We start from the raw sequence: 72,089 nt of genomic DNA on the forward strand, positions 1-72,089 counted from the left end.
TGGTGGTATGAAATTCCGTGCTAATCGGGATAAGAAGACCATGAAAATCATGGAAAATGGGGTGACCGTAGTGATAGGAGAGAGGACGGCTTCGCATCTTTACAAGTTGCAAGGGAGCACTATTGCAGGTGGAGCCATGAAGAGTGGAGCTGCAGGAGTAGCAGTGGAGTCCCACGGTGGCAGCGGGCCTGACCCGTCGGGTAGCTCTCAGTAAGCTACAAAGAAAACAACCCAAGTCCGGAGTACATGGAGGTTCGAGTATGGACGACCTCTAGGTGGTGGAGAATATTTGTCAAGGTGGAGTTTGTTATATTTGTGACGAATATTATTATGTACGCAAAGGGTTACGTGGATTTGGAGTTGTAATTTGTGTGGTTAGGTACGAGTCCCGTAGAAGTTGGACACGCTGTATTTTAGGCCTCTTATATACGGAGGGGCACCAGACGTTATAACCTATGACGACTTGATAGCAGCAGGTACGCGGAGGAGCCGACGGCTTGTGTTGGCGGCCAGACGACCGGTGTTGCGGTATCTTGGGGAGGAGCGCCCGTAGTCATGCCTCGGGGATGTAGCCATATCGGTGAACCTCGTTAACAAATATTGTGCCTGGGTGTGTCGTCTATGATCATGCATTAGCGTTTTATTCTAACACCTTTCCTGTGTTTTTAACAAAACTGCTTGTGCTGTCCAATGTATGTGAAAAAATTATAAGGGTTTATGTGGTTATTTCGCTTGGAGCCACAAACTCATTCATGTTGCCAGCATATTGGATTGAGGATTTTTCAGAAGTTATACTGGAAACTGCCGTTGCAAAATTGCTTTTGCACAACATTTCGGTAATTTTTATCATTTCACATTGCATTTTCTCTGATATGGTGCATAGAAAATGGTGCCAATAGCAAACAAATGCTTGCTAACTAAAGCGGCTTGTGTTATTGCAGTCTCATATAGCTCTAGCTTGAATGTCTCGAGCTGAGACACCTTTTTGCACCATCTTCCCCAATATTCTTACCAGTAAACAAGAGGTACAATAACCACACATTTGCATTGGCGATATGATATCTCTGCAGTACAATTTATTTCAGTTGGCATATCATCAATGCAATGGAATTCACCATCATTTTATTGCACTAGATTTTTGGTTCTCCTTCAGATGAAGATTTGAGAATAATCATTTACCAGAATATTTTCTGGTTGTATATTTGCAAATTTTACAATTTATCCCAATGAACTTATTTGCCTTATTAATAACTTTGTGGTGTGGTTTGACCATATGTTTGAGGGTTTGGGAATCATAGGTATGATATTTATATAACCACATATTTCACAAAATTGAGAGTTATCATTGTGATCGTTTGAAAACGATATATTCTCTATTAAGAGGTTATTCTGTCTTTGGTTGCCTTTTAACCTCCGCTTTATTTTAGATTCCTCATGGTTTTATATTGTGAACAATGAATTTCTTAGTATTCTCGGTACTAGCAAGAATTTCAAATAATGGAATAGCACCCGTTGGGTGAATCTCATGATTTTAAAAAATTCCATATTTCTTCATCATGATTTTAAAAAATTCTTTTGGAAGATCGACTTCCTCAGCCTAGGATAATATCATGTCCCATGTGCGTGGTTGGCCCTGAAGCTGGTCTATCGTCTGGCTTCCCAGGATATGAGCCACCCACATTACCTTGTACCATCAATAACCGCTTATAAAAATTTAATGGGTATGTTCCGTTTCAAATTGTTCATGCAACATCATGTCATCTATCTTGAAGATAAGACATAAAGCATATTGTCTTGTTAAACAACTAAATTATGGGTTCGGATTGGCTGGAGAGAAAATGTTGCTTGACATGAGTGCTTTAGATGAATGGATAAATTAAGCTCAGGAAAATGCTAAGATGTGTGACAAGTGATGACAACTGACCACAATAAAAAAATTGTTCACGCAAGCATAAACACTGAATATGTTAACTGACACCACCTCATAGACTGCAGTACAAGTACAACCAACTAAAACATAAATAGTGCAGCTAAAAGGTTGAGATGGTGAGTACTAAGCATTCATTCAACACGACCTCGATTCTCCTCTACTGAAATGCCCATTGGTTCTCCCTGCGGATCTTCTCCTCCTCCTCTGGCAAGTAGTCATTCTTGATGTTGAAGAAATTACGGATCTCCTCTGGAATTTTGCCACGAATCATGTCGGCAACAGTCTGGCAAGTCAGGTCCAACAACCCCTCGATCTTGAGGTAACTTGCAGCATGAGAGGGGGCAAAAAGAACCATAGTGTCGTGGAATTGTCACGGCAGATGTCCTCGTGCTAGGACTTAGTCGTGGAGCCATCGCAGCTAGGAAGCTTAAAGGGGTTAAACGGGACAAGGAACACGAGGGTTATACTGGTTCGGCCCCTTACGGTGAAGGTAAAAGCCTACGTCCAGTTGAGGTGGTATTGATTAGGGTTTCGATGACCAGGGAGCTTAATTGCTATGCCTGGCTCTCGACGAGATCTCACTTGTCCTTAAACCGCCGCTGGGTCGCCCCTTTATATAGAGAGGTTGACGCCCAGCGGCTCTCAGAGTCCCGGCCGGCTCATAAGAGTGTCCGGCTCGGACTCTCAACTATTCTTGCCTTACACTACAAGTTCTACCATAATGGCGGTTATCACTACGGGCCTTAAGCCATCTCCGGGTCTTAGGCCCATCATTGACCCACCGTCTTCAAGCTTGGTACTGGGCTTCACGTGATGACCATTATGAGTAACCCGGCCCCTCCTGGCGGGTGACTCTAAGGGTTATATCCTCAACATTAGGCCCCAGATTGATTTGAACCGGTTCATGTCAATCTTCAATTCTTTTGAGAGAGAAAAATCTTCCGGCTTATGGTCGTGTGAAAGTTATAACCCGCCGTGACGTCATCTTTTGGATTCCTGGTAACCCTCCATGACATCATCTTCCATTAAGTCCATTTTTTACTCCACCATATCCGGAACGGATCTTATCTTTTAATTGCCGTCCTGAAAATCGAGGCGTTTTTATGGCGAGATAACCACGCCGTGGCCTCCTCGTTTCTCGCGCCCACTTATGAGCCTCATCTTATAAATAGCCCGGCCCATAAGCCTCTGGCCACTCGTCGCCTCCATCTTCTTCCTCCTCTCGCCACTGTGCTGCCGCCCGAGCTCCGCCGCCGCCGCCGCGGGTTTCTTCGTCTTCACCAACTCAGGCCGCTGCATCAACCTGACGTGACCAGAGAAACGCGACGAACCCCGCCGTAACTCCGCACCTGTAAGTCCCTGCTCCTCTCCATCGTAGATCCGCATTAGGGTCCCACTGTTCTTCGCTGTTCTTCGCTGTTCTTCACAAGTTCCCTGTAGTTCGGCCACTATGGTCATGTTTTGATCCAAGAGTAGCACAGATCTCCTGCGGTAGTTGTTGTTCATCCATTTTTCCACTAGTAGATCCCCTTTGTTTGAAATAAGATCCCACTCTGAATCCATGAACTTCTTCTGCGTCAGTTCTAGGTCTAGAAAATTTTCTCTTTAGCCAACCGTTTAGATCCAAAATAATTACTGCGATCTGGGAAACTTGTTTTCACCACACTTAGTGAAAAATTGCATCTGCTGAGTTATGGCGGCTTACATTTCCGGCTCAAAGAAGCCATGCGCCGTAAATTTTCCGGCTCATTTATGATAAAGCTGTAGACAATTTGAATTACTCACGATACCTTCAGCGGCTTAGATAACCCGATGCACTTAACCATATGTCATTAGGCCCCTCTCATAAGCCGCCATTGAGTATTAAACTGTAGACGTCTGCCGGCTTATAATTAAACCGGACATTTTCCTTTTGTCATAGGCTTCATCTTTCACAATGCCTCCCAAAGCTCCCAAGGCACCCATCACATGCAACTGGATGAGGTCCAACGTCACCGACGACACCTTAGCTGATTTCGTAAAAATGGGTTACTTGCCCAAGAAAGAGATCATGTCTTATCGTGCCCCTGACCCGTCGGAGGAGAGACCTCAACCCAGAGATGGTGAGGTGGTTATATTTGCTGATCACATGAGCCGGGGCTTCGCACCGCCTGGCTCAAAATTCTTTAGGGATGTTCTGAACTTCTTTGATCTGCGGCCACAAGACATAGGACCTAATTCCGTGTCAAATATATGCAACTTCCAAGTATTCTGCGAAGTCTATCTTGGAGAAGAGCCCAGCCTACTGCTTTTTAGGGAGCTGTTCTATCTAAACCGCCAGAACGAGTGCGCCAATGGGCCGAGCTTGGAACTTGGTGGAATCTCCATTCAACGACGGAGAGATTGCCTTTTTCCTTACGCTGAGCCGCCAAGCCACCCGAAGGACTGGAACCAGACGTGGTTCTACTGCCAAGACACTTCTCCGGCTGACGAGAGCCCTCTGCCCGGCTTTCGTGCCGCACGTCTGGAGCCAAGTCACCCCCTGCCGGATAAGCTAACTCAAGCCGAGCGTCAACCTCTGATCCCCATCATCAACAGAATTAAAGCTCTCCTGGGAAATGGCCTCAACGGCATTGATCTGGTCCGGGTCTGGATCTCCTGGCGGGTGATCCCTTTGAGCCGCCGCCCCGGCTTAATGTGTGCTTACACGGGCCGGAAGGATGACCCTCTGCGGCACAGTCCCAATGATCTTCCTGAGGATGTTGTGGACGACATGACCAAGTCTCTCCTGAATGAGAGCTTAGCCGACTGTGGGAGAACCGGCCTGCCCCCTTCTGCCAAGCTAACCCGGCTCCGGCGGTAAGCCACTGACCTGAACACCTTGGTTTTCCTTTGAATAGTTTCCATCTGAACTTTAAGAAATCTTTGTTGTATGTTTCAGGCTAATGACAAGTTCTGGAAGGTCAAATATGACCATGAGGCGGCCAAAAAAGCCAAGAAAGCTAAGAAAGCCGCCAGGAGAGCCGCCCCTCGCAAGAAGGGAAGCAGGCCTACTGCCTCAGAGCTGCTTCAGCTAAGTGATAGCTCCGAGTCAGAGGTAACCCTTGATTCCTCAGGCTCTTATCCTGCTTTTCATCTGTTTTTAACTATCTCACTGACTTGATTATTCGCAGGATGATACCGGAGCAAGTAACCCGGTGATTGAAGAGGTAACGACACTTTCCTCCGACTCGGAGCCCTTGCCAAGGCTGAAAGTCTGAAGAGTAACCCGGAAAGTAAGATTTTCACATCCTTTAGCTTATCAAGATCCTCAATTTCTTTTGAAGCAACAGATTCATGAGAGCCGGTGGCACACCCGGACCAGCAAGGATGCAGACCTCTCCACCGGCTTACCTGAAGCATCAAGGAAGAGCCGGACTGAGGTTATCTCCAACTTATATCCTTTTCACCCTTTGGCGGGCGTTATTCGTCAACCGCTCAATTCTTCTGATTCAAATTATCAGGAAACTTCACCTTCCTCTGGTGATTCTATGCAATCGAACCTGCCGGCTTTCAAGACCGCCCCCGGGTAACAATGATCATCTTATGTTGTACTTATCTTTACTCATGCTTCTGTACTAACCTTTTGTCCTTTCGGTGCCCGGGCAAAGCTCAGCAAGAGGGCGAAGAAGAATAAACCGGTCGAAGAGCCGGTCGTGACTGAGCCGGAGGTTTCAGCTCAAGAGCCGCCAGCTGCCTCTGCTCCTGAAGCCACCGCTCCAACCGCCGAGCCAATCACCGAGACTTCAGCTAACCCGGAGATCTCCAGCCCAGCTCAGCCGGCCGATGACCCGGACGTGGTAATCACCCGGACGGAATTTGTCGAGCCGGGGAGACCCACTGCGCTGGCTAAGTGCTCTGCCAAGGAAGAGCTGCTAGAGCGCCGCAGGGCCAAGCTGGACATCACCAACTATGCTAACTTGAGCATTGGAGAGATCATCTCCGGCTACGTCAATCAGGTGCACAACAGCCGGGACCTGGAGATTGACATGGTGAAGCAGATACAGCAGAAGTCTGAGGTACCACTCTAGTGCTTACTGCATAGTCATCTTTACCATACTAGCCCCCAAGTCTACTACTTATGATAGAATATGTTGTAGACTTAACTTCCGGCTTACTTCCATGAACCGGTAATTTATAGATAGAAACTTTCGACATGCATTAGCCCCCAAGTGCCAAGTGTCTTTGCTTGGAAAGTGCTTGGGACTTTAAAATTGCATAATAATTATTCATACTATAACCCGGAAATTGTACAGGCTGCTTGCAAGAAACTTGAGGCTGATATCTCTGAGGTGAAGAACCGCCTGAAGACTCAGGAAACTGAGACCCGGAAGGCCAACGCCAAATTTGAATCCAGTATTGCTGCTCAAGAGAAGCTGAAGAAGAAGTTTGAAGCTGAAAGGAAGACTTGGGCCGAAGAGAAGGCTGCTCTGGTAAGCCGGGCCGAACAGGCGGAGAAGGCTCTGACGGAGAGAACCGCCGAACTCTCTGGCTTAAAGCGCCATGTGTCACAGATGGTCGCCGCAATCTTCGGTAAGTCATTCTGCAGACTTTCAACAAGTTTATATTCTCTATGTCTCATAATTCCCATCATTGCTAGCGGCTTACCTGACGTTGCAAAACAGGTCCCAGAAGCGCCAACCTCAACAAAAATGTATTGACCAAGCTGAAGGCCGTGTACACTTTGGTGGAACAACTTTACACCGGGTCACAGCGCGCCTTGGCCGTTGTGGCCCTGTCCAATGAGGTTTCGACTCACCTGGCGGACGTACTTCGCCGGCTTGCCGTTCTTCCTCAACGTTTCCAAGAGCTGCGACGGGCTTCTGCAAGAGCCGGAGCCATAGCTGCTCTGAGCCGGGCCAAGGCTTTCCTTCCAGAGCTAGACCCGGCTGACATCGCACTTGGATATCCCAGCTTGAAGGAAGACGGCACCCCCTTCGACCAAAAAGACTTTGCCGCCTGCGTGAAGATCGTACGCCCGGTGGCCACCCAGATTGGGAATGACACCGACCTTACCAAGTACCAGCCGGGCTATGACCCAGAGAATCAGAGGATCCCCACTCCGCGTTATGAAGCCGTCAGCTTGGTCCCGCCGACTCGTAAGCACACCTTTGCCCCAGAAATTGACCCGGCCGGGTTAATTGACGAGGAGGCTCAATTTGAAGCTTTGAGCGGCATTGACTGGAAATCGTCAACCTTCCAGGTCATGGGATCAGCCGGAGGAGCGGAGAGGGATGAGCCGGAAGCTTCAACCCGGCAAGCATCTTGACTCTTTAGGCAGCCCATGATAATGCTTGTTAAACAATGCTTCACCCTTTTGGACTCGGGGAGTCTTGTAATAGAGTAGGACCAACATTTTAACTTTGTCGTGCCATCGTGCACGTGTTGAATGCTTAACTCCATTGAAGTTGCTTCCTTATATTTCTCCGGGTCATAATTGATCATTTATTTTCCTTAAGCTCGAATAGCTGTATTAAACCATCCTGCATAGAAAACAAGTCGCAAGTCTCTGGGCGGCTTACCGCACTGAGAATCATAAACCATATATATATAACCCGGAATATGAACAAAGTCACCAAAGACTGGCCCTCAATTATATTTTTGATGTAACCATAACGGCATGCTTACGAGCCTTCGAACACAGTTCCGGCTTATATAACCCGAATGATGAGGCGAAGATCTCAATTCCGGTTTACCAGCGTCAAGAATACTTACTGCATGTTTATCAACATTGTGAATCAAAAGTAAGCCGGCAAAAGAAAAGTCGCCCTTGCACACTGTTGATGTGACCAACAGAACTTGTTGTAAGTCAAAAGATCCAAAACTTAGGGGCTTCCGGTTCGAATACGACCAGAGAACCGTCCCAAAGGGGTTAAGATAAGATTCGAATGCGATCATATAGCCCCCAGTGGCTTTGGCGATGCCGATCAAGAGGGTACCGACAGCTATGTTCTCTTTGGTTCGAATACGACCCATGTTTGAACAGGAAGCCCCCAAATGACCTTAAGAGTTGTTTAACGATGCTGATTCGAATACGATCCACGTCGGTTCCCAAAGGGGGTTGAGCTATGATTCAAATATGATCAAAGAAAACTCCCCAATGAGCTCGGCACTTTGCCAATCAAGTGGGTATCGACAGCTATGTTCTCTTTGGTTCGAATACGACCTATGTTTGAACAGGAAGCCCCCAGGTGACTATATTGTTGAACGGCAAGATTCGAATACGATCATAAGCCGGATCCACCTCCAAGTTACCATGTGACCTTGTAATGGAAACAACACATTTACCTTTGGAGGAGAAAAAAGGACAGAGGTCTTGCTTTATTGCTTATCATAATATATACATGGCTATAGAAATATGTACATTATGAGAGCCGACGGCTCAAGTGTAATAAGGCCGAAGTTGAGCTATGTTCCACGGACGACGGGTCTCTTCCTCCGACTTACGTGAATCTTTATGCTCCCGAACGTCAATAAGGTAGTATGACCCGTTGTGTAAGTTCTTGCTGACCACAAAGGGCCCTTCCCAAGGCGGGGATAGCTTGTGCGCATCTGTTTGATCCTGGATGAGCCGGAGCACCAGGTCACCTTCTTGAAAGACCCGGGACTTAACCCGGCGACTGTGATAACGGCACAGGTCTTGTTGGTAAATCGCTGAACGAGCTGTTGCCACGTCATGCTGTTCGTCCAACAAGTCAAGAGCATTTTGGCGCGCCTGTTCATTATCCGCCTCAACATAAGCCGCCACTCGAGGCGAGTCATGACGGATGTCACTGGGGAGGACTGCTTCCGCTCCATAAACCATGAAGAAGGGCGTGTAACCCGTAGACCTGTTAGGAGTAGTATTGATGCTCCATAACACGGAGGGTAGCTCCTCCACCCAACAACCCGGCGTCCGTTGCAAAGGGACCAAAAGCCGAGGCTTGATGCCTTTCAGAATCTCCTGATTAGCTCTCTCCGCTTGACCATTGGATTGAGGGTGAGCCACTGATGAAACATCAAGTCGAATATGCTCTCGTTGACAAAACTCCTCCATGGCGCCTTTAGACAGATTGGTACCATTGTCGGTTATAATGCTGTGTGGAAAGCCAAAGCGAAATATCACCGTCTTCATGAACTGAACCGCCGTGGCTGCGTCACACTTGCTAACTGGCTCTGCTTCAACCCACTTTGTGAATTTGTCAACTGCCACCAAGAGGTGGGTCTTCTTATCCTTGGACCTTTTAAAAGGCCCAACCATATCAAGCCCCCAGACCGCAAATGGCCAAGTGATTGGTATCATCCTCAGCTCCTGAGCCGGCACATGAGCCCGTCGTGAGAACCTTTGGCAACCATCACATTTACTGACCAAGTCCTTCACATCAGCATGAGCCATCAGCCAATAAAAACCATGACGAAAAGCTTTGGCCACAAGGGATTTTGAGCCGGCATGATGGCCACAATCCTCTTCGTGAATCTCACGCAAGATTTCTTGACCCTCCTCAGGGGAAACACAACGCTGGAATGCTCCCGTAACACTGCGGCGATGCAACTCACCACTGATAACAACCATTGACTTAGACCGCCGGGTTATTTGTCTGGCCAAAGTTTCATCCTCAGGCAAATCTCCCCGGGTCATGTAAGCCAAGTATGGCACTGTCCAGTCCGGGGTGATGTGGAGAGCCGCCACCAACTGTGCCTCCGGGTCAGGGACAGCCAAATCTTCCTCTGTAGGTACCTTAACAGAAGGGTTATGCAAGATGTCTAGGAAAGTATTAGGTGGCACCGGTTTTCGCTGAGAGCCCAGCCGACTTAATGCATCAGCCACCTCGTTCTTCCTGCGATCGATGTGCTCTACTTGGTAACCCTGAAAGTGTCCAGCAATGGCATCAACTTCACGGTGATAAGCCGCCATGAGAGGGTCCTTGGAATCCCACTTGCCTGATACTTGTTGAGCCACTAAGTCTGAGTCGCCGAAGCACCTTACCCGGCTCAAGCTCATCTCCTTAGCCATCCGAAGACCATGGAGCAAGGCCTCGTACTCAGCCGCATTGTTAGTGCAAGGAAACATCAACTGTAGCACATAATGAAACTTGTCACCTTTAGGGGAAGCCAATACAACTCCAGCCCCTGAGCCCTCCAATTGCCTGGACCCATCGAAGTGAATAGTCCAATATGTGTTATCCGGCCTTTCTTCGGGCACTTGTAGCTCTGTCCAATCATTGATGAAATCCACCAAAGCTTGAGATTTAACAACAGTACGTGGTACATATTTCAGACCATGAGGCCCAAGCTCTATAGCCCACTTAGCCACTCTCCCTGTGGCTTCTCTGTTTTGGATGATATCTCCAAGGGGAGCAGAACTAACCACCGTAATGGGGTGACCCTGAAAATAGTGCTTAAGCTTCCGGCTTGCCATGAACACACCATAAACAAGCTTCTGCCAATGCGGATACCGCTGTTTGGACTCGATGAGCACCTCACTGACGTAATAAACCGGCCGCTAAACCGGATATTCCTTACCCTCTTCCTTGCGCTCCACCACCACAGCCACACTGACGGCTCGTGTGTTAGCAGCTACATACAGTAATAAGGGCTCTTTGTCAACCGGAGAAGCAAGGACTGGGGGCTCCGCCAGCTGTCTCTTCAAATCCTCAAAAGCAGTATTAGCAGCATCATTCCAGACAAAGTCATCAGTTTTCTTCATCAACTGGTATAGTGGCATGGCCTTCTCACCCAAATGGCTTATAAACCGGCTTAAAGCAGCGATACGACCCGCCAGGCGCTCGACGTCGTTTATACACGCCGGCTTAGCCAGAGAGGTGATTGCCTTAATCTTCTCCGGGTTAGCTTCAATGCTTCTATTAGAAACCAAGAAACCCAAGAGCTTGCCCGCAGGAACACCAAAAACACACTTGGTCGGGTTATGCATCATCTTGTAGACCCGGAGATTATCAAAGGTTTCCCTCAGATCATCTATAAAGGTTTCCTTCTCCCTGGACTTAACCACAATATCATCCACATAGGCATGAACATTGCGCCCAATCTGGTTATGAAGACAGTTCTGCACGCAACGCTGATAAGTCGCCTGTGCACTCTTGAGTCCAAAAGGCATAGACACATAACAGAAGGCTCCAAAGAGAGTGATGAACGCCATCTTCTCCTGGTCCTTAACTGCCATGTTAATCTGATGGTATCCAGAATATGCATCCAAGAAACTTAAACGCTCACAACCCGCCGTAGCATCAATGATTTGATCAATACGGGGAAGGGCAAAAGGATCAGCCGGACATGCCTTGTTTAAGTCCGTGTAGTCCACACACATCTGCCAGGTGCTATTCTTCTTGAGCATGAGCACCGAGTTAGTTAACCACTCTGGGTGAAAGACTTCAACAATAAACCCGGCCGCCAAGAGCCGGGCCACCTCCTCACCAATGGCTTTCCGCCTCTCTTCATTAAACCATCGAAGGAATTGCCTGACCGGCTTAAATTTCGGATCAACATTGAGAGTGTGCTCAGCGAGTTCTCTAGGTACACCTGGCATGTCAGAAGGTTTCCATGCAAATATGTCCCTGTTCTCACGGATGAACTCGATGAGCACGCTTTCCTATTTCGGATCCAAATTGGCACTGATACTGAACTACTGAGACGAGTCACCTGGAACGAAATCAACAAGTTTAGTCTCATCAGCTGACTTAAATTTCATTGCCGGCTCATGTTCCGTGGTCGGCTTTTTCAGAGATGTCATATCTGTTGGGTCAACATTATCCTTGTAAAACTTCAGCTCCTCCGTTGCACAAACAGATTCTGCATAAGCCGCGTCACCTTCCTCACACTCCAAGGCTACCTTTCGGCTACCATGAACCGTAATGGTCCCATTGTGACCCGGAATCTTGAGCTGTAGGTATACGTAACACGGCCGTGCCATGAACTTGGCGTAAGCCGGCTGTCCAAATATGGCATGATACGGACTTCTTATCTTGACCACCTCAAAGTTCAACTTTTCCACCCTGTAATTGTACTCATCTCCAAAGGCCACTTCCATTCGATGTTACCAACTGGATAAGCCGACTTACCAGGCACCACACCATGGAAAACAGTATTGGACTGGCTGAGGTTCTTATCAATCAACCCCATACGATGGAAGGTCTCATAATAGAGGATGTTGATGCTGCTGCCTCCGTCCATGAGCACCTTAGTGAACTTATATCCTCCCACCTGAGGAGCCACCACCAGGGCCAAGTGACCCAGGTTGTCAACCCGGGGAGGGTGATCCTCCCTATTCCACACAATAGGCTGCTCAGACCATCTTAAATAACGTGGAACCGCCGGCTCAACAGCATTCACATCCCTCTTTTGAAGCTTCTGATCTCGCTTACACAGACTGGTGGTAAATACGTGATACTGTCCACCGTTAAGCTGCTTTGGATTGGTCTGATAACCCCCCTGCTGCTGTTGATGACCCTGGCCAGACTGCTGATTAAAGCCCCCTGGACCGTTCTGAGGATTAGGATTTGAGCCGCCGCCCGGGCCATGAAAACCGCCAGCGCCTGAGCCGCCGCCCGGGCCATTGTTGCCATTAAAGGCATTGGAATTCTTAAAGGCCTTCATGATTGCGCAATCCTTCCATAGATGAGTAGCTGGCTTCTCCCTAGAGCCATGCCTCGGACAAGGCTCGTTTAACAACTGCTCGAGCGTCGGGCCTGACCCGCTAGCTCGGGGAGGTGGCCTCCCTTTACGTCGCTGGTTGTTACCCTGTGAATTGGTATTGGCCACAAACTCCATACTGCCATCAGCCTTACGCTTGTTACCTCCTTGGTTTGCCGGGTTATGCTAAGGACCCTTGCCATTGCCGTTCTTCCTTCCCTTCCCTGTCCTTTCATCATCTAAAGCGGGGTCCTTGGTACTATCAGAATCGGCGTATTTGACGAGAGCCACCATCAGTGTACCCATATCATTGCAGTCGCGTTTGAGCCGCCCGAGTTTCATCTTCAGGGGCAGGAAGCGACAATTCTGCTCCAACATTAAGACTGCAGAGCCGGCATCCATCTTATCAGATGAATCTATTATCTCTTTGACCCGGCGAACCCAATGCGTCGTAGACTCACCCTCCTGCTGTTTACAGTTAGTCAAATCCACAATTGACATAGACTGCCTACAGGTATCTTTGAAGTTTTGGATGAACCGGGCTTTCAGCTCAGCCCAAGACCCGATGGAATTTGGTGGCAGCCCTTTCAACCAAGTGCGGGTAGTCCCATCTAACATCATGGTGAAGTACTTGGCCATCGCCGCTTCACTGACCTCCAACAATTCCATGGCCATCTCGTAACTCTCGATCTAGGATCCGGGTTGTAAATCAGCCGTGTAATTAGGCACCTTCCTAGGCCCTTTGAAGTCCTTGGGTAGACGTTCATTGCGGAGAGCTGGCACTAAACAAGGGACACCTCCAGTCCTCACAGGGATACCCACGTCGACGGAAGTCGTCGGATAAGCCGGGGGTGTCTGGTAAGCCGTCACCTGAGGCACTTGTTCCGCCTCTTGTCGTGCTCTGTCTTGGTCTGTTGCGTGAAAGGCTCCGTTATGAGCCGGGCCATGGCCAGGGGGCAAGTCATGGCGTCGGACATTACTTGAGCCGGTCGCTGAAACCATGTGTCTGCTATAACTCGGGCTTCGGCCTGGACGAGGGGTTGAATGGATCCTGTCCCGGCTGTAAGAGTATGCCTCTTGCTGCGCCAGAGCTGTCTGAAGGAGCTCCCTGACCCGGCGGGTTTCAACCGCCGTTGGAGAATCGCCATCAATTGGGAGAGCCGCCAGCCGTGCCGCCGCGGCGACCATGTTTTCCAGCGGGTTGGCATAATGACCCGGTGGTATTGGCACGTACTGAGGCGGGGCAGGGTTCACCCGGGGAGGCCCCATCACTTGGGGTTGAATTGGTGTCCCAGCTCTGGGTACTATGATCTCCGGCGGGTTACTAGACCCTGCACCTGGCGTGTTGAAGAGGTTTCGAGGATCGTAGACCGGAGGGAGTCAAGACTGGGCCTTTTGATGCCTCCTTCTCATGACCTCATTGGACGCGTTCTGATCCATCGTGAGCCGGAAGGACTGCGCCTGAATCAACTGAGTCTGGGCGTCGAGAGCCGCCCTCTCCGCAGCCATCCTGATCCCTTCCGCCGCCACATCCTCCTTGGCTTTCACTAGATCTAACTTTAACTGCTCCACCTCCGCGTCATGCTGAGCTTGATCCGCCGGGTCAACCGTGGCGGTCAACAGGGCCGTCATCTTGTCCGTGAGATCCATCAGCACCTGAGCCGGCGAGGGTACCGGATTTCCTGACCCAGCGGCAGGGTTCTGAACAGGCTGTGCACCGTCCATGAAGATTCCAACCCGGCTCGGCGGCTCAAAAGGGTCCGGAATACTGTCACCATCGGAACAACCCCTGAGCCTGCCATCTTGAAGTTGATACAATGAGTTTGACTCATCTGTAGACGACTCGCCGTCAGAGCCGGCGGTCGTCTCATCACCAGATGCAGACCCTGCAGAGAGTCCTTCATGAACACATCCCACAAAAGCATGCTTCAAGGCAGGTAGAGCCCGGGCGGGTCGTGCACGCTGAGCCGTCTCGATGAGACCGGCGCAGAGATCCGGCTCAGGGCCCGGCTCACCAATCTTGCCAATGAAGACATGAATTCCGCCGAAGGGGACCCGGTACCCATACTCAATTGAGCCGGCGTCGGGGCCCCAGTTTGCATCGTCAATGTAGAGCTTGCCGCAACGACTCTTGGTCATCCGGCCCACAACGTATCCCTTGAGCCCTTCGAAGCTGCCCTTCAAGAACTCAAATCCACCGTGCGCTGGCCCCACGGTGGGCGCCAACTGTCGTGGAATTGTCACGACAGATGTCCTCGTGCTAGGACTTAGTCGTCGAGCCATCGCAGCTAGGAAGCTTAAAGGGTTAAACGGGACAAGGAACACGAGGGTTATACTGGTTCGGCCCCTTACGGTGAAGGTAAAAGCCTACGTCCAGTTGAGGTGGTATTGATTAGGGTTTCGATGACCAGGGAGCTTAATTGCTATGCCTGGCTCTCGACGAGATCTCACTTGTCCTTAAACCGCCGCCAGGTCGCCCCTTTATATAGAGAGGTTGACGCCCAGCGGCTCTCTGAGTCCCGGCCGGCTCATAAGAGTGTCCGGCTCGGACTCTCAACTATTCTTGCCTTACACTACAAGTTCTACCATAATGGCGGTTATCACAACGGGCCTTAAGCCATCTCCGGGTCTTAGGCCCATCATTGACCCACCGTCTTCAAGCTTGGTACTGGGCTTCGCGTGATGACCATTATGAGTAACCCGGCCCCTCCTGCGGGTGACTCTAAGGGTTATATCCTCAACACAAAGGGTGTCAGAGAGAAGCATTAGTCTATAATGGATATAGAACTGTGACGCCCGGATAATTAAGCTACAGTAATTCTCTGCTAATGGTGTCACGTCACCACGGTTACTCTTGCTAATCTCGCGTTAGTTCGAAACCGATTCAAATTCAAATTCAAAATCAAAATCAAATCAAACGGTAAAAGTTTTCAAACTTTAAAACTAAAATGTTTGGGTTGTGCCAGATAATGCATAGGTGATTATGGTGGTGAAACCAAACTTTTATGAAATGCTTAACTGCACTAAAATAATTTAAATAGTAGCAAACCTAATTATTTAAATGCCTTTACTAATTAATAAAGTATCAAACTAAATTATTTGGGGACTAGACTTTTTATGACAGTGGACTAAACTAAAATACTAAATTAGATGCCAAGTATATATTTTACAAAAAACTAAAACAATAGGAAACAAAGATAAAATAGAATAAAATAAAGAAAATAAAAGAAAACAAGAAATAATAATAAAAGAAAGGCCGAAACCCCCCTCTCCCTGGGCCTCTCGGCCCAACCGGCAGCCAGCCGGCCCACCCCGTTGCCCCTGGCCTATATGGCCTATTTCCCCACACCCGACCGAAACCCTAACTGCTACCCCCACTCCCCTCGATCCCCCACTCCCCTCGCTCCCCTCCCCCGTCTGGATCGGGGCAACCGCACCCCGACCCCGTCAACGCCGATGCCGCGCGCCACCTCGCCGGTGCCCAGGTGACCACTGCCGTCGCCGGACCTTCCGTGCCTCTCCCTTGCGGGATCGGCCCGCTCGTCGCGCCGCCCGCGTCGCCCATCGCCCCTGGACAACGCCGCCACCACCACGACGCCGTCGACCGCCGGAGCACCACCAGCCACATCGCCGGAGCTGTCCCGCCGTCCTCTCCGTCGCCGGTGCCGCCTCGCCGGACCTCCCCGACTCCTCCTCGAGCCCGCTTTGCTCAACTACAGGGCTCGGTGAGCCCCGTCCTCCCCTCCTCCTCTTTCCTCGTTTGGTCACCGTGGCTAGTACCGCCGCCCACGCGCCGGCCTTGCTGGCCTCGCCTACTTTCGCCACCCACGCCGCTCGCCCGCTCTCGCCGCCCGCGTTCTGCCTCGGCTCCTCGTCGCCCGCTAGCGTCCGGTCGCGCTTGCCCCCTGCTCGCCATACCCTTGCCCCGCGAGCGCCCGTTGACGCTGGCGCATGCCCGTCGCTTGCCCCACCTTCCCCTGCACGCGCCCGCCTCGCCGCATAGCCGCGCCGCGGCCTAGCCGAGTGCCAGCGCCCCGCGCATGACCGCGCCCCTGCTCCCCTTGTCCCGCTCCGCCGCGGGCTCCCGCTGCCGCACGCCGCCCGGTTAGCGCTACTGTGCCGCTCCCCACGCCAGGCCCGCGCCTTCCCTGGCCGACGCCGTGGCCATCGGCCTCCCCCTGCTCCGGCGCCGCGCCGGATTTGCCCGCCCCTGGGCGTTAGCCCATTCGGGCTGGCGCCCATCGCCTGCACGCCCGATCCGCTAGGCCTATGGGCCTTTGACATGTGGGGCCCATGCCCAGAACGTTTTAAAAAAATGAATGAAAAATAATAATAAATAAATAAAATATCAATCAATTAATTAATTAATTAACTTAATTAATTCTGTTTAAATTAACTAATTAAGATTAATTAACCTAATAACTAGTTAACCTAATTAACTACTGTTAATTAGCTAAGCAGTCCCTAACAGGTGGGACCCACCTGTCAGGTTGACCAGGTCAACGGTCAACGTTGACTGCTGACGTCATGCTGACATCATGCTGACGTCATAATTATCTTTTTCTAATTAAATTAATTGTGTTAATTCTAGAAAAGGATAAAATCCTTTTTAAATTAATATAAAATGAACCGTAGCTCGGATGGAAAAACTTTGTACATGAAAGTTGCTCAGAACGACGAGCCGAATCCGGATACGCAGCCCGTTTGTCTGCCACACATCCCTAGCATAGCAAACACGCAACTTTCCCCCTCCAGTTCACCTGTCCGAAAACGCGAAACACCGGGGATACTTTCCCGGATGTTTCCCCCCTTCGCCGGTATCGCCTCCTACCGCGTTAGGGCACGCCTAGCACTGTTTGTTGTCTTGTCATGCATCTGTTTGCATTGTATTCATTGTTTCTTCCCCCCTTCTCTCTCCGTTATACTACGAGACTGACGCCGCTGCTGGTGCCCCAATCGACTACGTTGTTGACGACCCCTACTTGCCAGAGCAACCAGGCAAGCCCCCCCCCTTGATCACCAGATATCGCCTATTCCTTCTCTCTACTGCTTGCATTAGAGTAGTGTAGCATGTTACTGCTTTCGGTTAATCCTATTCTGTTGCATAGCTTGTCATTGTTGCTACAATTGTCGATACCTTTACCTGCTATCCTAATGCTTAGTATAGGATGCTACTGTTCCATCAGTGGCCCTACACTCTTGTCCGTCTACCATGCTATACTACTGGGCCGTGATCACTTGGGGAGGTGATCACGGGCATATACTATATACTTTATACTGTTACATTACTTATGATACTGTTCGGAGATGGGGGCTGAAGGGGCAGGTGGCTCCATCCCGGTAGAGGTGGGCCTGGGTTCCCGACGGCCCTCGGCTGATACTTTGTGTCGGAGCGACTGGGCGGGTTGAGAGCACCTAGGAGAGAGGTGGGCCTGGCCCTGGTCGGCGTCCGCGGTTACTTCAAAATAACACGCTTAACGAGTTCTTGGTATTTGATCTGAGTCTGGCCATTTGGTCTATACGCACTAACCAACTACGCGGGAACAGTTATGGGCACTCGGCGTCGTGGTATCAGCCGAAGCCTTTGTGACGTCAGCGACTGAGCGGCGCGCGCCGGATTGGACTGGAACGCCTGCTAGGCTAGGTCTGCTTCCGGCCGCATTTGCAACGTGCAGGTGTGCAATGGGCGATGGGCCCAGACTCCTGCGCCATAGGATTTAGACCGGCGTGCTGACCTCTCTGTTGTGCCTAGGTGGGACTGCGACGTGTTGATCTTCCGCGGCCGGGCATGACCCAGAAAAGTGTGTCCGGCCAAATGGGATCGAGCGTGTTGGGTTATGTGGTGCACCCCTGCAGGGAAGTTTATCTATTCGAATAGCCGTAATCTTCGGTAACAGGACGACTTGGAGTTGTACCTTGACCTTATGACAACTAGAACCGGATACTTAATAAAACACACCCTTCCAAGTGCCAGATACAACCCGGTGATCGCTCTCTAATGGGCCGACGAGGAGGGGATCCCTGGGTAGGATTATGCTATGCGATGCTACTTGGTGAACTTACCATCTACTGTCTCCTACATGCTGCAAGATGGTGGTGGCCAGAAGCGTAGTCTTCGACAGGATTAGCTATCCCCCTTTTATTCTGGCATTCTACAGTTCAGTCCACCGATATGGCCCTTTACACATATACTCATGCATACGTAGTGTAGATCCTTGCTTGCGAGTACTTTGGATGAGTACTCACGGTTGCTTTTCTCCCTCTTTTCCCCCTTTCCATTCTACCTGGTTGTCGCAACCAGATGCTGGAGCCCAGGAGCCAGACGCCACCGTCGACGACGACTCTTACTACACCGGAGGTGCCTACTACTACGTGCAGGCCGGTGACGACGACCAGGAGTAGTTTAGGAGGATCCCAGGCAGGAGGCCTGCGCCTCTTTCGATCTGTATCCCAGTTTGTGCTAGCCTTCTTAAGGCAAACTTGTTTAACTTATGTCTGTACTCAGATATTGTTGCTTTCGCTGACTTGTCTATGATTGAGCAATTGTATTCGAGCCCTCGAGGCCCCTGGCTTGTATTATTATGCTTGTATGACTTATTTTATTTTTAGAGTTGTGTTGTGATATCTTCCCGTGAGTCCCTGATCTTGATCGTACAAGTTTGCGTGTATGATTAGTGTACGATTGAATCGGGGGCGTCACAAGTTGGTATCAGAGCCGACTGCCTGTAGGAATCCCCCTTTCCAACTCCTTGGCCGAAGTCGAGTCTAGTCATTGAAAAAGTTTTTACTAACTTGGTTGTGCGGCTTACGGGCCCACGTCGCCATTGGGTGGTATTAGGATCTTTTATTCCTCGATCTATACTCTGGGACTCTGATCTCTCTTATATTCGGGTTAAATGACTTTACTAACACTGACTCTAGGTTCTCGTAACTACTTCCACCCGGAGAGCCCCTTACTCCAGATGATTACTTGGTCCACCGAAGGATTTCGAAGATACTCTCTGATGTTCTCTCGAGACTTTGAGCCTGTTGCTTTTGCAATTCCCTACCACCGAAACATCCCTATGGATAAATACTTACACCTATCGTTTTTACTTTTATTCCCAGTTGATCTTGTTATTCCAAGATACCCCGAAATTCTCTCTAATGTTCCGAGAATACTTTGTGCCTACTGCCTTGCAGTTCTTGCCACATGAATATCCCTACGGATAATTTCTCACACTCACCGACTATCCACTCATCCCAAGTTGATTCATGTATGTCACCAATCTTCGAAATACCATTCAATCTTCCGAAAATCCTCAGGAGCCTATTGCTCTTGAAATTCTTACTTGCTTGCATTATGGTTAACCCCATAAGTCTAGTAATCTTATTGGCGTCCTTTGTCATTATCATTTTGAGTCCGTTGATTCAATAACTTGCGAATGTTCACCATCATCAGTTGAATCCTAGGATTATCCTTCCGGCTCAGACGTCATTTGGATATGAGCTGGTTCTTGACCAATCAATGCCTTGATCGGTTGTGCTTCTAAGTCTATTGAACTTATTCATTTTCGATCAGAACGATTGCTTCTGATCCCTTGATCTGGAAATCTTAATTCCTTTGCCTTTGAGCTTTGATGTAGTTAGTTGTTTCTATAATTAAATACCTTTGCATTGTTTCTTCCATTGGTGGTGTGCAAATGCTCACATCAACTCCGTTCTGGACCGTCAGATCCTTTGTTGAATTTTCATCCGACAGTGTCCTTTGTACACAAAAACCTCGAGAAGTTCTTTCCCTGATACATAATGTCATTGCTAAATCCTATTCTTTGATATGGCCAACGATGCTCTGCTTTTGAGCTTGAGTTATTTACTTCTGAACTTTGTAGTATATGTTTCTAAGATGCCCTGATGGGTTGAGCCTATACCTTCCCTAAAACCGTATGCACCCGAAAGTTTACACAAGTCATACCATTCTGGTGTTTTACCAGATAATTTTCTGCTCTACAACTTCTTCGAAGACGAGAAGTAAATGATAGGTTAGGCATTGAAGAAGTGGGAGTCGACCTTGAACTTTGTGTTCATGCCCATGGACCCGATGTGGAACTTATCATGAAAGCTTCTTGTAATAATAATTTTCCCTTGTTTTAAAATCATCTTGTATTTTGTTTTGGTCCTTTGCAATCGTGGTTTTGACCATGATTGTTCTTCTTTGATCCCATTTCGCGGACAAGTTTAAGCACTTGTCTTCTACGGAGCAATACCCCAGTCCAACCTCTACTTTGATCTGTCGTCGAGTATTACCCCCTGGTATCTCGAGATTATCAGGAGCAACATAACTTCTTATGAGTTCTTCATCAACTAATATTCTTGCCAATTCCATTTTTCCAACGGGTTCCGAGTTGTTAGAACCCCTGAAGGACACCGACAACTGAATTGAGTCCGCACTACGATTCAACAACTCTTGGTAACCTTCATTACTTACGAGTTTGAACTTGATCATGTCATTCCTAGCCTACTCGGCTACATCATTATCGTGCTGATTTTAACTATGCTACCTGGTCCTTAATCACGGAGCACAACCTTCGACGGTGAGCTAATCTTACGTCGATCTTCCTCGTCATATCATTCCTCCTTGAACAGCAAACTTGATTTCGAGTTTGTGTCGTACCCAGGGTTCCAATAACCTTTCGCTTCATCATTCCTTTGACTTGATGTCATCGCCGATCGATTACATCTTCATGGAATCTCTCGACAAATGTGTCGTGATCATCATGAGCATTCTGAGTCCTTCCAGAATATCAATTGAATTCATGATGAGAAAGACCATCCTTTCCCTCGATGATTTGTGTTATCATCGGCCACTTTACTGCCTTCCCTCCAACACAAACTTGTTCGTGTTTCGTGTTATACCTTAGGATCCTTGCTATCCAGCATTTGTTCTTTACCTTGGAGTATTACCATCTTTTATGTCAACAATGTCGTGAGAATTTCACCACCTCTTAAGAATTCTTGATATAGTAATACTTCTCGCCATCTCCATTCATATTTTGGTCCCCGTGTTGTTTCTAACCGGGATACCAGCCATTTAACTATGATGTGTGAAGTCAAAACTTCTAGCAACCCTATTGCTTGTAAGTTAATGAACGTTAGTTACATTCTTTGTGTATTGGATATCGTATCACCCTTCTAACATTGATCTTGCTACCAAAGCCCATATTTCGGGTGCACCTTTCAATCAATGTTTGATTGTGTATGTTTTCCTCGAGCATACATCATTATATCATTTGATATGACGAATGTTATCTCCTTGTTCACATAATTGTGGAAATCAATCTTTTGGAAATCTCGATGAATTGTCCTTAGCCCATGAGCCACCTCCTTGTCCTCTCCTTGGGTTAATGATGAACTCTTGTTAACGGAAATCACTTCATAGTTCATTTCCTGAGAATCTTACAGTGTCATCCCGTCAATTTGTCGGGCACCTTTTCTTCTCAGGCATCCTGAGTCTGAGGTTTCCTAACACCGATCAGATCTGAATCTCGGTCAGCTATGATGGTTGGAGCATATTTTCAAGAGTTATAACATTGGTCTTTATATGACCCGGTAAGGTGATGTCATGCCTAGCACACTTGACCGGAGGACCTATTGTTATAGTTCTTCCTTTCAGCAAGGTTATCCATTCTTCCATGAGGAAATTGTAAAACTTATTCTACAAGTTGTTCCTGATGGATCCTTTGTATCCAAAGTCCGACCTTTGCTTGAAGACCATGCCAATGCTATCTCGAAACATGTCTGTGGTACTCCGATTTTTTTTACAAGAACATTTGAAGCCCAATGCTAAATGATTCTTGCTCAATTATCCAAACACCGTTGTATGGGTAGTGTCATGAAATTTCTCTCCCCTACCTAAAGAGTTTTCTACATTATATCCTGTCATGGATATCATGCTCATCTTGTCCTTGGGAAGGATATACCCTTGAAATATGTGTTTAAACACATTTTCCTTTCCATTGTTTTATTTAATCTGATGATCACCCTTTTCCTTTCTGTTGAGGATATAACCATTAGAGTCACCCGCCCAGGAGGGGCCGGGTTACGTCATAATGATCATCACGTGAAGCCCAGTACCAAGCTTGAGGATGGCGGATCAATAATGGGCTTAAGACCCGGAGGCGGCTTAAGGCCCGTAGTGATAACCCGCCGCTATGGCAAGACTTGTGATGTAAGGCAAGAGTAGTTAAGAGTCCGAGCCGGATACTATTATGAGCCGGCCGGGACTCTGAGAGCCGCGGGGCGTCAACCTCTCTATATAAAGGGATGACCTGGCGGCAGTTCAGGACGAGAGATAACAGATCGAGAGCCAGGCATAGCAATTAGCTCCCTGGTCATCGAAACCCTAAGTAATACCACCTCAACTGGACGTAGGCTTTTACCTTCACCGTAAGGGGCCGAACCAGTATAATCCTCATGTTCCTTGTCCCGCTTAACCCCTTTAAGCTTCCTAGCTGTGATGGCTCCACGACTAAGTCCTTGCACGAGGACATCTGCCGTGACAATTCCACAACAGTTGGCGCCCACCGTGGGGCCAGCGCACGGTGGATTTGAGTTCTTGAAGGGCAGCTTCCAAGGGCTCAAGGGATACACTGTGGGCCAGATGACCAAGAGTCATCGCGGCAAGCTCTACATCGACGATGCAAACTGGGGCCCCGATGCCGGCTCAATCGAGTACGGGTACCGGGTCCCCTTCGGCGGAATCCATGTCTTTATTGGCAAGATTGGTGAGCCGGGCCTTGAGCCGGACCTCTGCACCGATCTCATCAAGACGGCTCAGCGTGCACGGCCCGCCCGGACTCTGCCTGCCTTGAAGCATGCTTTCGTAGGATGCGTCCATGGAGAACTCTCTGAAAGATCTGGATCTGGCGAGGAGACGGCCGCTCGCTCTGATGGCGAGTCATCCACAGAGGAGACCGACTCGTTATACCAACTTCAAGATGACAGGCTCAGGGGTTGTTCCGATGGCGACAGTATTCCGGACCCCTTTGAGCCGCCGAGCCGGGTTGGAATCTTTATGGCTGGCGCATAACCTGTTCAAAACCCCGCCGCTGGGGCAGGAAGCCCTGCGCCCTCGCCGGCTCAGGTGCTGATGGATCTCATGGACAAGATGACGGCCCTGTTAACCGCTACGGTCGCCCCAGCGGATCAAGCTCGGCATGACGCGGAGATGGCACAGTTGAAGTTGGATCTAGCAAAGGCCAAGGAGGATCTGGCGGCGGAAGAGATCAGGATGGCTGCAGAGAGGGCGGCTCTCGACGCCCAGACTCAGCTGATTCAGGCGCAGTCTTTCTGGCTCACGATGGATCAGAACGCGTCCAATGAGGTCATCCGAAGGAGGCATCAAAAGGCCCAATCTCGACTCCCTCCGGTTTACGATCCTGAAAACCTCTTCAACACGCCTGGTGCAGGGCCTAGTAACCCGCCAGAGATCACGGCGCCCCAGGCTGGAACGCCAGTTCAGCCCCAAGTGATGGGGCCTCCCCGGGTGAACGCCGCCCCGCCTCAGTACGTGCCAATACCACCGGGTCATTATGCCAACCCGTTGGAAAACATGGTCGCCGCGGCGGCGCGACTGGCGGCTCTCCCAATCGAGGGCGACTCTCCGACGGCGGTTGAAACCCGCCGGGTCAGAGAACTTCTTCAGATGGCTCTGGCGCAACAGGAGGCATATTCATATAGCCGGGACAGGATTCATTCAACCCCTCGTCCAGGCCGGAGCCCGAGTTATAGCAGACACATGGTCGCAGCAACCGGCTCTAGCAATGTCCGACGCCGTGACTTGCCTCCAGGCCACGGCCCGGTTCATAATGGAGCTTTTAACGCGGTAGACCAAGACAGAGCACGACAAGAGGCGGAGCAGGCGGCTCAGTTGACGGCTTACCAACCACTCCCGGCTTATCGGTCGGCTTCCATCGACGCGGGTATACCTACGAGGACTGGAGGTTCCTTGTGTGGTGCCGGCTCTCCGTAATGGACGTCTGCCCAAGGATTTCAAAGGGCCGAGGAAGGTACCTAATTACACGGCTGATTTGCAACCCGGAGCATGGATCGAGAGTTACGAGATGGCTATGGAGTTGCTGGAGGTCAGTGAAGCGGCAATGGCCAAGTACTTCACCATGATGTTAGATGGGACTGCCCGCACTTGGTTGAAAGGGCTGCCACCGAACTCTATCGGGTCTTGGGCTGAGCTAAAAGCCCGGTTCATCCAAAACTTCAAAGATACATTTAGGCAATCTATGTCAATTGTGGATTTGACTAACTGCAAGCAGCGGGAGGGTGAGTCTACAACCCATTGGGTTCGCCAGGTCAAAGAGATAATACATTCATCTGATAAGATGGATGCCGGCTCTGCAGTCTTAATGTTAGAGCGGAATTGTCGCTTTGCGCCCCTGAAGATGAAGCTCGGGCGGCTCAAGCGTGATTGCAATGATATGGGTACGCTGATGGCGGCTCTGGTCAAGTACGCCGACTCTGATAGTACCAAGGATCCCGCGTCGGACGATGAAAGGACAGGGAAGGGAAAACGGAACAGCAATGGCAAGGGCGCCCAGCATAACCCGGCAAACCAAGGAGGCAACAAGCGGAAGGCTGATGGCAGTATGGAGTTTGTGGCCAACGCCAGTTCACAGGGTAACAACCACCGGCGCAAGGGGAGACCATCTCCCCGAGCCGGCGGGTCAGGCCCGACGCTTGAACAGTTGTTGAATGAGCCTTGCCCAAGGCATGGCTCTAGGGAAAAGCCGGCCACTCATCTATGGAAGGACTGCGCAATCATGAAGGCCTTTAAAAATTCCAATGCTTTCAATGGCAACAGTGGCCCGGGCGGCGGCTCAGGCGCTGGCGGTTTTCATGGCCCGGGCGGCGGTTCAAATTCCAATTCTCAGAATGTTCAAGGGGGCTTTAATCAGCAGTCCGGCCAGGGTCATCAGCAGCAGCAGGGGGGATACCAGACCAATCCAAAGCAGCTCAATGGTGGACAGTATCATGTGTTTACCACCAGTCTGTGCAAGCGAGTTCAGAAGCTTCATAAAAGGGCTGTAAATGCTGTTGAGCCGGCGGTTCCACGCTATTTAAGATGGCCTGAGCAGCCCATTGTGTGGAGTAGGGAAGATCACCCTCCCTGGGTTGATAATCCGGGTCACCTGGCCCTGGTGGTGGCTCCTCAGGTGGGGGGATATAAATTCACTAAAGTGCTCATGGACGGAGGCAGCAGCATCAACATCCTCTATTATGAGACCTTCCGTCGTATGGGATTGATTGATAAGAACCTCAGCCAGTCCAATACTATTTTCCATGGGGTGGTGCCTGGTAAGTCGGCATATCCAGTTGGTAAGATCAAGCTGGAAGTGGCCTTTGGAGATGAGTACAACTACAGGGCAGAAAAAATAACCTTTGAGGTGGTTAAGATAAGAAGTCTGTATCATGCTTTATTTGGGCGGCCGGCTTACGCCAAGTTCATGGCACGGCCGTGTTACGTGTACTTGCAGCTCAAGATGCTGGGTCACAATGGGACCATTACGGTTCATGGCAGCCGAAAGATAGCCTTGGAATGTGAGGAAGGTGACACGGCTTACGCGGAATCTGTTTGTGCCACAGAGGAGTTGAAGTTTTACAAGGACAATGTTGACCCGGCAGACATGACGTCTTTGAAAAAGCCAACCACAGAGCATGAGCCGGTAATGAAATTTAAATCAGCTGATGAGACTAAACTTGTTGACTTTGTTCCAGGTGACTCATCTCGGCAGTTCAGCATCAGTGCCAATCTGGATCCGAAATAGGAAGGCGCGCTCATCGAGTTCATCCATGAGAACAGGGACATATTTGCATGGAAACCTTCTGACATGCCGGGTGTACCTAGAGAACTCGCTGAGCACACTCTCAATATTGATCCGAAATTTAAGCCGGTTAGGCAATTCCTCCGACGGTTTAATGAGGAGAGGCGGAAAGCCATTGGTGAGGAGGTGGCCCGGCTCTTGGCGGCCGGGTTTATTGTTGAAGTTTTTCATCCAGAATGGTTAGCTAACCCGGTGCTCGTGCTCAAGAAGAACGGCACCTGGCGGATGTGTGTGGACTACACGGATTTAAACAAGGCTTGTCCGGCTGATCCTTTTGCTCTCCCCCATATTGATCAAATTATTGATGCTACGGCGGGTTGTGAGCTCTTCAGTTTTTTGGATGCTTATTCTGGATACCATCAGATTAAAATGGCAGTTAAGGACCAGGAGAAGACGGCGTTCACCACTCCCTTTGGAACCTTCTGTTATCTGTCTATGCCTTTTGGACTCAAGAGTGCACAGGCAACTTACCAGCATTGTGTGCAGAATTGTCTTCATAACCAGATTGGGCGCAACGTTCATGCCTATGTGGATGATATCGTAGTTAAATCCAGGGAGAAGGAGACCTTGGTAGATGATCTTAGAGAAACCTTTGATAATCTCTGGGTTTACAAGATGATGCTTAACCCGGCCAAGTGTGTTTTTGGTGTTCTTGGAGGCAAGCTCTTGGGTTTTCTGGTTTCTCACAGAGGCATTGAAGCTAACCCGGAAAAGATCAAAGCAATCACCTCTCTGGCTAAGCCGGCGTGCATAAACGACGTCCAGCGTCTGGCGGGTCGCATCGCCGCTTTGAGTCGGTTTATAAGCCGTTTGGGTGAAAAGGCCATGCCACTATACCAGATGATGAAGAAAACAGATGACTTTATCTGGAATGATGCTGCTAATGCTGCTTTTGAGGATTTGAAGAGACAGCTGGCTGAACCCCTAGTCCTTGCTGCTCCCGTTGACAAGGAGCCCTTATTGCTATATGTGGCCGCTAACACACGAGCCGTCAGTGTGGCTGTGGTGGTGGAGCGTAAGGAAGCGGGTAAGGAGTATCCGGTTCAGCGGCCGGTTTACTACGTCAGCGAAGTACTCATTGAGTCCAAACAGCGGTATCCACACTGGCAGAAACTTGTTTATGGTGTGTTCATGGCAAGCCGGAAGCTTAAGCATTATTTCCAGGGTCACCCTATCACTGTGGTTAGTTCTGCTCCCCTAGGAGATATCATTCAAAACAGAGAAGCCACAGGAAGAGTTGCTAAGTGGGCTATAGAACTTGGGCCTCATGGTCTAAAATACATGCCGCGCACTGCTATCAAATCTCAAGCATTGGTGGATTTCATCAACGATTGGACAGAGCTGCAGGTGCCTGAAGAGAAACCGGACAATACATACTGGACTAATCACTTCGACGGGTCTAGACAATTAGAGGGCTCGGGGGCTGGAGTTGTATTAACTTCCCCTCGAGGTGACAAGTTTTGCTATGTGCTACGGTTGATGTTTCCCTGTACTAACAACGCGGCTGAGTACGAGGCCTTGCTCCATGGTCTTCGGATGGCTAAGGAGATGAGCTTGAGCCGGGTAAGGTGCTTTGGCGACTCATATTTAGTGGCCCAACAAGTGTCAGGCAAGTGGGATTCCAAGGACCCTCTCATGGCGGCTTATCGCCGCGAAGTTGATGCCATTGCTGGACATTTTCAGGGTTACCAAGTAGAGCACATCGATCGCAGGAAGAACAAGGCGGCTGATGCATTAAGCTGGCTGGGCTCTCAGCGAAAGCCGGTGCCGCCTAATACTTTCTTGGACATTTTGCATAACCCTTCTATTAAGTTGCCTACAGAGGGAGACTTGGTTGTTCCTGACCCGGAGGCACAGTTGGTGGCGGCTCTCCACATTACCCCAGACTGGACAGTACCATACTTGGCTTACATGACCCGGGGAGAATTGCCTGAGGATGAAACTTTGGCCAGACAAATAACCCGGCGGTCTAAGTCAATGATAATTACCAATGGCGAGCTGCATCATCGCAGTGTCACTGGAACTTTCCAGCGTTGTGTTTCCCCTGAGGAAGGTCAAGAAATTTTACGTGAGATTCACGAGGGGGATTGTGGCCATCATGCCGGCTCAAAATCCCTTGTGGCCAAGGCTTTTCGTCATGGTTTTTATTGGCTGACGGCTCATGCTGATGCAGAGGACTTCGTCAGTAAATGTGACGGTTGTCAGAGGTTCTCGCGACGGGCTCATGTGCCGGCTCAAGAGTTGAGGAGGATTCCAATTACTTGGCCATTTGCAGTCTGGGGGCTTGATATGGTTGGGCCTTTTAAAAGATGCAAGGATAAGAAGACCCACCTCTTGGTGGCGGTTGACAAGTTCACAAAGTGGGTTGAAGCAGAGCCAGTTAGTAAGTGTGACGCAGCCACAGCGGTTCAGTTCATGAAGAGGGTGATATTTCGCTTTGGTTTTCCACACAGCATTATAACTGACAATGGTACCAATCTGTCTAAAGGCGCTATGGAGGAGTTTTGTCAACGAGAGCATATTCGGCTTGATGTTTCATCAGTGGCTCACCCTCAATCCAATGGTCAAGCTGAGAGAGCCAATCAGGAAATCTTGAAGGGCATCAAGCCCCGGCTTTTGGTACCTTTGCAACGGACGCCGGGTTGTTGGGTGGAGGAGTTACCCTCCGTGTTATGGAGCATCAATACTACTCCTAACAGGTCTACGGGTTACACGCCTTTCTTCATGGTTTATGGAGCGGAGGCGGTCCTCCCTAGCGACATCCGTCATGACTCGCCTCGAGTGGCGGCTTGTGTTGAGGCGGATAATGAGCGGGCGCGTCAAGATGCTCTTGACTTGTTGGACGAACAGTGTGATGTGGCAGCAGCTCGCTCGGCGATTTACCAACAAGACCTGCGCCGCTATCACAGCCGCCGGGTTAAGTCCAGGGTCTTCCAGGAAGGTGATCTGGTGCTCTGGCTCATCCAAGATCAAACAGATGCACACAAGTTATCCCCGCCTTGGGAAGGGCCCTTTGTGGTTAGCAAGAACTTGTACAACGGGTCATACTACCTTATCGATGTTCGGGAGCACAAAGATTCACATAAGTCGGAGGAAGAGACCTGTCGGCCGTGGAACATAGCTCAGCTTCGGCCTTACTACACTTGAGGCACCGGCTCTCATAATGTACATATTTCTATAGTCATGTATATATTATGATAAGTAATAAAGCAGGACCTCTGTCGTTTTCTCCTCCAAAGGTAAATGTGTTATTTCCATTACAACATTACATGGTCACTTGGAGGTGGATCCAGCTTACGATCGTATTCGAATTTAGCCGTTAACAATATGATCACTTGGGGGCTTCCTGTTCAAACATAGGTCGTATTCGAACCAAAGAGAACATAGCTGTCGATACCCACTTGATTGGCAAATTGCCGAGCTCATTGGGGAGTTTTTCTTGATCATATTTGAATCATAGCTCAACCCCCTTTGGGAACCGACGTGGATCATATTCGAATCAACGTCGTTAAACAACTCTTAAGGTCATTTGGGGGCTTCCTGTTCAAACATGGGTCGTATCCGAACCTAAGAGAACATAGCTGTCGGTACCCTCTTGATAGGCAACGCCAAAGCCACTGGGGGCTTTATGATCGCATTCGAATCTTAGCTTAACCCCTTTGGGACGGTTCTCTGGTCGTATTCGAACCAGAAGCCCCTAAGTTTTTTGGTTTGCAACAAGTTCTTTTGATCATATCAATGGTGTGCAAGGGCGGTTCTTACTCCGCCGGCTTTACTTTGATTAACAATGTTGATAGCACACAATAAGCATTATCGATGCTGGTGAACCGGAGTTGAGTTCTCAACCTCATTATTTGGGTTACATAAACCGGAAGTGTACTTGAAGGCTTGCAGGTATGCTATTATGGTTACCTCGAAGATATAATTGAGAGCCGATCTTTTATGACTTTGGTTAATATTCCGGGCTCTATGTAAAATATATGACTCTCAGTGCGGAAAGCCGCCTAGAGACTTGTGATTTGTTTTCTATGCAGGACAATGAAAGACAGTTCTTTAAACTTAAGGAAAGTAAATGATCAAACATAACCCGGAGGAATATAAAAGAGCAGCTTCAACGGAGTTAAGCACTCCACACGTGCACGATGGCACGACAAAATTAAGTGTTTGTCCTACTCTATTACAGGACTCCCCGAGTCCAAAAGGTGAGGCATTGTTTTTAAGGCGTAACCACGAGCCGCCTAGGAAATCAAGGTGCTTGTTGGGTTGAAGCCCCCGGCTCATCCCTCTCCGCTCCTCCGGCTGTTTCCATGACCTGGAAGGTTGATGATTTCCAGTCAATGCCGCTCAAAGCTTCAAATTGAGCCTCATCATCAATTAACCCGGCCGGGTCAACTTCTGGGGCGAAGGTATGCTTACGAATCGGAGGGATCAGGCTGACTACTTCATAGCGTGGAGTTGGGATCCTCTGATTCTCCACATCATAGCCCGGCTGATACTTGGTAAGGTCTGTGTCATTTCCAATCAAGGTGGCCACCGGGCGCACGCTCTTCACACAGGCGGCGAAGTCTTTCTGGTCAAAGGGGGTGCCGTCTTCCTTCAGGCTGGGGTATCCAAGAGCGATGTCGGCCGGGTCTAGCTCCGATAGAAATGCCTTGGCCCGGCTCAGAGCAGCTATGGCTCCGGCTCTTGCAGAAGCCCGTCTCAGCTCTTGGAATCGCTGAGGAAGTACGGCAAGCCGCCTGAGTACATCTGCCAGGTGAGTGGGAACATCATTGGATAGAGCCACAACGGCTAAAGCACGTTGTGACCCGGTGTAAAGTTGCTCCACCAAAGTGTAAACCGCCTTCAGCTTGGTCAGCACGTTCTGGTTGAGGTTGGAACTCCTGGGACCTGTATTACAAAGTCAGGTGAGCTGATGGCAATGGTGGGACTTATCAGACGTAAATGATGTAAACTTGTTAGAAGCTTACAGAGTAACTTACCGAAGATTGCGGCGACCATCTGCGATACATGGCGTTTTAAGCCGGAGAGTTCGGCGGTTCTTTCAATAAGAGCAGCCTCCGCTTGTTCAGCCCGGCTGAGCAAGGCAGTCTTCTCATCGGCCCAGGCTTTTCTCTCTGTTTCAAATTTTTTCTTCAGTTTTTCTTGTGCAGAGACGCTGAACTCAAATTTGGCATTGGCCTTCTGGGTCTCATTTTCCTGAGTTTTCAGGCGGGTCTTCAGATCAGAGATTTCCAACTCAAGTTTCTTGCAGGCAGCCTGTACAAGTTCCGGGTTACAGGTTGAGTGATTATCATGCAATATTAAAGTCCCAAGCACTTTGCAAGCAAAGACACTTGGCACTTGGGGGCTAATGTAGGCTGAGAAGCTTTATTTACAGTGCCGGTTCATGAAAATAAGTCCCAAGCACTCTGCAGGCAAAGGTGCTTGGCACTTGGGGGCTAATGGGCAAAGTTGCTCAATTACTTGATTAAAACATAAGGTAAAAGACCGGTTCACCTAGGCTGTTTAACCCGGCCCTTGAGTGTTACCAGGTAAGCCGGTATTAAGTCTACAACATATTCTGTCATAAGTAATAGACTTGGGGGCTAGTATGGTAAGGATGACTATGGAGTAAACAAGGGAATTATACCTCAGATTTTTGCTGTATCTGCTTCACCATGTCAATTTCCAGGTCCCGGCTGTTGTGCACTTGACCAATATAACCAGCAACAATATCTCCAATGCTCAAGTTAGCATAGTCAGTGATATCCAGATTGGCCCTGCGGCGCTCCAGCAGTTCTTCTTTAGCAGAGCATCTAGCCAGCACAGTAGGTCTTCCCGGCTCAACATATTCGGTCCGGGTAATCACCACATCCGGGTCGTCGGCCGGTTGAGCTGGGCTGGGAATCTCCGGGTTGTCAGAAACCCCCATGGTTTGTTCTTCAGTTGGAGCGGTGGTTTCTGGAGCTGGTGCAGACGGCGGCTCAGAGGCAGAGGCGTTGGGTTCAGTCAAGACCGGCTCTTCGACCGGGTTACTTTTCTTTGCCCTCTTGCTGAGCTTTGCTTGTGCACTGCAAGTCAAAAGGTTAGTGCAAAAACATGAGTAGGATAAGCACAAAATAAGCTGATCATCATTACCCGGGTGCGGTCTTGAAAGCCAACAAGTTAGATTGTATGGAGTCACCAGAAGAAGGTGAAGTTTCCTGATAGTTTGAATCAGACGAATTAAGTGGTTGACGAGTGACGCCCGCTAAAGGATGAAAAGGATATAAGTTGGAGATAACCTCGGTCCGGCTCTTCCTTGATGCTTCAGGTAAGCCGGAGGAGAGGTCTGCATCCTTGTTGGTCCGGGTGTGTCTCCGACTCTCATGAATCTGTCGCTTCAAAAGAAATTGAGAATCTTGATAAGCTAAAGGATGTGAAAATCTTACTTTCCGGGTTACTCTTAGGACTTTCAGCCTTGGCAAGGGCTCCGAGTCGGAGGAAAGTATAGTTACGTCTTCAGTCACCGGGTTACTGGCTCTGGTGTCCTCCTGCTGATAATCAGTGTCAATAAGGTGGTTAAGAACAAACAAAAACAAAGAAGAGCATAAGAATCAAGGGCTACCTCTGACTCGGAGGTGTCATCCAGCTGAAGCAGCTCTGAGGCGCTAGGCTTACTCCCCTTCTTGCGGGGAGCGGCTCTCCTGGCGGCTTTTTTAGCCTTCCTGGCTTTTTTAGCAGCCTCATGGTCATACCTGACCTTCCAGAACTTATCATTAGCCTAAAAAATACAACAAAGGTTTCTTGAAGTTAAGACGAAAATTGTTAAAATGGAAAGTAAAGTGCTCAGATCAGTAGCTTACCGCCGGAGCCGGGTTAGCTTTGCAGAAGGGACTTAAGCCGGTCCTCCCGCAATCTGCTAAGCTCTCGTTCAGAAGGGACTTGGTCATGCCATCAATGACGTCTTCAGGTAAGTCGTTGGGGCTGTGCCGAAGAGGATCATCCTTCCGGCCCGTGTAATCACACATTAAGCCGGGGCGGCGGCTTAGAGGAATCACCCGCCAAGCAATCCAGACCCGGACCAGATCAACGCCGTTAAGGCCGTTTCCCAGAAGAGCTTTGATTTTGTTGATGGTGGGGATAAGTGGTTGACGCTCAGCTTGAGATAATTTGTCTCGCAGGGGGTGGTTTGACTCCAGACGCAGGGCGCGAAAGCCGGGCAGAGGGTTCTCATCAGCCGGAGAAGTATCCTGGCAGTAAAACCATGTCTGATTCTAGTCCTTTGGGTGGCTTGGCGGCTCAGCATAAGGAAAGAGACAATCCCTCCGTCGTTGAATTGATATTCCACCAAGTTCCAAGCTAGGCCCGTTGGCGCATTCATTCTGGCGGTTCAGGTAAAATAATTCCCTAAAGAGTAGCAGGTTGGGTTCCTCTCCAAGGTATACCTCACAGAACACTTGAAAATTACAAATGTTCGACACGGAATTGGGTCCAATGTCTTGAGGTCGCAGATCGAAAAAGTTCAGAACATCTCTGAAGAATTTTGAGCCAGGAGGAGCAAAGCCCCGGCTCATGTGGTCGGCAAATACAACAACCTCTCCGTCTTTTGTTTGAGGTCTCTCTTCGGACGGGTCAGGCGCACGGTAGGACATGACCTCCTTTTTGGGCAGGTAACCAGTTTTTACGAAGTCATCTCAGGTGCTTTCAGTAACGTTGGACCTCACCCAGTTGCACGTAATGGGTGCCTTGGGAGCCTTGGGCGGCATTGTGGAAAATGGAAGCCTATGACAAAGGAAAATTTCCGGTTCAAATTTAAGCCAGAGAAAATTTTTAGTTCAGTATTCAGGACGGCGGTTCATGAAGGGGCCTAATAATATATGACTAATTGTGTCAGGTTAATTAAGCCGCCGTGGGTATTATGAGCAATTTAAGTTATTTAACTCTATTATGAGTAAGCCGGAAATTTCACAAAGCATGGCTTCTTTTAAGCCGGCGATATGAGCCGCTATGGCTGACAGACGCAGTTTTTGTCTAAGAGTTGCATAAACAAGTTTCACAGATCACAGGGATTATTTTGGATCAAATGATCGTCCAGAAAGGAAAAATTTCTAGACCTAAAAAGCTGATACAGAGAAGTTCATAAGCTCTAAACGAGATCTGTTTGCGGGCAAGAGGGATCTGCTAGCATAAGAATGGGTGAGAAACTACTACCGCAGGAATTTTGTACCATTTTCGGATCAAAAGGAGCCGTGGTGGAGGAACTGTGAAGAACTTGAGATGAAACTACGAAGAACAGGGGAGAACGACAGAACCCTAATGCGAATCTACTGTATGGAATGGCAAGGACTTACTGGCGCTAATGAGCCGTGGAGGTCGCCGTCGTTTCTCTGGACCAGTTCAGGGTGATGCAGCGGCCGAGGTTGAGGAAGACGAGGTGCGCGGCGGCGGCGGCGGAGCTCGGGCTCTGGAGCGTCAGAGGAGGAAGACGATGCAGGAGAAGAGTGACGAAGGCTTATGGGCCGGGCCTATTTATAAGGGCCGGCTGGTAAATAGGCGCGGGAAAAGAGGAGGCGGAAGACATGATTATCTTGCCGCAGAAACGCCTCGATTTTCGGTATGGTCTTTAAAGATAAGATCCGTTGAGATATGACAGAATAAAAAATGAATTTAATGGAAGATGACGTCATGGCGGGTTACCAAGAATTCAGAAGATGACGTCACGGCGGGTTATAACCTTTGCACAAGCGGAAGCCGGAAGATTTTGAAGATTTTTGAAGATTGACATGAACCGGTTCAAATCAACCTGGGGCCTAATGTTGAGGATATAACCATTAGAGTCACCCGCCCAGGAGGGGCCGGGTTACGTCATAATGATCATCACGTGAAGCCCAGTACCAAGCTTGAGGATGGCGGATCAATAATGGGCTTAAGACCCGGAGGCGGCTTAAGGCCCGTAGTGATAACCCGCCGCTATGGCAAGACTTGTAATGTAAGGCAAGAGTAGTTAAGAGTCCGAGCCGGATACTGTTATGAGCCGGCCGGGACTCTGAGAGCCACGGGGCGTCAACCTCTCTATATAAAGGGATGACCTGGCGGCAGTTCAGGACGAGAGACAACAGATCGAGAGCCAGGCATAGCGATTAGCTCCCTGGTCATCGAAACCCTAAGTAATACCACCTCAACTGGACGTAGGCTTTTACCTTCACCGTAAGGGGCCGAACCAGTATAATCCTCATGTTCCTTGTCCCGCTTAACCCCTTTAAGCTTCCTAGCTGCGATGGCTCCACGACTAAGTCCTTGCACGAGGACATCTGCCGTGACAATTCCACGACAGTTTCCATTATTTTATTTAATCTTTCTTGTGATCTATATGATCTAAGAAGTAATAATTCACTGCTTATGTAAACACCTCGGTGTACTACTCTATCAATAAGACCCTGTTACTATTGTTGATAACATTCCGATAGCCACCGATGGACGAGAACCTTGCCTATTGGTCTGCCTCGTTCAACGAGCAGGAAAATGGTTCTCTTCGTCCCTCGCCCTTGGTACCAACGTTGTTGCCAACATAGCTGGCAGGCTACCCTCTAACATGCCTTGCTATCATGACCGTGCAACATGTCAGCCCCCTTCCTAATTTTAACCCACATTGTGGGCCCATAACCCACAGTTCCACAGGATCGAAACCTGACTCTCCTGTACATCCCTGTTCGAAGTTATCCCTTGCGCTTCGTTTCGTATGTAATTTGCGAGCCACCTTCCTAGTGATCAATTCTGGTATCAGACACAATACTTATTCCCGTTGCTCTGAACCCCTTTCACACTCTGTTTCAGGCAATGAACGATTGCCTATCCGCTCGAAACTTCTTATTGCACTGTCCTACTTTGCTCTCAATGTGTTTCATTTGTTCAACTCGAGAGATACTCATATGTTCATTCGTGGGATAACCCCCGGTGATTACCCCTGGTAGCGTTCTATCGTTGTCAAGCTGCCCCTTTCCTATTCGTAAGTACGATGGAGATCCTTAAGAAAGGATGTCGGCTTCATCATGATGACCTGAAGCAGAGAAGTGAAGACATCAACATAGTGGATAGACCTCTTCGAGAAGCTCTACCAAGACGAGAAGATCCGTTAGAATATCGTAACCAGACCTTTCCCCCTTACTCCCCTTCTTAAAATCTCGGGACGAGATTTCTTGTAGTGGAGGAGAATTGTGACGCCCGGATAATTAAGCTACAGTAACTCTCTGCTAATGGTGCCACGTCACCACGGTTACTGTTGCTAATCTCGCGTTAGTTCGAAACCGATTCAAATTCAAATTCAAAATCAAATCAAACGGTAAAAGTTTTCAAACTTTAAAACTAAAATGTTTGGGTTGTGCCAGATAATGCATAGGTGATTATGGTGGTGAAACCAAACTTTTATGAAATGCTTAACTGCACTAAAATAATTTAAATAGTAGCAAACCTAATTATTTAAATGCCTTTACTAATTAATAAAGTATCAAACTAAATTATTTGGGGACTAGACTTTTTGTGACAGTGGACTAAACTGAAATACTAAATTAGATGCCAAGTATATATTTTACAAAAAATAAAACAATAGGAAACAAAGATAAAATAGAATAAAATAAAGAAAATAAAACAAAACAAGAAATAATAATAAAAGAAAGGCCGAAACCCCCCTCTCCCTGGGCCTCTCGGACCAACCGGCAGCCAGCCGGCCCACCCCATTGCCCCTGGCCTATATGGCCTATTTCCCCACACCCGACCGAAACCCTAACTGCTACCCCCACTCCCCTCGATCCCCCACTCCCCTTGCTCCCCTCCCCCGTCTGGATCGGGGCAACCGCACCCCCGACCCCGTCAACGCCGATGCCGCGCGCCACCTCGCCGGCGCCCCGGTGACCACTGCCGTCACCGGACCTTCCGTGCCTCTCCCTTGCGGGATCGGCCCGCTCGTCGCGCCGCCCGCGTCGCCCATCGCCCCTGGACAACGCCGCCACAACCATGACGTCGTCGACCGCCGGAGCACCACCAGCCACATCGCCGGAGCTGTCCCGTCGTCCTCTCCGTCGCCGGTGCCGCCTCGCCGGACCTCCCTGACTCCTCCTCGAGCCCGCTTTGCTAGACTACAGGGCTCGGTGAGCCCCGTCCTCCCCTCCTCCTCTTTCCTTGTTCGGTCACCGCGGCAAGTACCGCCACCCGCGCGCCCACGCGCCGGCCTCGCTGGCCTCACCTACTGTTGCCGCCCATGCCGCTCGCCCGCTGTCGCCGCCCGCGTTCTGCCTCGGCTCCTCGTCGCCCGCTAGGGTCCGGTCGCGCTTGCCCCCTGCTAGCCATACCCTTTGCCCGCGAGCGCCCGTTGACGCTGGCGCATGCCCGTCGCTTGCCCCACCTTCCCCTGCACGCGCCCGCCTCGCCGCATAGCCGCGCCGCGGCCTGGCCAAGTGCCAGCGCCCCGCGCATGACCGCGCCCCTGCTCCCCTTGTCCCGCTCCGCCGCGGCCTCCCGCTGCCGCATGCCGCCCGGTTAGCGCTGATGTGCCGCTCCCCACGCCAGGCCCGCACCTTCCCTGGCCGACGCCGTGGCCACCGGCCTCCCCCTGCTCCGGCGCCGCGCCGGATTTGCCCGCCCCTGGGCGTGCACCCATTCGGGCTGGCGCCCGTCGCCTGCACGCCCGACCCGCTAGGCCTATGGGCTTTTGACATGTGGGGCCCATGCCCAGAACGTTTTAAATAAAAAAGAATTAAAATAATAATAAATAAATAAAATATCAATTAATTTACTTAATTAACTTAATTAATTCTGTTTAAATTAACTAATTAAGATTAATTAACCTAATAATTAGTTAACCTAATTAACTACTATTAATTAGCTAAGCAGTCCCTAACAGGTGGGACCCACCTGTCAGGTTGACCAGGTCAACATTCAACGTTGACTGCTGACGTCATGCTGACATCATGCTGGCGTCGTAATTGCCTTTTTCTAATTAAATTAATTCTGTTAATTCTAGAAAAAGATAGAATCATTTTTAAATTAATATAAAATGAACCGTAGTTTGGATGGAAAAACTTTGTACATGAAAGTTGCTCAGAACGACGAGACGAATCCGGATACGCAGCCCGTTCGTCCGCCACACATCCCTAGCATAGCAAACACGCAAATTTCCCCCTCCGGTTCACCTGTCCGAAAACGCAAAACACCGGGGATACTTTCCCGGATGTTTCCCCCCTTCGCCGGTATCGCCTCCTACCGCGTTAGGGCACGCCTAGCACTGTTTGTTGTCTTGTCATGCATCGCTATGCATCTGTTTGCATTGTATTCATTGTTTCTTCCCCCCTCTTCTCTCCGTTAGACTACGAGACTGACGCCGCTGCTGGTGCCCCGATCGACTACGTTGTTGACGAACCCTACTTGCCAGAGCAACCAGGAAAGCCCCCCCCTTGATCACCAAATATCACCTATTCCTTCTCTCTACTGCTTGCATTAGAGTAGTGTAGCATGTTACTGCTTTCAGTTAATCCTATTCTGCTGCATAGCCTGTCATTGTTGCTACAATTGTTGATACCTTTACCTGCTATCCTAATGCTTAGTATAGGATGCTAGTGTTCCATCAGTGGTCCTACACTCTTGTCCGTCTGCCATGCTATACTACTGGGCCGTGATCACTTCGGGAGGTGATCACGGGCATATACTATATACTTTATACTGTTACATTACTTATGATACTATTCGGAGATGGGGGCTGAAGGGGCAGGTGGCTCCATCCCGGTAGAGGTGGGCCTGGGTTCCCGATGGCCCTCGACTGATACTTTGTGGCGGAGCGACAGGGCAGGTTGAGACCACCTAGGAGAGAGGTGGGCCTGGCCCTGGTCGGCGTCCGCGGTACTTCAAAATAACACGCTTAACGAGTTCTTGGTATTTGATCTGAGTCTGGCCATTTGGTCTATACGCACTACGCGGGAACGGTTATGGGCACTCGGCGTCGTGGTATCAGTCGAAGCCTTCGTGACGTCAGCGACTGAGCGGCGCGCGCCGGATTGGACTGGAACGCCTGCTAGGCTAGGTCTGCTTTCGGCCGCGTTCGCAACGTGCAGGTGTGCAATGGGCGATGGGCCCAGACCCCTGCGCCATAGGATTTAGACTGGTGTGCTGACCTCTTTGTTGTGCCTAGGTGGGGCTGCGACGTGTTGATCTTCCGCGGCCGGGCCTGACCCAGAAAAGTGTGTCCGGCCAAATGGGATCGAGCGTGTTGGGTTATGTGGTGCACCCCTACAGGGAAGTTTATCTATTCGAATAGCCGTGATCTTCGGTAACAGGACGACTTGGAGTTGTACCTTGACCTTATGACAACTAGAACCAGATACTTAATAAAACACACCCTTCCAAGTGCCGGATACAACCCGGTGATCGCTCTCTAACGGGGCGACGAGGAGGGGATCGCCGGGTAGGATTATGCTATGCGATGCTACTTGGTGAACTTACCATATACTCTCTCCTACATGCTGCAAGATGGAGGTGGCCAGAAGCGTAGTCTTCGACAGGATTAGCTATCCCCCTTTTATTCTGGCATTCTACAGTTCAGTCCACCGATATGGCCCTTTACACATATACTCATGCATATGTAGTGTAGATCCTTGCTTGCGAGTACTTTGGATGAGTACTCACGGTTGCTTTTCTCCCTCTTTTCCCCCTTTCCATTCTACCTGGTTGTCGCAACCAGATGCTTGAGCCCAGGAGCCAGACGCCACCGTCGACGACGACTCTTACTACACCGGAGGTGCCTACTACTACGTGCAGGCCGCTGACGACGACCAGGAGTAGTTTAGGAGGATCCCAGGCAGGAGGCCTGTGCCTCTTTCGATCTGTATCCCAGTTTGTGCTAGCCTTCTTAAGGCAAACTTGTTTAACTTATGTCTGTACTCAGATATTGTTGCTTCCGCTGACTCGTCTATGATCGAGCAATTGTATTCGAGCCCTCGAGGCCCCTGACTTGTATTATGATGCTTGTATGACTTATTTTATTTTTAGAGTTGTGTTGTGATATCTTCCCGTGAGTCCCTGATATTGATCGTACACGTTTGTGTGTATGATTAGTGTACGATTGTTATGAGTAATTAGATAGATTGTCCTGCATTAAGATGTGTTACAAGCCAATAAAACACAAAACAGCACATGAAGTCACCTATCGTGCGAGAGAGAAGCATTAATATATGTAGCATAAGCATAAAAACCATATATTGTTATGAGTAGTCTGATGTTTCCGCACGTTAATAATATACAATTTGTTGGCACAATGATAGTGCATCTAGTAAGTTCACACTGATCATAATAAAGCTTCCTAGGATACGCATAACAATGATATACACATGTCAGTGAAACATATCAGACCACAAGATGATGCCCTAACCTATTTACTAGGATTTTGTATGGCCGCATGTGTACTTCGCTAATAAAGCACAATCATGTATAATCTAAACCTAATCTAGTCCATTCGAATCGAATTGAATCTACCTTGATGGTTGTATGAGGAGTCCGTCCAATCTAATATAAATATTAGCAAGACCCGCAAGCCCAATCTAGATCCGAGTGCCAGAAGGGGAACATGAAAAAAAGTAGATCTGGAAAAAGGAAATGGTCGAATCAAAGGATATAATACCTGGATGAGGTCGAAGAGGGTGGCATGGTTAACCTTGATGAATTTTGCGTCCCAGATCTTGAGGTCTTCGGCCAGGGCGGCGGGAGCCGCGGTGTTAGACGCAGCGGCACCGGGGGATCGAGTGGCGACGTTGCCTGCCTTGGCCAGGACATGTTTGTTGCAGTACTCGATGACCTTGGAGAGGATCTCGGAGTTGATGTTGGGGATCGGGATGGCTTTGTCAGTGCAGTCATCCTCAATCATGTGGCGGTTGGTCTGCGACTCCATGGCGACCACCTCCTCCACCTCAAACTCCTTGCCGTCGGACGACTTGAGCATGATCATCTTCTTCTCGCCTGCGTTCGAGGTCGCCATCACTGCTGGATCCGGGATTGGGGTGGGGCGGATGAATTTGGGATTGGGGAAGCCCTAGAAACGCAGCGGCGACCGCAAAAGGAGAGGAAAGATTTGGTTGCTGCGGGGTGGGGCGGGCTAGGGTCCGGGGGAATTTATTTATTGAGGCGGGGCAACGCGTGATTGGAAATCTATCGATCGTACATCACAAGGAAACGAAGCCAAGTATTACCATACCAAATCGGATCAAATTTGGATAGAATTTATTTCATGAGATACGAAGGAGCAGGGGTCCGAGCACACTTTCGACCGTCCGACTATATGTAGCGCACACAAGGCTAGAGGTGGTACTTTTACAAAAAGAATGCCACCATTCCGCTATTGGCTTTTGCACAAAACCCCTTTGTCTCTAACATGCAACCCCATCCCTCCCCGGCCACCTCCAGCCAGCCATGGATCCCGATCTAGCATGGAGGTGTCACAGCCTTAGAATATTGCCAGCAAATAGTTGCATCTAGAATACCATTGCATCATGTTTAAATACAAGAAAATGGAATTGATGGAATTTTTCAAAACATAAAATTAAATAAAAGGGAAAAGCACCCTAAAAATGCATTTAGTGATTCCATAAATTCCTTCATTGATGTTTGTTCATTTGGGCAAGGGTTTTGATCCAATCCAAAAATAGTGAAAATTTTCAAGGAATTAATTGTGCTATGAATTTAAATAAATATTCTATTTCAGTTTAGTTTTATATTCATAAAAATTAGAATATAAATTCAAAATGCCTTGAAATAATTTATGTGCATTTGACTAGGTCCATTGTGGCAACATATATATTTCAGAGAAGTTTGGCACTGGTTTTGAATCTTGTTTGATTTTAAATCAGTGGCAAGGATTCAAATAAAAACCAAAAGCAAAAAACATAAGAGAAAAGGAAAGAAGAAACCTGGCTTATCTGGCCCAGCAACCGGTCCAGTCCACAAGAGCGCAGGCCCTGCTGCTAGGAGGACGGCAACATGACTGCCGGGAGGTCCTACTCGGCGCCTTAAGCGCCCCCGAAGCGAACTGGCGCTCACAGAAGAACTAGTGGGCCGGCCCGTAGCGCACATAAATGCTGTACCACAAAAACCAACAAAAAAATGGCGTGCATCAGCCGGGAGCCGCACCTCTCGCGCAACAGAATGGATACCACTGGACTAGTCGCCCACTAGTGATTAATTGCAAAGCGTACTACTTAAGAATTATTCTAGCGGCGCTAATTGGAAGAAAACAAGTACACTAATATGGGAAAAAGTTTCACCAATTGACAGGTCTGGAAAGTTGACCATTGACTGTTCAAAAAATATATGTAAGTTTTTTGAAAAATTAGGAATTTAAAAATCGTTCACTGGTTACAAAAAGTTGATGAATTTAAAAGAAAAAAAACTCACAAAAAGGGAAAAGGTTCATTGATCTTCAATAAAAGTTTAGAAAATTTGAAAAAAGCTCATTCGATTTGAAAAAAGTTCATCGATTCTGAAAAAAAGTTCATCGATTCTAAAAAAAAGTTCATCAAATTTGAAAAAAGTTCATCATAATTGAAAAAGTTCATCGAATCTAAAAAAATTTCATTGAATCTAAAAAAGTTCATCGAATCTGAAAAAAGTTCATCAATTTTGAAAAAAGTTCAGCGGATTGACAAAAAGTTCATCGAATTATAAAAAAGTTCATCGAATCTAAAATAAAGTTCATCAAATTTGAAAAAAGTTCATCATAATTGAAAAAAGTTCATCGAATCTGAAAAAAAGTTCATCAATTTCGAAAAAAGTTCAGCGGATTGACAAAAAGTTCATCAAATTTGTAAACAGTACATGAAAATTTAAAAATGAAAGGAAAAAAGAAAAAAACAGAAAACAGAAAAAGAAAAAAAGAAGAAGAAAAGAATAAAAGAATGGAAACGTTGCTTCTTAGCATGTCCGGCTTGGTTGCGGGTTGGTAAGCGTGGGTGGTGAAATGTGAGCGGTTCTAGTTCGATTCACCAGGAGCGCATTGTTTTTGCGATTTAACAAATAAGAAGAAATGCTCCTAGTTACATATCTTGTACCTGTACCACATTTTACTACAGGAATTAATAGATGATGAATGGTACTGATGCTTTCTACTCTTTGATTTCTGATTATCTTTTGGACAAACTGATTTATTTTTCTGATGATCAGATTTTGGGCAGGCTCCTTGTGCTGTAAATTCTACTCCCTCCGTCCCATAATATAAGAGCGTTTCTGACACTACACTAGTGTAAAAAACACTCTTATATTATGCGACAGAGGGAGTATCTATCTGTGGACATGGAAAATTGGAAAGTATATACTTTGTTAACAAGCAGCCTGAGTGTACTACCTCAAGAGTCAAGACAGAAACCAAGCACTCGCAGATTCTATCTTTATGTATGTATCTGTACTGCCTGATCACTAGTAAATTGGAGGGAGCGTTGGTGACGACTTTAGTTTGTACTGCCTGATCACTAGTAATTAATGAATGAAGGACCTGTTTATTTAGTGTTCTTGATCTCATCTGATGTACTACATTTTCGTAATACAAACAAATAGAATCGTGTCGTTTTGCTTAGAAAATATAGGAACGAAAAAAGAACTTCTGAAACTCTCAAGCTCTCCCTTCCTTGGCCTCCGCCGCCGCACCTGTGTCTGTCCCTTCCGCACGCAGCGGCAGCGGCGACAGCGGCGGCGGAGATGACAGCAGCACTCAGCAGCGGCAGGCAGCAGCAGCAACACACAGCAGCAACAGCGGCGACAGCAGTAGTCACGATACAGAGAAGAGAAAGAGTGAAGAAAAAGCTGACATGTTGGCCCCACCCGGTCACAACGGTCAACTTAACTGTTTACGTAACGGTGTTTACTTTTTTTGCCACGTGGAACTGACGAGCGGGCCCTCCATGTCATAAACTGACTTCTGAAACTCTCTAGAACATGAAGCATGAAGCAATATTGGCTGCATATGTACAGTTTCTGGGAATGGGCTTGATTTCTAAAACTCTCTGCAACTTGATCTGCATTTATTTATTACAACAGTAATGCAACATAGATACCTCTGAGAACAACTACTAACTGAAATGATACAAAAAACCTTTACTAGTGCAGGATCATGTCTTGTACTAGCTTGTCTATGCAACGCTGCTCTGAACTTCTTGAGTCGAGACTTCTCTTTATGTTTTGTGATCCCTATAAACTTTAGGTGCGCATCTCTTGAGTCGAGAAAAGATGAAATGTCATACAATGGATGAGTAAAATTCGACAAAACGATATATAGTAAGATGTTACAAACACTGTCAAAGAGTTACATATGAGTTGTTAGCAAGATTGGCGAGAGGCCACGGAGTACCTCGGCTAGAAGTCCGGATGGTAAAGCCACCTGGCAGAATTACAACGTTCCCGCCATGTCGGACGATTATAACAATGCATTAAATAGTGTCCTGTCCTTCCTATACCATCGTCAATACTATATGAACCTCCCTGTCCTTATAGAGTACACCTTGTCATCAGGCAACTCTTCTTCAGTTGTAGGGCTATAATAGTAGATGTGATTTCTCTTTATACCATGATGCCCACCAACCGGCACAGGTACTGCTCTGGACAAACCCAAGAATAATGCATACTCGCCGAAATTCGTCACGTGTGCCCACTTCTGCTTGTGAGCCTTGCCATTAGCTTGATTTGAATACCCTGAAGAAATACTTTTCGTCGCTCAACCATCGTTCCCTCGCCGCAATCAACAACTCGCCATGCAACTCCACGATGTAAGCGTCGTAGTACATGGGGTTGTAACAACTCCAGTCATGCGATTGGATGGGTAAGGGTGGGTAGCCATGACCTCCGACGTTCTGTCTTCCTTAATAACGATTTCAATCTTGACGAGTATTTCAGAGAGCATTGTGAGGCCATAGAGCTCACCGTCGTAGAAGGCGATGTCCCAGAACGAGTTCCCACGCCAAAGATGTGCAGACCATCTGCCGTCCGGGCAACCTACTCTGCACACAGCAATACTATTACCTTCATGTGTAATGGCGGCGAGAACGCAGCCATCGGAGGAGGCTGGGTCTTCGGAGAAGATGATTTTCTTGATGTTGTGAGGGCCTTTGACCGTGGGTATAGAAGCAATCATCTTCTGGTTGGCGGTGAGCGGCACCTCGACGCCGGAGAAGAGATTTACAATCACGAGCTGGTGGTCATCCTTGGCGGCGATCCAGCCGCCATGGTGGGAACCGACGAACCGCTTCCTGACCGCCTTGCCCGGGACGCGTAGGACCCAACTGTCGCAGGGGCCGCACATGTGCTTCTTCTTGCTACGTCCATATGGCGAGAGTATGAGAGCTGGGACGGCCGGCTGCGCCGGGAGCCGCGACGCCGCGTCGTGCCATGGCCTGCAGACGGCGGCGAGGCGCACGCGGTCGCGCGAGGAGGAGATCCTGCGGCGAACCATGCCGACGAGGTCGTCGGGAAGGTTGTGCCATCCCGTCGCCGACGAAGACGACGACTCGGTGTTGCCATCGCTCGCGTTCGCTTGCGCCGTCAATATCTCTCGAACTCCAAATCCGTACGAGCCCCGATCTCCTCTCTGTTCGTTGCGGATCTGCGGCCATTTATCGGCGCTGGTCTTCAACGGCCCAGCTTGGCCTGTACGCATAGAAGCAAGCCCGTGAGGTCCCTATGCTTGGACGAATATAAAAACGGATTTGCTATTTTACATCTAGATATGAAATAGTTATCTCACATCTAAATCTTCCACCGTTTGATTGTTTGTCTTTAAAATTCGTATGGGGTTGATCCTGTGGTTACCCGCGTCGTATTTGTCTCGCTGATCTAGGACGCCGATATTGGCGGGCCGTTAATCGTTTTGTTTACCTCATCCGTGTCTCAAGTCTCTGCCCGTCCTGTATGTAAATCTCAGGCAGCTTTTGGTCGGCCGTTTGTTTGTCACGTGCAGCCGCTTACCGTTGGTTCGTTGGCCCCTTCTTCCATTTTTCTTGCCGGCCTGCTATCGTGTGTCATTTTTTTTTAGGATCGTTGCTTGTCTTTTCTGGATCGTGGAGAATAGGAAGACTTAACGGACACCATATACAAAGGATCTGGTGTTAGCTTATGCTCACACTCACTCTCTATTTGGGCACTTTCTCTCCCTTCATCTGTCCCATTGTTTGAGCTGCTTTTTTTTCCTTTTTGTTGTTATTCTCTTTTTTATTTTTTTCCATTTTTCAAATTCATGATAGTTTAAGTACATGAACATTTTTTGAACTGTGTGACCACTTACTAAAATTCACAAAGTTTTAATTTGTGAACACTTATTTGAATTTACATTTTAAAAAATATGAATAAGTGTGTGTGTGTGTGTTTGTTTGTTTGTTTGGGCGCGCGGTTACATGTCAACCATCGACTCACAACTAAGTGTGTGTGTGTGTGTATGCGCCCGCATTTGTTGGTGCCCTCAGTTGCAAGCCGATCATCCACTCGCAACTAGGGGTGTGTGTATTTGTCAAGGGTCTCTAGTTGCATGCCAACCATCGACTTACAACTAGGGTGTGTGTGTGTGTGTGTTGTCGGTGCCCTCAGTTGCAGGTCGAGCATCGACTCGCAACTAAGGGTGCTTTTGTGTGTTTGTCTAGAGTCCTCGGTTGCATGTCGATCATCGACTCGTGACTAGGGGTGTGTGTTTATTGAGGGTCCCCAGTTGCAAGCGGACCATCGACTCGCAACTAGAGGTGTATGTGTTTGCCGACGGTCCACAGCTGCATGTCCACCATCGACTCGCAACTAAGAGTGTGTGTGTGTGTGTGTGTGTGTGTGTGTGTGTGTGTGTGTGTGTGTGTGTGTGTTTGTTTGTAGAGGATCCCCAGCTGCATGTCGACCATCTACTCGCAACTAATGGTGTGTGTGTTTTGTTGTGGCCCCCAGTTGCAAGCGACCATCAACTCGCAACTAGGGGTGTGTGTATTTATCCTGGCCCCCAATCGCAAGCCGACAGTCGACTCGCAACTAGGGGTGTGTGTGGGTTTGTCGAGGGTCCTCAGTTGCAAGTCGACCATCGACTCGCAACTAGGGGTGTGTGTGTTTGTCCGGGCCCCCAGTTGCAAGCGACCAGCAACTCGCAACTAGGGGTGTGTATATTTATCCTGGCCCCCAGTTGCAAGCCGACAGTCGACTCGCAACTAGGGGTGTGTGTGGGTTTGTCGAGGGTCCCCAGTTGCAAGTCGACCATCGACTCGCAACTAGGGGTGTGTGTGTTTGTCCGGGCCCCCAGTTGCAAGACGACAGTCGACTCGCAACAAGGTGTGTGTGTGTGTGTGTGTGTTTGTTTGTCGGGGCGCCTAGTTGCAAGTCGACCATCCATCTCGCAACTAGGATGTGTGTGTGTGTGTGTGTGTGTGTGTGTGTGTGTGTGTGTGTGTGTGTGTGTGTGTGTGTGTGTGTGTGTGTGTGTGCATGTGTTGTGTGTTTGTCACGGCCCAGTTGCAAGCCGACAATCGACTCGCAACAAGGTGTATGTTTGTTTGTCGGGGCCCCCAGTTGCAAGCCGACCATCCAACTTGCAACTAGGGTGTGTGTGTGTGTGTTTTGTCACGACCCCAGTTGCAAGCCGACCTTTGACTCGCAACTAGGTGTATTTGCGTGTTTGTTTGTTTGGGCCCGCGGTTACATGTCAACCATCGACTCACAACTAAGTGTGTGTGTGTGTGTGCGCGCGCGCGTTTGTTGGTGCCCTCAGTTGCAAGCCGATCATCCACTCGCAACTAGGGGTGTGTGTGTATTTGTCAAGGGTCTCTAGTTGCATGCCAACTATCGACTTACAACTAGGGTGTGTGTGTGTGTGTTGTCGGTGCCCCAGCTGCAGGTCGAGCATTGACTCGCAAGTAAGGGTGCTTTTGTGTGTTTGTCTAGAGTCCTCAGTTGCATGTCGATCATCGACTCGCGACTAGGGGTGTGTGTTTATTGAGGGGCCCCAGTTGCAAGCCGACCATCGACTCGCAACTGAGCTCGTAGTTTTGTAGTTGTCCCAGTTGCATGTCCATCCTCGGGTCACAAATGAGCTCGTAGTTGTCCTAGTTGCAAGTCCACCCCTGTATCCTACTGAGGACGTGTTTTTTCATCTCAGTTGCAAGTTCACGCTCGACTCGCAACTGGTCTTGGTTTTTGTTGTTGTGCCAGTTGCAAGTTCACCCTCGACACGCAAATGGTATCGTATTTTTGTGTAGTTGTCCGAGTTGCAAGTCCACCCTTGACTCACAACTAGGATCGTAGTGTGTTTCATCCTAATTGCAACTCCACCCTTGACTTGCAGCTCGACCTACACATATATTAAATGCGCAACGAACAATGTTTTAATACTCTGTGATTTTTTTTCAAAATAATGTTGTAAAATTTTAAACGCATGGTGAACATCTTTTTGAAACAAGTGATGAGCAATTAATTTGTGAGCTTTTTTCAGTTTCACGGACATTTGAAGTTTCATGACTTTTTTAAAATTTACAAATGCTTTTATTTTTTTTCAAAAATATTTTTGTTGTAATTAAATACTAACATTTTTATGCGGAGAATTTACTAACATTTCGTTGTTTAGCACTTTTTTCCCCATTTAATTTGATTTGTTTTCTGTGTGAGGTGTTGTAGAAATAGGCCTTACTATATCTCTCTTTTTCGTGGGAGATGTTGACAACCAAAATGAGAAAAGCTAGACCTATCTAGGTACAATCACAAAAGAAAAAGGAAAGGGACACTGCTCACTGTAGTAATGCCTAACAAGTAAGCAGAAAAAAAATAGCTGGACAACGACACATGCATGCAGTAGCAGTACAAGGCACGCACAAAATGCCACAGTGCGCGAAGACAAATCGCAGCTTGCTGCGCCCCGCCACAGGAAGGTCGCGGTGCGGCGTCACGATGTAAAATTTCCCGACAAACAAACAATATAAGAGATTGTTTAGTTATTAGTCAACAGAAGGTAATGTTATGTTAGATGTGAGATATTATCTCACATCTAGATGATATATAGTCAGACCCAAAACAGGAGGTCTCAGCTTACCTAGGCTCTTCTTTTTCTCAAAAAAAATAATATATACCTAGGCTCTTCTGCCATATTGTACGCTGACATTTGTGACCCAACTCTACTGGAAACTTATGCTTGCAGCCTTGCAGGGAAGCTCTGTGCTTGGCCGATGATCTAGATTTGGACAATATTTGTCTTGCTTCTGATTGCCTCGGAATGATTTAGGATATTCATCCAGAGGGATCACATGGTGCAATTATCGCGGAAAGTCAAGGGACGGATGATGAAGTTTCAGTCATGTAGATTCATCCATGAGAGTCGGAATCATAATTTTGAAGCTCATAATTTCGCTCAATATGCTTGTACTCTAGAAATAGGCCGTCACATTTGGTTAAGCATTTCTTATGACCTAATTATTTTACTGTTGAACATTACCGAAGTTTATGTAAAGTTAGCAAGATTTATCAAAAGCAAAAAACCAAACAGGAGGTCCTCAGGGAGGCCTTGGTGTAAACGACGGCGCACGTGCCAGCGTTCGCCATCGATCTCGGCGATCACGATGGGCACAAGATGGAGATGTCGGCGAGCAGGCCGTTGAGGAGCGGTACGTACGTACATGCATACAAGTACTAGTAGGCTTGCTTTAGTACACAAGCCACGGTAATAGAAGCTCGCTGCTGCATGTCACGTCGGCGGTGTGCAGGGATGCCGCCGGCGTCGTTGACTTTGGACTACCTCAAGTTGAGCGCTCGTCCTTGACTAGCTAGCGAGCTTCTTCTCGGACAATGTATGGAAGAGCATCTACAACCGGACTCTCCAAATTAATCAGGTGAGTACAGAACCACTAACCAGACAAGAAAAAGAAGAAAAAAGTTGATCCAACTGTACCCCTCAAAACCTCCTTAGTCGGGGCTGTCCAGAACTCATCTACTCAACCCACATACAGAGGCAACATGAGAAGTGCCCGATCGTGTCCCATAAGTGGTCATGCGTCAGTTACATAGGATTTGGCCACGCGACGGACAATCATTTTTCTCATATTATTTCTACTCTTTCTCTCTCTTTCCATTCCAACCAATCACACTACTAGGGAAAACCTTATACACAGCATCCTAGCAGTAGCGCTGGACAAAATCGTGCGCTACTGCTACTTAGTAGTAGCGCGTGTAAATAAACCGCGCTACTGCTAAGATTTTAGCAGTAGCGTGTACTAGCAAAACTCGCTGCTGCTATGTTTGAACGGGGCGTAGATGACTAGCCCCACTTAGCAGTAGCGCGTATCCGTACCCAGCGCTACTATTATGCTCCGTAGCAGTAGCGTTTTTCACGAACCCGCGCTACTACTAACCTTACCTTATCCTCCCGACGCGGCCGACCCTCTCACTCACTCTCGCCCGCGCCGATACCCGTCGTCCGCCGCCGCCGTCGTCCACCGAGGTACTCCCTCCGTCCCTCCTCCCCTCCCTCCTCCTCCCACCTCCTCCGGCCGCCCCCTCCTCTCTCCTCCTTCGGACGCCCCTCGTCCCTCCTCCCTCCTCCGACGGCAGCTCTCCTCCCACCGCCCCCTCCCTCCTCCTCCCCCGGCCGCCCCTCCCTCCTCTCTCCTCCCTCCCCTCCTCCCTCCCTTCTCCTCCCTCCTCCGATCCCACCGGCCTCCTCCCCCTCCTCCCCCTCCCTCCTCTGATCCCACCGGCCTCCTCCCCCTCCTCCTCTCTCCTCCCTCCTCCTCCTCCCTCCTCCTACCCCCTCCTCCCTCCATATCTATTTTTTCTATTTTTTACTGTAGTGTTTTTTACTATTGTATAATGTAGTTATTTTTTACTGTTTTTAGTAAGTGTTTAATAGAATTAGTAAGAAAATTAATAAAACTAGTTGAAACGGTACGCAACGACGACAAGTGTTTTTTTATTAATTAAGCATGACTTCAACTATTTTAACGTGTAATTTTTATATTTTACAATTCGACTAGCTTATCCATGCCATGCAAGACGCTATGTATTGGAGAGGATGGATTTTGAAGACCATGAAAGTTTCGTAACAAAGTAAATTCACCTAAGGACCCATCATGATATGGATTTTGAAGTAAATCTGTACAATTCTCAGAGCATAACCCATTTTGTTTGCACAAATTGGGAAGCACTTTGCAAGATATATGATTTTTATGAGGATATGCTTGTCACCATGGATCTTGGTGATCCTGACATCGACCAAGATAATATGGACATTTGGGTCCTTGTTGATACGCTTCCAATTCTACCGCTATGTGAGTTTCTCAAACATAGTTATTAACTAATTTATATTGTTTATTTCAAAATAGTTGACAGCTTATTTCCATTTACAGCTTATTTTCATTCTTCAAACAATGTGCGGAAGATGGTAGACAGAACCTACTACACCGATGGCTCAGAATTAACTTATCAGGAGAAAAATTATATGATCGCATTTTGTATTGATCTTGAGAATTAAAATATCTATTATCAAACTTCTCCACATTATGGTCAATACGTGCCACTAGTGCACGTGTTGAACTACAGTAACATCCATGGAGATGCCATGGTAAGATTTTTTACTATTACGACATCCGTGCATCTTTTGCATAAATTCTTCTAAAACTGAACTACATTGCTAACTACGAAGTTATTACTATGTTTTTCAACAGAAAATCCCGAAGGATTGTGTGCCTCATCTGATGTTTCAGAATGGTCGCCTTGATGTTTTGAACATACAGCCATGTCATCCTACGAATCACACATGTCCATATCGGATTTCTAAAATCGGTGAAGACATGATAATCAAAGAATGGAAAAAATGTGTGGTCAGTCGTAGGGAGCTACTTGGAAGCAACATTGTGTGAAAGGCAAAAATTGGAGACAGGATAATCCCCATTCTCCATCATGGAGAGTCAGGGCCTATCTTGTTTTATACTATTTTACCTAAGAGAATGTAGTAGGTCCTATGAGAGAGAAGTAGGTCCTAGGTACAATGTTTATTATGTGGTACAATGTGTAAGAGTTGATGATGAGGAGGAGGAGTTGTGATTATGACTAGTGACCAACTTGTTATGTGATGTCTCATTGATGAAAATGATGATCATGAGGAGGTGTTATTGTTGGAAATATGCCCTAGAGGCAATAATAAATGGTTATTATTATATTTCTTTGTTCATGATAATTGTCTATTGTTCATGCTATAATTGTATTATCCGAAAATCGTAATACATGTGTGAATACATAGACCACAACGTGTCCCTAGTAAGCCTCTAGTTGACTAGCTCGTTGATCAACAGATAGTCACGGTTTCCTGACTATGGACATTGGATGTCATTGATAACGGGATCACATCATTAGGAGAATGATGTGATGGACAAGACCCAATCCTAAGCATAGCATAAAAGATCGTGTAGTTTCGTTTGCTAGAGCTTTTCCAATGTCAGGTATCTATTCCTTAGACCATGAGATCGTGCAACTCCCGGATACCGTAGGAGTGCTTTGGGTGTGCCAAACGTCACAACGTAACTGGGTGACTATAAAGGTACACTGCGGGTATCTCCGAAAGTGTCTGTTGGGTTGGCACGGATCGAGACTGGGATTTGTCACTCCGTGTGACGGAGAGGTATCTCTGGGCCCACTCGGTAATGCATCATCATAATGAGCTCAATGTGACTAAGGCGTTAGTCACGGGATCATGCATTGCGGTACGAGTAAAGGGACTTGCCGGTAACGAGATTGAACAAGGTATTGGGATACCGACGATCGAATCTCGGGCAAGTAACATACCGATTGACAAAGGGAATTGTATACGGGATTGATTGAATCTTCGACATCGTGGTTCATCCGATGAGATCATTGTGGAACATGTGGGAGCCAACATGGGTATCCAGATCCCGCTGTTGGTTATTGACCGGAGAGGCGTCTCGGTCATGTCTGCATGTCTCCCGAACCCGTAGGGTCTACACACTTAAGGTTCGGTGACGCTAGGGTTGTAGAGATATGTGTATGCGGAAACCCAAAAGTTGTTCGGAGTCCCGGATGAGATCCCGGACGTCACGAGGAGTTCCGGAATGGTCCGGAGGTGAAGAATTATATATAGGAAGTCAAGTTTCGGCCACCGGGAAAGTTTCGGGGGTTACCGGTATTGTACCGGGACCACCGGAAGGGTCCCGGGGGTCCACCGGGTGGGGCCACCTATCCCGGAGGGCCCCGTGGGCTGAAGTGGGAAGGGAACCAGCCCCTAGTGGGCTGGGAGCCCCCCCATGGGCCTCCCCCCTGTGCCTAGGGTTGGAAACCCTAGGGTGGGGGGGCGCCCCACTTGCCTTGGGGGGCAAGCCACCCCCCTTGGCCGCCCCCCCCCCCTCCAGATGGATCTTGGCCGGCGGCCCCCCTCCCAGGGGGCCTATATAAAGGGGGGAGGGAGGGCAGCAACTTTACAGCCTTGGGCGCCTCCCTCCTCCCCTGCTACACCTCTCCCTCTCGCAGACGCTCGGCGAAGCCCTGCCGAGATCCCGCTACATCCACCACCACGCCGTCGTGCTGCTGGATCTCCATCAACCTCTCCTCCCCCCTTGCTGGATCAAGAAGGAGGAGACGTCGCTGCACCGTACGTGTGTTGAACGCGGAGGTGCCGTCCGTTCGGCACTCGGTCATCGGTGATTTGAATCACGGCGAGTACGACTCTGTCATCCACGTTCATTGGAACGCTTCCGCTCGCGATCTACAAGGGTATATAGATGCGCTCCTTTCCCCTCGTTGCTATTATACTCCATAGATGCATCTTGGTGAGCGTAGGAAAATTTTAAAATTATGTTACGATTCCCAACAGTTATATGACAATGATGTATTATGATGATAAGTTGTTAATGATATGATGATGATGATGATATTTATTATATCATTGGGTGAAACAACTGCGGATTAGTTTCAAGTGGATGTCCATCCACTTGAAACTAGTCCACGGTTCTTTCATCTAGTGATGTAATAACTCATTATGATGTAAAAACAATCTCTAAATTGCTGCTGTATGAAAACTTGTATAAAGGTGTATGAATACAACATGAAATAAAAAAGAAATATAATATGGGATAATAGTAGTAGCGTGGGCTGCGAGAAGCGCTACTAGTAATTACCAGTAGTGCCCTTTCCAGGAAGCGCTACTACTAAGTGGATATAGCAGTAGCGTGGGTTAATCCACGCTACTGCTAATCTTTAGCTGTAGCACCGTACTAGTAGCACTGCCACCCGCGCTACTGGTTGGCCTAAAACCCGCGCTACTGCTAGGCTTTTCCCTAGTAGTGTCACATGCATGTGACTGGACGTATAGGAAAAAAAGGGACATGGCTACATGCATGACAAATAGAGACTTAAAATGAAGACACCCAGACACTGGCCAGGTGCGTCCGTGGACGTTTGAGGTGCGTTTGTCCAGTCCGAAGTATATGTATGCGTCTCGGTCGTGAATCAATAGATTGATCGCACGACGTAAGCAACGTTTGGCCACCTTAACTCATTCGGGTCTCGTATGTTGCTTGGTTCGGCGAGGGGAAAATTGGCATCAAATTTCAGGCGATTCGTCGTCCCTGGAAGATGTAGGATGCCATAAATGTTCGAAATAAGGCAGACCGGCCCTCAAAAGGTGAGGACCTCACATGTGCCTCCTCCCCTCTTTTTCCGCGATATCCCGTCGTATTATGGCTCGTCCCCTCTTTTTCCCGTCTAGCATTGTGCCTCCTCATTCTCGTCCCCGTCTAGCACTGTGCCTCCTCCCCGCTTTTTCATGATATCCCATCGTGTTGTGGCTCGGGTGGCTCTCTCCGGCGGCTGCGCCCGGTTTGGCGGACGTTGCGGTGTCCTTGGAAGTCATCCTTGTCGCGGCACCGCGTTGCCCTCACCCCCCCTCCAGCGAGATCCCATCTTGGTGCAGGGCAGGGGGGCCTCTCCGCTGATGTGCCACGACCCGTGTTGCTGCCGCGTGCCTTGGCGCCGGTCCCCTGGCACATTCATGCACGCGCAGCCCAGCCATGCTTCTCGTGCTACTGCTACTAGGCGGGCATGTGGACACGTGGGTTGCGGTCACGCCAGCTAGGGCTTTCGAGCCTGCTTCGTGTAGTGAGTCTCCTCGTCTCTGGGGGTTCCTCCCTTCGAGCTACGGTGGCGGCTCCGGTGTGGCAGCATGTCGAGGCAATGGTGGTTGATCAGCCGTCTTTGATCTACCCATCAGCGAGTTCCGGGCTTCTCCTTCCAAGGAAAACAAAGATTTACGTATATGGCGCTCTTTCAACACCTTGATTGGGGAGGGGCCGGTCAGGTGCACCCAGAATATCAGCATAACCAGATTCACCGGGGTACTGCGAAGCTCTATTTTTGTTGACATCTTGGACATGTCTGCACCAAGATTTTCAAGGGATCAACATATGTGGAGAATGTCATTGCGTGATTGGAGGACCTGCAAGTGATAAAAGGCGGGATCTTGGAAGCAATGAAGATTTTAATTCACACGCAGTTTTTCAGACTTGGCTTCCAGGATATGTTCCCGTCCAGATCGGGCACAAGTTCCTGTGAGCCTGGTGGTACGTGACTTGTAGTAGTAACCTTTGCAAGTGGGGGCGGCAGCATTGGATGACTTCTTTGTTGGTGGCGCTCCTTTCAGTATCGAGTCGTGATTTCCAGGGTGGAAACCCAAGGTCTAGCCTTTATTGGTTGTGCTTGGCAGTGGCCATGTTGAAGGCATTGTTCTGGTATCGCGGCCTTTCTCCAGGGTGAAAACCTATGATCTTTGATCGGGCAACGACACAGCTTATGCATTGTTTCCTTCCTGTAGGCGTTGCTTTTGGAGAACTTTTTTGTATTCCGGGTGTTGTCTTTGGTGGTGGTTAGAGTGCTGCTATTGCCGGTGATTGATCATCGTGGCAAGGTCTTTTTTTTCTTTTCTTTATTTTTTTTCATTGTCATTTTTGGCAGTGTGCATTCTGGATGTTTTTGAACATCTTGTTGGTGCAGCGACTGGTTGTAATTGATATCTACTTCATATTAATATGTTCCCCTTTTCAAAAAAATCATCTTAGCTAGGTAAGCTCCTCTGGTACTGCCTACTTACTGTCCCCACGTGGAGAAAATATACTCTGTTAACAAACAATCATCAAAAACAATTATCAAGCATCAAACTTCTCTTAGTATTCAACACACTCATAAGAAAGTTTTTTACTAGTCTGGGATACCTAACATATTAGGATTAATTTCCCAATTTAAGAAAATTACCATGCTGTTTAAGACTCTCAAAATAATATAAGTGAAGCATGAGAGAATAATAGTTTCTATAAAACAAAACCACCGCCGTGCTCTAAAAGATATAAGCGAAGCACTAGAGCAAAAACTATATAGCTCAAAAGATATAAGTGAAGCGCCTAGAGTATTCTAATAAATTCCGAATCATGTGTGTCTCTCTCAAAAGGTGTTTACAACAAAGATGATTGTGGTAAACTAAAAAGCAAAGACTCAAATTATACAAGACGCTCCAAGCAAAACACATATCATGTGGTGAATAAAAATATAGCTCCAAGTAAAGTTACCGATGGAAGTAGACGAAAGAGGGGATGCCTTCCGGGGCATCCCCAAGCTTTGGCTTTTTGGTGTCCTTAGATTATATTGAGGTGCCATGGGCATCCCCAAGCTTAGGCTCTTGCCACTCCTTGTTCCATAATCCATCAAATCTTTTATCCAAAACTTGAAAACTTCACAACACAAAACTTAACAAAAATTCTCGTGAGCTCCGTTAGCGAAAGAAAACAAAACACCACCACAAGGTACTGTAATGAACTCATTCTTTATTTATATTGGTGTTAAACCTAATGTATTTCAACTTCTCTATGGTTTATAAATTATTTTATTAGCCATAGATTCATCAAAATAAGCAAACAACACACGAAAAACAGAATCTGTCAAAAACAGAACAGTTTGTAGTAATCTGTAACTAACACAAACTTCTGGAACTCAAAAGATTCAGCCAAAATAGGACGACCTATACAATTTGTTTATTGATGACCAGAAATTGGAATCAATATTTTATCACGTTCTGATGATTTTTAACAATTATTTTCGTGAGCAGAAAGTTTCTGGAATTTTCAGCAAGATCAAATAACTATCATCCAAGAAGATCCTATAGGTTTAACTTGGCACAAACACTAATTAAAACATAAAAACAAATCTAACCAGAGGCTAGATCACATATTTATTCCTAAACATAAGCAAAAAACAAAAAACAAAAAATAAAATTGGGTTGCCTCCCAACAAGCGCTATTGTTTAACGCCCCTAGCTAGGCATAATAGCAAGGATAGATCTAGGTATTGCCATCTTTGGTAGGCAATCCATAAGTGGCTCTCATAATAGATTCATAAGGTAATTTTATTTTCTTTATAGGGAAGTGTTCCATGTCTTTCCTTAATGGAAATTGGAATCTAATATTCCCTTCCTTCATATCAATAATTGCACCAATTGTTCTAAGGAACGGTCTACCAAGAATATTAGGACATGAAGGATTACAATCTATATCAAGAACAATAAAATCTACGGGCACATAATTCCTATTTGCAATAATAATAACATCATTAATTCTTCCATAGGTTTTTTAATGGTGGAATCCGCAAGGTGCAAGTTTAAAGAGCAATCATCAAATTCATGGAATCCTAGCAAATCACACAAAGTTTTTGGAATCGTGGAAACACTAGCACCCAAATCACACAAAGCATAAAACTCATGATCTTTAATTTTAATTTTAATAGTAGATTCCCACTCATCATAAAGTTTTCTAGGGATAGAAACTTCCAACTCAAGTTTTTCTTCATAAGATTGCATCAAAGCATCAACGATAAGTTTAGTAAAAGCTTTATGTTGACTATAAGCATGCGAAGAATTTAGCACGGATTGCAACAAGGAAATACAATCTATCGAAGAGCAATTATCATAATTAAATTCCTTGAAATCCAAAATAGTGGGTTCATTAATATTTAAAGTTTTAACTTCTTCAATCTTATTTTTAGCATCAAGATCTAAAGACTCCGAATTTTTGGAACGCCTTCTAGGTAAAGGTGGCTTATATTCAGTTCCATCATTACCAAGATTCATATTGCAAAACAAAGATTTAATAGGAGACACATCAATAACTTTTAGATCTTCATCTTTATTCTCATAGAAACTAGAAGAACACGCTTTCACAAAGCAATCTTTCTTAGCACGCATCCTAGCGGTTCTTTCTTTCCACTCGTCAATGGAAATTCTCATGGCTTTGAGAGACTCATTGATATCATGCTTAGGTGGAATAGATCTAAGTTTCAAAGAATCAACATCAAGAGAAATTCTATCAACGTTCCTAGCCAATTCATCAACTTTAAGCAATTTTTCTTCAAGCAAAGCATTGAAATTCTTTTGTGAATTCGTAAAATCCCTAACACTAGTCTCAAATTCAGAGGGCATCTTATTAAAATTTCCATAAGAATTGTTGTAGGAATTACCATAATTATTAGAAGAATTACTAGGGTACGGCCTAGGATTAAGTTTCCTCTATACGCGTTGTTACCGAAATTATTCCTACCAACAAAATTCACATCCATAGATTCGTTATTATTCTCAATCAAAGTAGACAAAGGCATATCATTAGGATCAGAAGAAACACTTTTAGTAGCAAATAATTTCATAAGTTCATCCATCTTTCCACTCAAAACATTGATTTCTTCTACCGCATGCACCTTTTTATTAGTAGATCTTTCGGTGTGCCATTGAGAATAATTAACCATAATATTATCTATGAGTTTAGTAGATTCTCCTAAAGTGATTTCCATAAAAGTGCCTCCCGCGGCCGAATCTAAAAGATTTCTAGAAGCAAAATTCAATCCGGCATAAAAAATTTGTATAATCATCCACAAATTCAAACCATGTGTAGGGCAATTACGTATCATCAATTTCATCCTCTCCCAAGCTTGTGCAACATGTTCATGATCAAGTTGCTTAAAATTGATAATATCGTTTCTAAGAGAGATGATTTTAGCGGGAGGAAAATACTTAGCGATAAAAGCATCTTTGCACTTATTCCAAGAATCAATACTATTTTTAGTCAAAGACGAAAACCAAGCTTTAGCACGATCTCTAGGAGAAAAAGGAAATAGCTTCAATTTAACAATATCATTATCCACATATTTCTTCTTTTTCATATCACACAAATCAAGGAAGCTATTTAGATGGGTAGCGTCATCTTTACTAGGAAGGCCGGCAAATTGATCTTTCATGACAAGATTCAACGAAGCAGCATTAATTTCACAAGATTCAGTATCGGTAAGAGGAGCAATTGGCGTGCTAAGAAAATCATTGTTGTTGGTATTGGTAAAGTCACACAATTTAGTATTATCTTGAGCCATCGTGACAAGCAAGCAATCCAACACACGAGCAAACAAGAAGCAAGCGAAAAAGAGGCGAATGGAAAAGAGAGGGCGAATAAAAACGGCAAGGGTGAAGTGGGGGAGAGGAAAACGAGAGGCAAATGGCAAATAATGTAATGCGGGAGATAAGGGTTTGTGATGGGTACTTGGTATAGCTTGACTTTTGCGTAGACTCCCCGGCAACGGTGCCAGAAATCCTTCTTGCTACCTCTTGACGCGTTGGTTTTCCCTTGAAGAGGAAAGGGTGATGCAGTAAAGTAGCGTAAGTATTTCCCTCAGTTTTTGAGAACCAAGGTATCAATCCAGTAGGAGGCCACGCACGAGTCCCTCGCACCTACACAAACAAATAAATCCTCGCAACCAACGCAATAAAGGGGTTGTCAATCCCTTCACGGTCACTTACGAGTGTGAGATCTGATAGATATGATAAGATAATATTTTTGGTATTTTTATAATAAAGATGCAAAGTAAAAAATAAAAGGAAATAAACGGCGCCAGAAATAGCTTGTTGTCGGGAGATTAATATGATGGAAAATAGACCCGGGGGTCACATTGAGCTCATTATGATGATGCATTACCGAGTGGGCCCAGAGATACCTCTCCGTCATACGGAGTGACAAATCCCAGTCTCGATTCGTGCCAACCCAACAGACACTTTCGGAGATACCTGTAGTGCACCTTTATAGCCACCCAGTTACGTTGTGACGTTTGGCACACCCAAAGCACTCCTATGGTATCCGGGAGTTGCACAATCTCATGGTCTAAGGAAATGATACTTGACATTTGGAAAAGCTCTAGCAAACGAACTACACGATCTTGTGCTATGCTTAGGATTGGGTCTTGTCCATCACATCATTCTCCTAATGATGTGATCCCGTTATCAATGACATCCAATGTCCATAGTCAAGAAACCATGACTATCTGTTGATCAACGAGCTAGTCAACTAGAGGCTCACTAGGGACATGTTGTGGCCTATGTATTCACACATGTATTACGATTTCCGGATAACACAATTATAGCATGAACAATAGACAATTATCATGAACAAGGAAATATAATAATAACCATTTTATTATTGCCTCTAGGGCATATTTCCAACAGTCTCCCACTTGCACTAGAATCAATAATCTAGTTACATTGTGATGAATCGAACACCCATAGAGTTCTGGTGTTGATCATGTTTTGCTCTAGGGAGAGGTTTAGTCAACGGATCTGCTACATTCAGGTCCGTATGTACTTTACAAATATCTATGTCTCCATTTTGAACATTTTCACGAATGGAGTTGAAGCGACGCTTGATATGCCTGGTCTTCCTGTGAAACCTGGGCTCCTTGGCAAGGGCAATAGCTCCAGTGTTGTCAGAGAAGAGAGTCATCGGGCCCGACGCATTGGGAATAACTCCTAGGTCGGTAATGAACTCCTTCACCCAGATTGCTTCTTGTGCTGCCTCTGAGGCCGCCATGTATTCCGCTTCACATGTAGATCCCGCCACAACGCTTTGATTGCAACTGCACCAGCTTACTGCCCCACCATTCAAAATATACACGTATCCGGTTTGTGACTTAGAGTCATCCAGATCTGTGTCGAAACTAGCATCGACGTAACCCTTTACGACGAGCTCTTCGTCACCTCCATAAACGAGAAACATATCCTTAGTCCTCTTCAGGTACTTCAGGATATTCTTGACCGCTGTCCAGTGTTCCATGCCGGGATTACTTTGGTACCTTCCTACCAAACTTACGGCAAGGTTTACATCAGGTCTGGTACACAGCATGGCATACATAATAGACCCTATGGACGAGGCATAGGGGACGACACTCATCTTTTCTCTATCTTCTGCCGTGGTCGGGCATTGAGCCGTGCTCAATTGCACACCTTGCAATACAGGCAAGAACCCCTTCTTGGACTGATCCATATTGAACTTCTTCAATATCTTGTCAAGGTACGTACTTTGTGAAAGACCAATGAGGCGTCTTGATCTATCTCTATAGATCTTGATGCCTAATATATAAGCAGCTTCTCCAAGGTCCTTCATTGAAAAACACTTGTTCAAGTAGGCCTTTATGCTTCCCAAGAATTCTATATCATTTCCCATCAACAGTATGTCATCCACATATAATATGAGAAATGCTACAGAGCTCCCACTCACTTTCTTGTAAACACAGGCTTCTCCATAAGTCTGTGTAAACCCAAACGTTTTGATCATCTCATCAAATCGAATGTTCCAACTCCGAGATGCTTGCACCAGCCCATAGATGGAGCGCTGGAGCTTGCATACCTTGTTAGCATTCTTAGGATCGACAAAACCTTTCGGCTGCATCATATACAATTCTTCCTTAAGAAAGCCGTTAAGGAATGCCATTTTGACATCCATTTGCCATATCTCATAATCATAGTATGCGGCAATTGCTAACATGATTCGGACGGACTTCAGCTTCGCTACGGGTGAGAAAGTCTCATCGTAGTCAACTCCTTGAACTTGTCGATAACCCTTAGCGACAAGTCGAGCTTTATAGATGGTAACATTACCATCCGCGTCTGTCTTCTTCTTAAAGATCCATTTGTTTTCTATCGCTCGCCGATCATCGGGCAAGTCTGTCAAAGTCCACACTTTGTTTTCATACATGGATCCTATCTCGGATTGCATGGCTTCAAGCCATTTGTCAGAATATGGGCCCGCCATTGCTTCTTCATAGTTCGAAGGTTCACCGTTGTCTAACAACATGATTTCCAAGACAGGGTTGCCGTACTACTCTGGCGCGGAACATGTCCTTGTGGACCTACGAAGTTCAGTAGGAGCTTGATCCAAAGTACCTTGATCATCATCATCATTAACTTCGTCTCTAGTCGGTGCAGGCACCACAGGAACATTTTCCTGAGCTGCGCTACTTTCCGGTCCAAGAGGTAGTACTTCATCAAGTTCCACTTTCCTCCCACTTACTTCTTTCGAGAGAAACTCTTTCTCCAGAAAGGACCCGTTCTTGGCAACAAAGATCTTGCCTTCGGATCTGAGGTAGAAGGTATACCCAATGGTTTCCTTAGAGTATCCTATGAAGACACATTTTTCCGACTTGGGTTCGAGCTTTTCAGGTTGAAGTTTCTTGACATAAGCATCGCATCCCCAAACTTTTAGAAACGACAGCATAGGTTTCTTCCCAAACCATAATTCATACGGTGTCGTCTCAACGGATTTCGACGAAGCCCTATTTAAAGTGAATGCGGCAGTCTCTAAAGCATAGCCCCAAAATGAGAGCGGTAGATCGGTAAGAGACATCATAGATCACACCATATCCAATAGAGTGCGATTACGACGTTCGGACACACCATTTCGCTGAGGTGTTCCAGGCGGCGTGAGTTGTGAAACTATTCCACATTTCCTTAAGTGTGTGCCAAATTCGTGACTCAAATATTCCCCTCCACGATCTGATCGTAAGAACTTTATTTTTCTGTCACGTTGATTCTCAACCTCACTCTGAAATTCCTTGAACTTTTCAAAGGTCTCAGACTTGTGTTTCATTAGGTAGACATACCCATATCTACTCAAGTCATCAGTGAGAGTGAGAACATAACGATAGCCACCGCGAGCCTCAACACTCATTGGACCGCACACATCAGTATGTATGATTTCCAATAAGTTGGTTGCTCGCTCCATTGTTCCGGAGAACGGAGTCTTGGTCATCTTACCCATGAGGCATGGTTCGCACATGTCAAATGATTCGTAATCAAGAGACTCCAAAAGTCCATCTGCATGGAGCTTCTTCATGCGTTTGACACCAATGTGACCAAGACGGCAGTGCCACAAGTATGTGGGACTATCATTATCAACCTTACATCTTTTGGTATTCACACTATGAATATATGTAACACTACGTTCGAGATTCATTAAGAATAAACCATTAACCAGCGGGGCATGACCATAAAACATATCTCTCATATAAATAGAACAACCATTATTCTCGGATTTAAATGAGTAGCCATCTCGAATTAAACGAGATCCTGATACAATGTTCATGCTCAAAGCTGGCACTAAATAACAATTATTGAGGCTTAAAACTAATCCCGTAGGTAAATGTAGAGGTAGCGTGCCGACGGCGATCACATCGACCTTGGAACCATTCCCGACGCGCATCGTCACCTCGTCCTTTGCCAGTCTCCGTTTATTCCGCAGCTCCTGCTTTGAGTTACAAATATGAGCAACCGCACCGGTATCAAATACCCAGGAGCTACTACGAGTGATGGTAAGGTACACATCAATAACATGTATATCACATATATCTTTGGTGTTGCCGGCCTTCTTGTCCGCCAAGTACTTGGGGCAGTTCCGCTTCCAGTGACCACTTCCCTTGCAATAAAAGCACTTAGTCTCAGGCTTGGGTCCATTCTTTGGCTTCTTCCCGGCAACTGGCTTACCGGGCGCGGCAACTCCCTTGCCGTCCTTCTTGAAGTTCTTCTTACCCTTGCCTTTCTTGAACTTAGTGGTTTTATTCACCATCAACACTTGATGTTCCTTTTTGATCTCCACCTCCGCTGATTTCAGCATTGAATATACCTCAGGAATGGTCTTTTCCATCCCCTGCATATTGAAGTTCATCACAAAGCTCTTGTAGCTCGGTGGAAGCGACTGAAGGATTCTGTCAATGACCGCGTCATCCGGGAGATTAACTCCCAGCTGAGTCAAGCGGTTGTGTAACCCAGACATTTTGAGTATGTGCTCACTGACAGAACTATTTTCCTCCATCTTACAACTGAAGAACTTGTCGGAGACTTCATATCTCTCGACCCGGGCATGAGCTTGGAAAACCATTTTCAGCTCTTCGAACATCTCATATGCTCCGTGTTGCTCAAAACGCTTTAGGAGCCCCGGTTCTAAGCTGTAAAGCATGCCGCACTGAACGAGGGAGTAATCATCAGCACGCTGCTGCCAAGCGTTCATAACGTCTTGGTTCTCTGGGATGGGTGCGTCAGCTAGCGGTGCTTCTAGGACATAATCTTTCTTGGCAGCAATGAGGATGATCCTCAGGTTCCGGACCCAGTCCGTATAGTTGCTGCCATCATCTTTCAGTTTGGTTTTCTCTAGGAACGCGTTGAAGTTGAGGGCAACATTAGCGTGGGCCATTTGATCTACAAGATATATTGTAAAGATTTTAGACTAAGTTCATGATAATTAAGTTCATCTAATCAAATTATTCAATGAACTCCCACTCAGATAGACATCCCTCTAGTCATCTAAGTGAAACATGATCCGAGTCAACTAGGCCGTGTCCGATCATCACGTGAGACGGACTAGTCAACATCGGTGAACATCTTCATGTTGATCGTATCTTCTATACGACTCATGTTCGACCTTTCGGTCTCTTGTGTTCCGAGGCCATGTCTGTACATGCTAGGCTCGTCAAGTCAACCTAAGTGTTTTGCATGTGTAAATCTGTCTTACACCCGTTGTATCTGAACGTTAGAATCTATCACACCCGATCATCACGTGGTGCTTCGAAACAATGGACTTTCGCAATGGCGCACAGTTAGGGGGAACACTTTCTTGAAATTATTATAAGGGATCATCTTACTTACTACTGTCGTACTAAGCAAATAAGAAGCAAAATATGATAAACATCACATGCAATCAAATAGTGACATGATATGGCCAGTATCATATTGCTCCTTTGATCTCCATCTTCGGGGCTTCATGATCATCTTCGTCACCGGCATGACACCATGATCTCCATCATCGTGTCTTCATGAATTTGTCACGCCAACGATTACTTCTACTTCTATGGCTAACGCGTTTAGCAATAAAGTAAAGTAATTTACATGGCGTTATTCAATGACATGCAGGTCATACAAAAATAAAGACAACTCCTATGGCTCCTGCCAGTTGTCATACTCATCGACATGCAAGTCGTGATTCCTATTACAAGAACATGATTAATCTCACACATCACATATATTTCATTCATCACATCCTTTTGGCCATATCACATCACAAGGCATATGCTGCAAAAACAAGTTAGACATCCTCTAATTGTTGTTGCATGTTTTTACGTGGCTTCTATAGGTTTCTAGCAAGAACGTTTCTTACCTACGTAAAACCACAACGTGATATGCCAATTTCTATTTACCCTTCATAAGGACCCTTTTCATCGAATCCGATCTGACTAAAGTGGGAGAGACAGACACCCGCTAGCCACCTTATGCAACTAGTGCATGTCAGTCGGTGGAACCTGTCTCACGTAAGCATACGTGTAAGGTCGGTCCGGGCCGCTTCATCCCATGATGCCGCCGAATCAAGATAAGACTAGTAACGGCAAGTAAATTGACAATATCGACGCCCACAACTGCTTTGTGTTCTACTCGTGCATAGAAACTACGCATAAACCTGGCTCATGATGCCACTGTTGGAGATCGTTGCAGAAATTAAAAAAATTCTACGCATCACGAAGAACAATCTATGGAGTCTTCTAGCAACGAGAGGGAAAAGAGTGCATCTACATACCCTTGTAGATCGCGAGCGGAAGCGTTCAAGTGAACGGGGTTGATGGAGTCGTACTCGTCGTGATCCAAATCACCAATGACCGAGCGCCGAACGGACGGCACCTCCGCGTTCAACACACGTACGGTTGGGAAGACGTCTCCTCCTTCTTGATCCAGCAAGGGGAGGGAGAGGTTGATGGAAATCCAGCAGCACGACGGCGTGGTGGTGGAAGCAGCGGGGATCTCGGCAGGGCTTCTCCAAGCTCAGCGAGAGGGAGAGGTGTCACGGGAGGGAGAGGGAGGCGCCAGGGGCTTGGGGTGCTGCTCCCATGCGCCTCCCCACTATATATAGGGGTGGAGGGGGCTGGTTTCTTGCCCTCCAAGTCCATTGGGGCGTTGGCAAAGGTGGGGGAAAGAAATCCCATCATTTCCTTTAACGCCCACGATGCGGCTATATCTCCCACGTGTCGAGGCACGACTTAGAGGCATAACCGCATTGTGGTGTTGTCGCAAGAAGGGTCATCTTCACACAATCCCATGTAATGAACAAGAATGGGATAAAGAGTTGGCTTACAATCGCCATTTCACACAATACATAAATATAAATCATACATCATCCAAAATACACACATAGACCGACTGCGGTCAAGATCCAAATGAAAATAAGACAACCCCAAATGCTAGATCCCCGATCGTCCCAACTGGGCTCCACTACTGATCATCAGGAAAAGACACATAGTAACGACCACGTTCCTCATCGAACTCCCACTTGAGATCGATCCCATCATCTGCACTGGCATCGTCGGCACCTGCAACTGTTTTGGTAGAATCTGTGAGTCACGAGGACTCAGCAATCTCACACCCGCGAGATCAAGTCTATTTAAGCTTATAGGAAAGGATGGTGTAATGAGGTGGAGCTGCAGCAGGCAATAAGCATATATGGTGGCTAACTTACGCAAAAGAGAGCGAGAAGAGAAGCAACGGAGCGGTCGTCATCTAGCAATGACCAAGAAGTGATCCTAAACTCCTACTTACGTCATTCATAACTCAAACCGTGTTCACTTCCCGGACTCCGCCGAGAAGAGACCATCACGGCTACACACACAGTTGATGTATTTTAATTGGGTCAAGTGACAAGTTCTCTACAACCGGACATTAACAAATTCCCATCTGCCTCATAACCGCGGGCATGGCTTTCGAAAGATAATACCCTGCAGGGGTGTCCCAACTTAGCCCATCATAAGCTCTCACGGTCAACGAAGGATAAACCTTCTCCCGGAAAGACCCGATCAGTCTCGGAATCCCGGTTTACAAGACATTTCGATAATGGTAAAACAAGACCAACAAAGCCGCCCGATGCGCCGACAAATCCCGATAGGAGCTGCACATATCTCGTTCTCAGGGCACACCGGATAAGTCAAGCTATGAGTAAAACCAGACCTCGAGTTTCCCCGAGGTGGCCCCACAGGCTGCTCGGTTCGGACCAACACTCGAAGGAGCACTGGCCCGGGGTGGGGTTAAAATAAAGATGACCCTCGGGCTCGCGAAAACCCGGGGGAAAAGGCTTAGGTGGCAAATGGTAAAACCAAGGTTGGGCCTTGCTGGAGGAGTTTTATTCAAGGCGAACTGTCAAGGGGTCCCATAAATCACCCAACCGCGTAAGGAACGCAAACTCAAGGAACATAATCCCGGTATACAGAAACTAGGGCGGCAAGAGTGGAACAAAACATCAGGCATAAGGCCGAGCCTTCCACCCTTTACCAAGTATATAGATGCATTAATTAAATAAGAGATATTGTGATATCCCAACATATCCATGTTCCAACATGGAACCAACTTCAACTTCACCTGCAACTAGCAACGCTATAAGAAGGGCTGAGCAAAAGCGGTAACTTAGCCAAACAACGGTTTGCTAGGAAAGGATGGTTAGAGGCTGACATGGCAGTATGGGAGGCATGATATAGCAAATTATAGGTAGCGCAGCATGGCAATAGAGCGAACAACTAGCAAAGCAAATATAGAAGTGATTTCGAGGGGTGGTCATCTTGCCTGCAAGGTTCTCAGAGTTGTCGAAAGCTTGATCCTCGTAAGCATACTCAACAGGTTCCTCGTTCACGAACTCGTCTCCCGGCTCTACCCAAGACAAGAACACAAGCAACGGAACCACAATCAATCACGAGAAATGCACAAGCAACATGATGCAAAACATGTATGATATGCGAGATATGATATGCGATGCATATGCATGCTCCGGAAGGAAAATGATGAACAAGGCAGTAACTTGGCAAACCAAGCATGCCACTGGAAAGATGAGATGATTTCGGTCGAAATCGATATAAAGATCACCGGAAACGGATGCACGGTTTGCAAATGGCAAGCAAAACAAGAATAACACGAATCTGCGATTAACAGCATGATAGCACTTAGAATGCAACAAGTAACAAAGTTACAGCACTCCAACATAGCAACAAAGTATATGACAGTAATCTACAGGAGATGCTTGACAAAAATAAACACTGAGCTACGGCTAGTTCACAACATATCAAGCTCAAACAAGCATGACAAAAGTGCAAAAGATAACAGGTTCACAGACTTAGTGAAATTACTGGACATGGCAGAAAACAGCATCAGGTAGCAATGTTTAGAGCACGAAATCAACATGCTACAGGAACTTAAAATTGCAAAACAAGGCATGGCAGTATTCTACTAAATGCATATGACAAAAGTCCCTTACTGACCATAAGCCAAAAGGACCAGAAGATATGATGGCAAGCATGTAAACATAGCAAGTTTGGTTAACAGTTTTCAGACTTGGCAGAAAACAGAGCATGGCAGAAACAATAATATGAGGACATGTTGGTGAGCTTGATGCACTCACCACAAGGCAATGCATGACAAAACAAGCATACCTACAGCAAGATGGCATATTTATGAAGCTAACCATGGCAAGAACAAAATCATAGTATGTATGGATCAACTACAATAAGCTTGGCAAAAATGAATATCATGTTAAGAATCTGCCAGAAATATTTTATAGCAAAAGTAGAGCAAGATTGAGTCATGCTATGGCACTCCATAATTGCAAACAAGGGCAGGAATGAATGAATTACAATAATATCTACAAAACATCTTTACTGAACATCTTCAAAATATGCACGGATCTCTCTGTAGCATCAAGTTTACATGGCAACAAAATAACAGCAGACAAAGACTTGAGAGAATTCACAGTCCTTGAAATCAGAAACATTACGGGGCCTAGTTTGCATGCTTGTACTAGTCACCACAAAGATCACAAAAATACATGGCATACACCACTGGAAAGATAGCATGGCATACAACAAAACACATGTAGAGCTCATGCCCATAAGATGCACAGATTAAATGATACAAAAATGACAAATCTCCAAGTTCTGATAAGAACCAGCAGATAACAGCAACTAGCACTCTTGCACCAGAGATTTGGGCATCAAGATGGCCTATAATGAACATAGTGCAATTGAACAAAATGTAGAGCATCACGATACGAACAATTTGACATATTACACGTGCGAAACGGAGCTACAGGCAAAGAGTTATGCACTGTTGAACAGGGGCACATGCGGTGAAAATATCATGACTTGGGAAAAAAAAGGGTCGAGGAGAAAGTCAACGTCGGATCGAGCGAGAGGAGCTCGGGCTCGCCGGATCCTCGGCCGGAGGAAGAGGAGAAGGGCGCCGAGGCTCGGGGGAGAGGAGGAAGGAGGGCGGCGACGTCGTGGAGGACCGAAGGCGGCGGCGAGGCGGCGCCGGCCGGCGGGCGGCGGAGAGGCCGCGGCGGCGCGGGCGAGGACGGCGGGGTTGGCCGGCGGCGGGGCGGCGCGGCGCCGGCGCGGAGGCGGCGGGGCGAGGCGGAGGCCGGGCGGCGGCTCGGGGCCCGGTCGCGCGCGGGCGGGCCAGCCTCGGGCCCGGCGGGCCGCGGTGGCGCTGACGTGGCGTCCTGTGAGTGGGCGAGAGCGGCGGCGGGTTTGTCCGGCCGGCGGCGGACACGTCCGGCGCGGCGCGAGGAGCGGGTTAGGGTTTCGTCTACGTTCGTTTTTCGGGAGGGTCACATATAAATAGGTAGAGGGGGCTAAGAGAGTCCAAATGAGGTGCGGTTTTCACCCATACGATCGTGATCGAACGACCTACAGCATGGAAGAGAGTTTGGTGGGTTTTGGGCTGGTTTTGAGGGGGGTTTTGCTGGAACACACAGAATGTATCTGCGGTTACCCGGTTAACCGTTGGAGTACCAAACGACCTCCAAATGGAACGAAACTTGACCGGTGGCCTACCGGTGGTATACTAAGGCCACATGACAAGCCTCGGTCCATTCCGAGAATGTTTGACACCCGCTCACGAAAGAAAACAAAAGGGGTGCACCGGAGGAGATAGGAGCGCCGGATTGCAAAACGGACAACGGGGAAAATCCTCGGATGCATGAGACGAACACGTATGCAAATGCAATGCACATGATGACATGATATGAAATGCATGACATGAACAAGAAGCAAAACGAAAGACAAAACCCGACCACGGAGGGAATATTATAGCACATAGCCGAAAATGGCAAGAGTCAGAGTTACAAATATGGAAAGTTACATGCGAGGTGTTACATTTCCCTTCCCCACCGATTGTTATCCCCCTTTTTTAGGGATCTTGATCTTATCCCTTCGGGATATGATCTTATTCCTTCTAAGGTGGGATCTTGGTGCGCCTTGACCAGGGGTGTGGGGCCTTGCCCCCACTACCCACGTTCATGTGGGTCCCCCCATGCAGGTGGGCCCCACTTCGGAACCTTCTAGAACCTTCCCGGTACAATACCGAAAAATCCCGAACATTTTCCGGTGGCCAAAATAGGACTTCCCATATATAAATCTTTACCTCCGAACCATTCCGGAACTCCTCGTGACGTCCGGGATCTCATCCGGGACTCCGAACAACTTTCGGTTAACCGTATACTAATATCTCTACAACTCTAGCGTCACCGAACCTTAAGTGTGTAGACCCTACGGGTTCGGGAGACATGCAGACATGACCGAGATGACTCTCCGGTCAATAACCAACAGCGGTATCTGGATACCCATGTTGGCTCCCACATGTTCCACGATGATCTCATCGGATGAACCACGATGTCGAGGATTCAATCAATCCCGTATACAATTCCCTTTGTCAATCGGTACGTTACTTGCCCGAGATTCGATCGTCGGTATCCCAATACCTTGTTCAATCTCGTTACCGGCAAGTCACTTTACTCGTACCGTAATGCATGATCCCGTGACCAAACACTTGGTCACATTGAGCTCATTATGATGATGCATTACCGAGTGGGCCCAGAGATACCTCTCCGTCATACGGAGTGACAAATCCCAGTCTCGATTCGTGCCAACCCAACAGACACTTTCGGAGATACCTGTAGTGCACCTTTATAGCCACCCAGTTACGTTGTGACGTTTGGCACACCCAAAGCACTCCTATGGTATCCGGGAGTTGCACAATCTCATGGTCTAAGGAAATGATACTTGACATTTGGAAAAGCTCTAGCAAACGAACTACACGATCTTGTGCTATGCTTAGGATTGGGTCTTGTCCATCACATTATTCTCCTAATGATGTGATCCCGTTATCAATGACATCCAATGTTCATAGTCAGGAAACCATGACTATCTGTTGATCAACGAGCTAGTCAACTAGAGGCTCACTAGGGACATGTTGTGGTCTATGTATTCACACATGTATTACG

General features: G+C 47.4%; 1 protein-coding gene across 1 annotated transcript; it reads right to left on the reverse strand.

Moving 5' to 3' along the window:
• Positions 1-2,087: 2,087 nt before the first annotated feature.
• Positions 2,088-41,428, reverse strand: LOC123166598 (SKP1-like protein 1). Its single transcript, XM_044584409.1, has 3 exons — positions 41,075-41,428; positions 6,900-6,907; positions 2,088-2,253 (listed from the first exon to the last, which is right to left on the reverse strand). The coding sequence occupies exons 1-3, from the start codon at positions 41,426-41,428 to the stop codon at positions 2,088-2,090; spliced, it is 528 nt and encodes a 175-aa protein (XP_044440344.1).
• Positions 41,429-72,089: the final 30,661 nt, after the last annotated feature.

The sequence above is a fragment of the Triticum aestivum genome, chromosome 7D (assembly GCF_018294505.1).
Source record: "Triticum aestivum cultivar Chinese Spring chromosome 7D, IWGSC CS RefSeq v2.1, whole genome shotgun sequence".
In the NCBI taxonomy this organism is placed as follows: domain Eukaryota; kingdom Viridiplantae; phylum Streptophyta; class Magnoliopsida; order Poales; family Poaceae; genus Triticum; species Triticum aestivum.

Excerpts from the sequence above, each read along its gene's own strand:
- LOC123166598 (XM_044584409.1), bottom strand. The coding sequence starts at position 41,428 with ATGGCGACCTCGAACGCAGGCGAGAAGAAGATGATCATGCTCAAGTCG.